At 41.8% G+C, this 71,412-nt stretch overlaps 4 protein-coding genes across 5 annotated transcripts; 1 reads left to right on the plus strand and 3 right to left on the minus strand.

Annotated features, from left to right (window-relative positions):
• The first annotated feature begins 206 nt into the window (after positions 1 to 206).
• On the plus strand, positions 207 to 20,834 carry cabp2a (calcium binding protein 2a). Of its 2 annotated transcripts, XM_041933066.1 has the most exons (8): positions 207 to 338; positions 950 to 1,132; positions 13,444 to 13,665; positions 16,818 to 16,848; positions 18,341 to 18,475; positions 19,012 to 19,121; positions 19,270 to 19,417; positions 19,835 to 20,834. In XM_041933066.1, exons 1-8 carry the CDS (start codon positions 279 to 281, stop codon positions 19,858 to 19,860), a joined length of 915 nt encoding a protein of 304 aa, XP_041789000.1. In that variant the 5' UTR covers positions 207 to 278; the 3' UTR covers positions 19,861 to 20,834. The 2 variants fall into 2 exon arrangements, with proteins under 2 accessions (XP_041789000.1, XP_041788999.1); XM_041933065.1 differs by lacking the exon at positions 13,444 to 13,665.
• Positions 20,835 to 26,623: 5,789 nt separating this feature from the next.
• LOC121603935 (CD209 antigen-like) lies at positions 26,624 to 31,165 on the minus strand. The gene is made up of 7 exons (XM_041933257.1): positions 31,008 to 31,165; positions 30,654 to 30,786; positions 29,383 to 29,481; positions 28,484 to 29,278; positions 28,111 to 28,253; positions 27,673 to 27,782; positions 26,624 to 27,550 (listed from the first exon to the last, which is right to left on the minus strand). The coding sequence occupies exons 2-7, from the start codon at positions 30,757 to 30,759 to the stop codon at positions 27,412 to 27,414; spliced, it is 1,392 nt and encodes a 463-aa protein (XP_041789191.1). The 5' UTR covers positions 30,760 to 30,786; positions 31,008 to 31,165; the 3' UTR covers positions 26,624 to 27,411.
• A 4,523-nt stretch (positions 31,166 to 35,688) lies between these two features.
• On the minus strand, positions 35,689 to 38,505 carry LOC121604664 (N-acetylaspartate synthetase-like). Its single transcript, XM_041934242.1, has 3 exons — positions 38,286 to 38,505; positions 37,744 to 37,908; positions 35,689 to 36,522 (listed from the first exon to the last, which is right to left on the minus strand). Exons 1-3 carry the CDS (start codon positions 38,503 to 38,505, stop codon positions 36,089 to 36,091), a joined length of 819 nt encoding a protein of 272 aa, XP_041790176.1. The 3' UTR covers positions 35,689 to 36,088.
• A 26,346-nt stretch (positions 38,506 to 64,851) lies between these two features.
• On the minus strand, positions 64,852 to 67,186 carry rtn4rl2a (reticulon 4 receptor-like 2 a). Its single transcript, XM_041934097.1, has 4 exons — positions 67,129 to 67,186; positions 66,282 to 66,508; positions 65,903 to 66,136; positions 64,852 to 65,712 (listed from the first exon to the last, which is right to left on the minus strand). Exons 1-4 carry the CDS (start codon positions 67,184 to 67,186, stop codon positions 64,852 to 64,854), a joined length of 1,380 nt encoding a protein of 459 aa, XP_041790031.1.
• Between the last annotated feature and the right edge of the window lie 4,226 nt (positions 67,187 to 71,412).

Genomic DNA, 71,412 nt, shown 5'->3' on the forward strand with positions numbered 1-71,412 from the left:
GTGAACGCAACATTTACAGCAAGAGAAGCCAAGAGACGAGGCGGACAGAGGCAGATGAAAAGTGAGTGATGGGTGTCGATACAGGCGGAGAGATGAAAGAGGGAGAGCGAGAGAGGAGGAGAGAAGGAGGAGCAACAACGGTGGGAGATGTGCCTCAGATTATCAACCAGTGTCAGATGCTCTAGAGACAGACAAAGAGGAGGAGTGGACAAGAGTGAGACAGGAGGAGAGACAGAGAGAAAGAGGACGGCGCTGTGCATGCAAGCTGGGCTGCAAACATGACCGACACGAAAAGCGTATCATCCCTGGAGGCGCCAGAGGGGAAGTTAATCAAAAAGGTCAGTGGTTGTATGTGCCAAAACATGAGTTTGCAGCATCCTAAATCCTGCCTCTGGTGCTCAAGCCCGATATGACAAACTGTCTTCTGAAGCCTGGCTGGAATGAATGCACTGTTTACTTTATTTGTTTACAACTGTCACACTGAAATACTGCAATATAAATGCAATATCATTGTAGAGCAATACTACGTGTGCATGAAATGAAGCTCACAATCAGTCATATAATCAGCTATATTGTTTTTTATTGAGTTTTTTCTGAGTCTGTCAACCAAATTCTTCCAATGCAGGAATGTCTCTGAGCTGGTTTATTAAAAAGGGCATCATAGCATAGCATAGTATTATACTGTGAATGCTATTTGTGCGAATGTAATTTCATCTAAAGCGTGTGTGTGTGAGTGTGTGTGCTGCTGCAGCTTCTTTTCCAATACCTTTCTAGGAATTTTGGTTGCATTTAACCTTGAAGTGTGTGTTCATTTATTCATTCATTAATAATTGGTGATGCATGAATAGTCATCTCTCACTCAGTTCTCTTTCTACTGCTGTTCATTCACCATTCTGTTTATCATGTGTGGAACGACTTTCCAATTTCAGCCTCTCTCTTTGTCCTCCAGGGTTCCATCAAGAAGAAGATTGAGTCATTGAGGCGATGGAGCTCCGCTAGTATGAAGAGGCCTCCAAAGACTAAGGCCAAGACCTTGAGTCTGTCGTCCCCTGTGGGGGACCCCGATGACCTCTGGCTGCAAGAGGGAGACAGGAGAAAGCTGCGACCCATCGTTGACTCAGTCTTTGGACAGGTAGGGCACTGAACTGTGCGCTACATGTACATGTAAGAATGGCATGTCTCTGTGGCATCGCTAATATGTGCTTTACTGACACATGTACACTATGTTGAAAATGACAGTGTCCTTCTGGATACTGTCATTGACAAACTGAAAGTATTTATGAAACAAACTCAGCTAGACAAACTGCCTGTCAATGAATAAATGAATGAATGAGGAGAGGGTCTCGCTGCTGCGAGGAGTTTAAGTAGCAATGACCACATTAGAGGAAGTGAGAACTGTTGCTTGGCCTCCAAACAAAACTTTGAAAGCTATCAAACTATGATTTGATTGAAACAATATGGAGTAATGCTTTGATGAGTGAGCCTCTGTTTTGTTTTGTATCTTGTGGGCACACACGCAGATGCGCAAGTACACATGTGACACAAAACATAGTTCTGCAAGACTGCAAGGTAGCATACATGGATGTTTGCAATGCAGCATTCAGAATATTTAAAAAAAAGAAGCTTTGCAAATGTTTTATGAGGAAGGAAATGCACAAAACATGTTATGAGACCCCTGAATATGAGAATGTAAGAATATGACACCAACAAATACAAGAACAGTTCTCTAAGATGTTTATTAATAAGAATATTTATGCACTTCACTGGTTGATCCAGATTTACAACAACAGCACTGAACAGACAGACATTACAAATAAGCAGCAAAGAGGGAGTGCAAGGGTTTGAACCATGATGTCCTGACAAATATGAAGGTGACCCTGGGGCGATCACCTACAGAGAAAAAAAAGATGAGATTGGGAAAGATGATCTTTTCATTTCAAGTCAAGATCATGCTAAAAGCAATAATTAGATTTCTGATAGACAGGGAGCTGGCAGACAGGCCACAGACTAGAGGAAAACACTGAATAAAACAGTGACAGACAGCGGACAAGTCAGAGACTCATCACAGTGAGCCTCAACGAAGGAATAATCACCCTCTGAGTAGATCACCAGAGCCTCAGAGACTGATTTCACACCCTGACCTGCGACCTCCCTGACGACAAGTACGTTGTACACTGTCTGTAGAAAATAGAAACTCTGACAGAGTGCATAAGAGATGGACAAGACAGGAATGAATATGTCTTGAAAATTTTGTTTCAAAAGCTTCTGTTTTTTGTCAAAATTTTAGATTCAAAGTCAATAATTATAATTGGAAGAGCATCAGATTGGGCACTGCTGACTTTATGTACTGTGTTTGCATCGTCTCATATGAATCAGCACTCGTATGCTGTAAAAAGTGTTCTGTTTTGTGTTCTGAACACACGGTGCTTGTGTGCATGTGTACCCAGTGCACAAGCTGTCAAACCTTCATCTGTGCTTCGTTCAGCTTCCCATGTACAGCAGTCTGAGGGTACTGCTCCAACAGCTGAGTCTTGTGGTTCTGTGGTTAATTAAACTGCCTGTGTGCTGAAACTACACTTTGTGTTCCCACTGGATTGATCTGGATTTCTGATTCAGCCCATAGTTTGTGTGTACATCACCACCTGTGGCTGTGCAGCTCCACCACAGGTTTGTAGTTTTATTTGAGCAAAGACAAAAGACACTTTTTTTCTGTTTCAGATTGAATGGCTGAACTCTATATTCAGTTTAGCACAGTGTCTTTATCAACCTGGCCAAAACTGAAATACACAAGAATCTACTAATCTCTCATTGTTGTCTCATTGATGAGTCATCCATAAGCAACAGATGGAGTGAATGATGAGGAACTGAAGAAAGGGGGGGGCTGGGATGAGGGCCGGGGAGTGATGGATGGCTACGTGTCATTAGGAAAGAAAGAAAAAAGAGATTGATTGCAACATAAAGGGAGATTAGAGCTTAAACGAGCGAGAGGACAAGACAGTCGATCACACGCAGATCACTTTCACATCACTCACTCTACTGGGACACTTGAGGCACACGATGCATTTCGGTCAACTCTGACGAATTTGTTTGACAGATGCGACGCGTCACACTGTGACTGAATGCTTCAGTCAGAATGAGTGAGAGATTTAATCAGTTTCAAAGTTAAGACCTACAATGACCTGCATGCTAATCCATGTTTTACACAAACTTAATTACTCTGCTTAATTTTTTCTACCATCTGTGATTCCTCCTCTTTCTCATCTGTGTGTTTATGGACTCACCTTGTTTGGTCATTTCAGTCATGCACTAGAATGTCTTCACAGCATCTGTCAGTCGTTCTGTGAGCAGTCAGCTGATACATGCTGCTTTCATGATAGCAGTTGTGTAGACTGGTGATGTGTCAGCATGTCAAAACTGTTCAACAACGTCTCTTCCTTCTCAAAAGTTACTCCAAATGCAGCTGAGATTATCGTTTTGCCCAAATTTAGGAAATGAGCAATGTCACATAATCCATTGTATACTGATGAATTTATTTAATGTAGCATTTGAGAGGTTCTTAGTTAGTTAATTAGGGTCACAAATAGTGTATCACAGGCCCATGTTGTATTTACTTGGTGTGTGCAGATGGTCACTGATAAATAAATCACCGGAACTTCATCAGTGAAAAAGATTTAAAAGCAAGTTTTAATGCATAAATGCAAAAACATACACCCCACTGTTAGTTCTGACCAGCAGCAGGATCTCTTGTTAAAGGCGTTAAAGGGTGTAAGTTGTTAATAGCTGGGTGCTACAGATAAATTAAAGTGACATGGCTAACGCCAGACACTCTAGCAGCAATAAAGACACAGGACACATTTATTAAGATCACATTTTAAAGAATTACTGCAAAAGAATTACAAAATACAGTTTGAATTTTACACAAATGATCGTGACCACCAATAATTAAAGAGCTCATGAAAGAGGTGCAGTACTCAAGTTCACTCAGAAGGAGGTGGATGAATTGAAAACTATAATAAACTCTTAACTGGATGTGATTGAAATACAAATAACATACAGTATGCAAACTGGCTGAATTTCTTGTGGTCCTGGACACTAAAGCCAAATACTCCTGATTCTCTAAATGAGAAATGGAGTGACTGTGAGCAAAGAGTAAAACACTTAATTCTAGAGAAAAAAAAACTCAAACTCAACAAAGTTAATTTGGAGAGAGCACATAGGATAGGATGACCGAACAGGAATTTCACCAGGCTCAGATCCACCGTGGTCAAATTTTTTAGGTGTTAGGACAAAGAAGCTGTGCTAGAGTTGGCAAAAGACAAAGAAAATGGCAAACTTGCAGAAATAATAGATGTGTCGATTACAAATGATATCCATATTTTAGCAGTCACATAAACTCATCTTCACTATACATTCTCAGATGAAGTGAGTCAGTGAATATACCGTATGTACAGACAGGAACTTGCATGGAGGAGGGATTGTCCTCTAAATTCAGAGACATATTCCAGCAGAGATGAGACAAGACTTCATGCCTGTCGGTGTATTAGCCTGGTGGTTACAGGTTCACTTCCCACATGTCAAACCACTGTTGGTTGGACGCTGTTACAGGCCACATGCATGTGTGTGAGACGTGCGTGTGACATGTTTGACAGTATCTGTGACACTGCAAATTAGATTTATCTAGTGGGTGACCCGAACATAAATTGGATGTTGCAGGACTGTCCACTAAAGAGATAAGTCCTCAATTCAATTTAATTCAATTCAATTTTATTTATATAGCGGCAAATCACAACCAAGGTTGTCTCAGGACACTTTACATATAGAGCAGGTACACCAGACTCTTATGTGGCAAGGGGTATTGCAAACAGGACAGGGAGTAGGGATGGCTGGGTAAACTGAGAATACAAGTTACTGAAGTCAATAGGAAAAAGAAAAACATGATTTTCAAACTCAAAATAAATGATTGTAAACTTGATGGGAAAAAATGTGGGGCACCCTGAATGAAGTTATGGGAAAAAAATGTAGCCAAACCGCGTCTTCTATTCATATGGGTGACTCGTTTCTATCAAAACCACGTGATTAATTTCTTGTGTCACACGGGTGCAGAATCAAGCAACTTATGAAAGCCAATTCCTGAGGACTGAGGATGCTTGTCTGCACAGGAGGTGCCTGTGGAAACCAAACTCCATGCGGTAATATTTCACAGCAGATTGAAATGGTCGAAGCAGATTGAAGATCAGTTATTAAGAGCTGTGCAAATTTTTACCTCAACAGTTTCTTTGAGTCTCGTCCTCATGACCTGTCCTCAATCTCTCTCGGCCACAGGTGAAACTCCTGATGGCTAATGAAGTGTGACATCAGCATGACCCCGCTTCTCTCAGCCTGCTTCAATCATTTTCATAGCTTGCTTTTTTGGTTTGTTTTTTACTTTTGTTCCCTTTTGCCTTAGATTTTTAATGACATAATTATTTTACATTATGACATAATGTTTACTTGCGTGGACTGCAGAATGAGTAGTTGCTACCTTGTTAATGGTTAATGGGGATCCAATTAAATCAAATGAAAAATTAAAAAGCTGTGAGCCTGCCTGACAAGAAAATAGCGTCAAAAAAACGACAAAATATATTGTTTGTTCACGCCCTGCAGAACAACACATAAAAGCATTTTCTAATGTGACTTACTGTGTATGACAACAGGACCACGGCCTCTCGTCATAATGAGTTACTTCACTGCTCCTCTACTGAAGTGACAGTTTTAGTGCGAGACTCTTGAAATGTAATATTTTTATATTGTGCTGTTTTTATTTAAGCAAACAATCTGAATATTTCTTCCATTGCTAAAAAAGGCACAGTAGTTTGCCTGCTTGCTTTTTGATGAGTTTAGAAGGAAGAAACCATTGCCCCCCCACCACCTCTACATTTATTGTGAGTCATGGATCACTGTATCCCACATTCAGTGATTCCACTGAACACGGTTTGCCAAAGCTGTTCATGTATTCTGAGGAACCGTCCTCTGTGAGATCATGGTCTGACTTGTAGGTGCTGTCAGCTTCTGTGAGGATTTCAGGACACACTCTGCTGACTCAATAAGAGTTCCTGGAGATGCTTCTTGTTACGTTTTTGGTACCTTTTCCGGGAATAAACACCAACTTTGTCAGGACCAGTAGTCCTCATGGGGACCAAAGGCTGGCCTTAATGAGGCTGGTTAATTAAGGTTAGAAGTGAGGTATGAAGTGAGGTCAGGTTTAGGGTAGTGTTAGGCATGATTGGTTATGGTTAGGGTTAGAGGTTCGGCTGTCCACAGCAGAAGGAATTCAATGCACTGCTCTAAAAAGGCTGGCTGTGCAAACTCTGTCACAACGTGCAAGATGCAATCACGTCACTTTGCAGATGTGTTGTTGAGATTAGAATTAAGGTCTAAAGATGGGTGTGGTCCAACCTTACATACTGAATACTCATGTAATAATATAGAAATGACTGCTGGTCTGAACATGAACGTGTTGATGGGTGTTTCATCACATTTTGCAACAACAATCCAAATAAAAAGTGCTATAAAAGAAATGCTCCATCATAGCACTGATTGCCATGAATTTTAACTCTAGTCCTTTGTGCAACAACTCCAGCACTGTACATGTACATACACATACATGTACAGTTACAGTACAGTAATTTCTATTTGCTTATAGAGCAGGCAAACTTACTTCAATAACAGACTTTTTTTCTCCTTTCACATGTGAAATAATTAGCACGAGCGGAATTCTCCACTTTTTATAAGACATATGTTTTTCCAGTTGACATTTGCCAGTCATGCAGAGGGCTGTGGTGGTGTGAGAGTTTACACTGTGATATTCTTTCACAAAATTGTTAGCGTGACAAAGAGATTATGTTTTCTCTTGCAAAAATATCACAAATACATGCATTTGAATTTGAGTCACATATTTTGTTGGTAGAATTTAAGTCTGCCCAACATCTGTCGGTCAATCACTATGCCCCTCTGCGTTCTAGAGTTTTTAAAAAATAAGCTTTTAGTAAACAGGTTAATTTCAGCTGTCAGAAATTACCTCTTTTCATTGCAGGCTTTGCCAGAAAACATCATATCATGCATTTGTTGACAGTACATATAAAGCCATGTGAACAAAAAACAAGAGCAGCTTTAGTGGACAGATTTAAAAGCGGTTTAGTTTGATGGACCATTACCACTGGGGCGCTCTTAGCAGCAACAGTTGTGTCCAACACTCATGGAGGGAGAAAAAGAACATGCAGTTCCAATGTTTCCGTGACTTTCTCATCCTATTTTTCACAGAAAGTCACTAATCCATAGGACCTCCGGGACCTCAGAGAAACTCCATTCTAACTTTTAGGTCACATGAAAACACATAAACAAAGTCTGGACAGGTGCAGCAGGCATTATCCTCCTTTTGGGAATGGGTAAGTGGGCGGGAATGAGAGCAGGCAATGTGGGACAATCCAGGCAGCCATATGTGGCTGCAGCCTGTAAAATGATGTCAGGTTAAATTGAAACCCTCCGCTGACTGTAACAGCACTTTTTCCTTATATGAACTACAGCTGTGGGCCCAGTTAGTCCAGAGTCGGGGTCTAAGTTCAGGTCTGATAAAGGTTTGATGAAGTATTACTTAATATGTAATATATGGTTTAATATTATGTGTTGTTCTTGTCTTTCTTTGTTTCTTTATTTCTGTCACTGCGTCTGGTTTTACACACACACACACACACACACACACACACACACACACACAGAAAGACTATTTGCTAAATGATATTAAATAGTGTTTTCACCTCTGAAACAGAACTTGTATCTGAAGCTTTGCTGATGTTGACTCAGAGCTTCAGCCATCATGTGAACTGTCGGCAGCACTGCTGTGTCGTTTCTCATACATGTGTGCATCAGGCAGACGACTGCAGCCTTCATCTGTCTGCGATGGGCCACATTTGCGCGGCATCTCAGACCAATCGTAACTCAGCAATTTTGCCTCTGCTTGATCCTCCTTCCTGCAACTTGTTTTACAGGTGTTTTTGCAGTCATACCATATAAATTCATTTGCCAGAGAGATCAGCACATGTTCAAGGCCAGAAGGCATTCTTCGATGTGTATGGATGGTACAGATTAAACGGGCAAAGACTGAATGAAGGGATGAGCACTTTGTACTTGTGTTAAAGCTCTGACGTCAAACAGGCTTAGTATACTACACATAAGAGTGTTGTTACCCACCTTCAATGCACTGGGATTATGGTAGTAAACTTATGGAGATTCAAGTTGATGACAATGATACTACTTATGCAGGTTGTAAGTGGTATATAGTCACAATATGATGATAAGTTAAAACTGCCCTCATTCTTTCAGATTTGGGTCGGTTGAAGTGCGTATCTAATTTGTAGGTCACCCTGTTTGCCTCATATGAACTGATTCGCTGCATTTGCGATAACTTTGTGTTTGTATGCCAGCATGTAAGCATGCGTAAGCATCCAAACACACATGGACGCACCCTGTCTCGGCCAAAATGTTTGACCTGAACTACACCAGAGCTGTTGGCAGGAAAATCCTGACTTTTGAAATGTGTCCACCATGTTGTTTACTGCCCCAGGATTGGATTTTCTGTTGGCCTATCTTCTGTCCTTGTCTTTCAGGCATCTGGTGTGTTCGCTGTTGTCGAGGGATAGGACATGAATTCTCACCCAACTGCTCTGTTATGGGTTTTATGGCTGTAAAGCTTTGTGTTCACACCATGCTGTTGATTGAGGCCGGGTGTCAGCGCTTTTTTTTTCACAGAGCAATACAAAAACTGTTTCGCTGTGTGCATGTACTTTATGGCAGGTGCATGTGTCTGCTTTTTTTTACATGTAGCCCATTGTATATGCACTTTACATACATACAACACTTTATACCACCCTGTGCCATTGTTGCATGTAAAGGAAGCATGATCAAATGAAGCTGAAGCATCCTGTGCATGTTTGAGAAACATATGATGGGAAAAAATGCAGGAAAAAGCCCATTACAGGACGGAGGCTTCCATTTACTAATCTGGTGGGAGTCCAGCTGGATTCGTGGGCTAAGGCACATACTATTATATAACCGAGACACTGTGGATTGAAATCGTTGTTGCAAGTCATCCCATCACTCTCTGTCCTCTCTATTTAATAGAATCTCAGTGGATTTTTTTTTTAATTCCACCAAGTCTATAGAAAGGTCAGACTCAGAGAGGTCAGGGTCGGGTGGAGGATCTTGTCTGTGGAGCTGGTAGGGATTCAGTGGTTGTGCCCTCTGTGCTTGCAGTCAGATTTCCCCATTCAACATCTCCCCAGGCACAACTCCACCCTGCTGCTCTCTCCTCTCTCCCTCTGCTCAGTGTGCTGTCCAAAAAGAGCAGAACTACAACAATGGACTTAATGGCAGAACGAGGCTGACACCTGGTGGTGCCTCATGAGTATTACAGCTGAGCATAAATTCATCTTTTAATTCGCAACAAGCTGAGCTTTGCTGCACTCTTCTGGTGGTGTCAGAAGAAAGGCATCAGAGGAAAAGCAGCAATGTAGAGAGATCTGCAGCGAAAGGGGGGTGCAGTAGTTTAAAAAGATGGAGAAATTGTAACATGTAGAAAAAATATAAAGGAAGGTATGGGGGAATGTAGAGAGATGCTAAAAATGCATCAGTTTCCCAGATTGAACGCAGGGGATTAGGGCTGCAGGCGCTCGGCACTGGCTTTACACATACTGCGCTAATCTCTGGCACACACACAGTGCTGCACGACCAGCACCACACAACAGGCATCTACAGTATATTGATGTATGTGTGATGTGTGTGTAGGTGGACACAGATAAAATCATACACACACTCTATTTATTCCCCATTCACAATATCCCACCCACAGCTGCTGGACTAAATTTAGCATCGGGATGTGTATTAGAGGGATGTATGAAATTAGAGTTCAGCGGATCATGTGTGTCAAAGTCTGGTCCCTCCTGCAATTTTCATTTATTTCAAAGAGAGCATATGATCATGTAATGCTTTCTCATAGCAGTGACTGCAGCACAGCTGAATGATGACAGAGACAGAAACGGGAAAGGAGAAAGACAAGTAGGAAGGACATTTAGGAAGACAGTGAAAGTTTACCTAAATGTACCTAATTTTATTAGGAGGTCCTGAAAAGTAGAAGTCTTACTGTAACTGTTTCAACCAAAAACAAACAAAAAATAAATAAATAAAAAATCTAAATATATCCACTAATTAAAGGAATTTAGTGTTATCTCCCAGAATTACACACCTGAGCAGACCACAGGAGGGTAATATTTACAGAACGTGTTAAATGATTAAATAAAATGTGATCTACTTTAAATGCTGATACATTTCATAGAGTTTGGTTGGGATCTAGTCATTACAATGGATGGTTCAGGCATTCAAACTAAATGTAACAGCGGAATTAAAATTTAGTGTTATCCAGATTTGCAAACCTGGCACCAGACCATAATATAGGGATGTTTTATAAACATGCAATATAAATAAACAGTATAAATGAAGGAAGATAATGTTTGCAGGAAATATAACTGAACAGTTGAATGATTAAATAAAATGTTCTTTTGTAAAGCAACTTTAAGGAACTTTTATTGTTGATTTTAGCAGCCCCTGTGGACTTAAGAGGAAATATTTCCACCTGCTCGTGCAAGATCCCGATCTGATCAGTATGTTTGTTTTGGAAGTAAGTGAAAAAAAGACACAAAGTATTTTTAATACAATTCATCTTTTTAAACACAGCTGTTTGCAGATTGCGTAGTGATGTGGTGATGCATCTATTTGTGTCAATGTAAGATTAATAACTGTAATATGACGATGGTGAAACAAAGTAAACTACCATTCCTTAATCTAGATTACATTTAAGCCACAACTGATTGTTTGTTTGTAATTGTAAGTTTATTGAGAAAGCAAAAGTTAAAAGTGTTCAGTGATGGAAACATGACACAAGTGTGGACGTGCTAATTTTTGTTCCTTTTCCTGTGCGATGATGATGCATGTTGAAGTTCTGTATGTTGGTCTCTAAATATTGTCTGATGTCAGACAGAAGCGGCAACTTGCTACACTCCGTTTCCGATTTATCATCATCATCATCATCTCATCTCATAAAGGATAGAAAAAAGTAGCGCCACGGTATTGTAACTGGCCTCCATGCTGTTTTCTGCTGTTTTCCGCTGTTCCCTGTTCTCGAGCACATTCATACAGTGGCCGAAAAGTCCAGAACATTTCCGTTAGGAAACATGCTGTGGAAAGCCAAAACAAACATATTAAAAGCAACCTCACTGTCAATTCAGAACCAATGCAAAGCAGAAAACACACAAACTAAGAAAACAAGTGCAACGCAACACAACAAAGTGCTCCAGCCCTGTCTTTGATGCAGGGAGGGAAGTGGAGTAAAGAGGTGAAGACATAAAAAGGCAGGTAAGGTAAAATAGGATTTTACAGGGTTAGGGTTTTGGTTTTAGATTTTCTTAGTGTTCTTGAGTTTGAATCGTTTCTGAAGCTGCAGCACGTTTCTCCTGACGGAAATGTTTTAGGGCTTGTGCAGCACGTTTGCTCGTATCGGCCAACGGACATTAGTGACGCTGAACATGACACACAAGAGAAAAAAAAAACCTCTAACACTAGCAATGGCATAGGAGAGGATTACCCATGACCACATGAACACATATATGGTGTAAAAGTGGTGTAAGAGGAAGAGGCCTCTTTTCAAATCCTGCAAATTCTCACCATCTGTTGAATGACCGACCGATGACGGCCGATGACTTGTGTTTTCACTTGTGATCTATCGCTGTCGGCTTTTAGCTTTTTTTTTCCTTTTCTTTTTGTCTTTGCTGATCCTGCTGCAGTATCAGCCCTAACCACAAAGTATTAAGGCCCAAAGAGAAATCTCCTGCTTCTAGCTCGCCCTGTCTAAATCACTTCATCTGATGGAGTCTCAGGGAGCCGGACTGAGGGTCTCATTTGTTTATGTAGGTCACAGAGAGGCATCAGTATTACACTGAGACCAGTTCAAACTAGTTGTAGTATATATAAATACTAAATATTATTCTAGGACGTGTCAAGAATTTTCTTTGTGATTTACAAGCAGCTGAATAATATAAACACTCTTCCTCTATTTCTCCAACTTCAAGTCTTTACTCCCGTGTCCTGTCAACATAACTCTTTCCCTCTAATCTGAAATGCCAGGGATTAAACAGGCAGCCAATTCTCCATCCATAATTCTACCATCCCCTCCTCTCTCTCTCTCTCTCTCTCTCTCTCTCTCACACACACACACACACACACACACACACACACTCTCACATGCACACACACACACACACACACACACACACACACACACACACAGAGTTCTGCCAGACTAGTCATTTTGAGACCATAAGCATGATGTTTGAGAGGCAGAGAGAGGAAGGTGGGTGGCATGGATTAGATTAAGTTGGTCCAAATTCAAAGGATCACTCGTGGTGAGAGGGGCTGACAGATAAACAGAAAAAAGGGTGTGTTTGTGTGAGAGAGAGGCAAAGAGGGATAGAGAGGGAGAGAGAAAATGGTCGAGTCATGTAATCAGAGCCGGAGTCTGGCAGCAGCAGGTTGTTTCAGCCCAGATATGACCCAGCTCTCCCACCCCACCCTGTCAATCTCCTGCACCCTGCTGCTATTCCATAATATCACACTACATGTCTCAAAGCTCATCATCAGCCTCCAACAACCTATAGGAGTTCAGGATTTAATGCAACATCATATGCCTACCTTGCCTCTCGCCGGACCAATAGGATTTTGGATTGTTGCACGTGCACAGAGAGGAATCCTCATTCGCTTCCAGTTGTAGTGGTGCAAGTAGAAACATTTGCCGTTGGCACGCTGGGTGTGAAAGGTGTTTCCCCGTGGACTGCACTGAATTTAGTGTGGACTTTGGACTTTTATGTGACACCTGAGCAGAGAGGGAGAGAAAGAGGAAAAGAGGAGAGGAAACAGGGGAGAAGTGTGGGTACAAACAAGGAGGAAAGGGAGGGGGGAAGACAGGAAGAAGAGGGTAGGGTGATGGGAAACATCAACAAAGCGTCTAAAAAGAACAGTAAAAGGAAGAAGGTAAGGATCCATTTATTTGCTTTCAGCTGAGAGAAATACATTCATCAAAGTGAATTTCATCTTATTTAGATATGTAATATAATGCTTTGTGGACTCCATATGTAAGACTAATCATTTGTGAAAGTTAGTCATCTGACGATTTCCAAGCTACATACGATCTGTAAACAACTTCCTATTAGAAACAAATACACAATATGAATCTATATTTTGAAAGTTGACTCATGATTGCCAGAACATACAAACATTATAAGTGATTCAGCTTGTTTCATTGCAGTCAGGGGTATTTACATTGTGACTTTATCCTGACTCGGTTGGTTCCCCTCCTCTAAGGGGGAGTCACCCGTAGAGGGAAGCGGCGCCCCGTTATCTGCCGCCATGCTAGGCGGCCTGGGTGGTGCAGGTGAGGTGGACACGGATGATGAGGAGGAAGGAGGGATGGAGCAGGAGTTCGATGAGCCCCTGTGCGCTCTGGTTAAGAACTGCAACATGCTGCACAACTTAGTGGGGCCTGCTTGTATCTTCCTCAGACAGGGCTTCGCACAGAGCCAGCTTGTATGTATGACATTCACACACACACACACACACAATACAGATTTATTATAGGCAACATCACCCATACGTGTCTTCATCTATTTTCACAGTGGCCACGCTGTCCCATCCCATCTCCACCAGTTCCACCAGTGTCAACCACCATATACCACCATACCACTAGAATTCATAAGAGCTTTGTTGCTGAAAGTGATTTGTTTTGTGAAACAACATGAAATAATTCTATATAATACCTTGGAAGGATCCACTGTTATAATTAAAGAAAGAATGAAAGGATCTTTCATAGTACTTACTGTACTGTAAGTCCTATAGGAGCTGTGAGCTGTATAAAGAGAGTAATTGTTAATATAACAGATTGTACTAGAGTGACGGAGTAACTGGACCCCCAATTTGTCTAGCTTGTAATTTAGATCATAAATTCTCTTCCTTATGGTGCTGGAGATACCATGCTTGCCTCTTATTTCAGATTAATGTCTTATGTAGGGATGGGGGATATGGCAGAGATCAATAACAGTCATTTCCTGACTGTGCAATTAGCAGCAGTAATAGGAAAGAGTCATTAGGACATCAGTACAGTCACTGATCACAGGTAGCTATAGGCTACTGGAAGACCTTGGGCTGAGTCTAGAGGAGAAATGCTGCAATGGCTGCACATTTATGATGTATTTAATGTCATTTACACTCCATAGACTCTGTTGCTGTATTTTGTGGTTTTTGCTTTTTTTCAAAAGAAGTGTTAATGCTCTTAATGGAAGTTTAACATTTAACTCTCCTCACCTACACCGCCGACATCTGACTAAACTGCCCTTTGCATAGCCTACTTTATTCAGTCCAAACCAGCTGATGGAAATGTGCTTATTTAGCATTTTCCTTTTTTGCCACATTTCAAAAGTTCACCTCAAACTCGCCACTTGACCAGCGGGCGAGCTGATTTTTTGGCACCAATATGCAGCAGAAAACAACTCCCCAACTGTCCGGTCAGACCTGATCATATCAATCACATGCTTAGCTCAAACATGCCACAAGCTGCATGCAGCGACAGACACTCTTGTCTCTTTGTACTCATATATCTGAATGCACAGTTAGCTCCTTTCCCTTTAAACAGTAAAATCATTATTTTTATAGTAGGAATGACTTCTTCTGAGCAAGGCGTTGCTAGTACTGACAGACCCACAGAGAATTACCATCCACCTCTGCAGGTCCCCTCAGCTCTATGGAGGGTTTGGGAAGTTTTTCAGATCTTTGTTTTGTTTTATGGCCACAACTTTACTGGTTTTGTTCACTCTTACCTCTGATAATCCTAGTTTCCAGTTGGGATGCTGCTGTTTTCTGCAAAAAAGCTCTAAAGGTCAACTCCCTGAGTGGACACCATAAACTGAGCTAAAAGGAGAGTCTGAGGCGTGCACTTTAATTTATGATCAAATACCTACACTATAAAACTAATGAAGTTCCTATCAACACTTGCTGTGCTTTGTATTTAGTGCTAATAAGCAAATGTGAGCATGGTAACACACTAAAATAAGATGGTGACAGAATAATATAGTATTCCAACTTAATCCAATCAGCATGGTAACATTGAAGAGCACAGATAGAATTTAGGTGAAAGCACAGCTGTGCATAGTGTATTGTACACAGATCTGTTAGTATGGCTTGAGTCTCTCATTCTTGTTAAGTCATCAGTGGTAGAACTTTCTTACATCAGTCCAGTAACCCAGCAAAATACTTCCTGAGCACCACAGTCCTGAACCTGGAGGACAACTTCCCGATCTTACTTAAATGCATAGATCAGGGAAAGAGACATGATTCCTCGACAGAATAGCCTACAGAGATTAGTCTGTGAGATGGGTAGGGTGAGACTGATAGTCTTTACTGGTTATATCCCCCATAATCCCTTTGTTCTCAAAAGTGACAAATTAAAAATAACGGAATAAATACTCCTTCAGTGGCACATTAGGCCTGTACTTGAGTTCTAGTTTACGTGTGATACACATGATAGAATTGATGAAATCGGATTCAGAACCTTTTTTTGATGCTGGGACACTTGTTTCAGGCTCTTGAAAGCAATCAGTGGCACCAGTACTATGGGCCTGAAGGCAGAAAATGGAACAAGGAAGCTTCCCTGCCTCTGTGCGTGGACTTGGCTCAACCTGCCAGTCCCAGATTTTAGCAAAAAAGACAACCGGCAAAAGCAGCGCCTGTGTGTTTGCTCTGTGTTCAGCTGGTGCAGGTGCGTTAAGGCTTGTCGATCGATTGCCGGCCGAACCTCAGCACAGATGCAGATGAAAAAATCTGCGGCGGACAGGGAAATGAAAAAAACGATAAGCCTTCATGATTTGTAATACAATTTACAGCTGTAATCTCCCTGCCACTGTTCTCTGCCCCGCATCCTCTAATCCAGGCCCGTATTATTCCTGCTGCTGATGTCACAGCCTCACAGAACACGCCGTGAACAAACTTATCCCGGGATCACCTTCTGTCCACTGGCTGAAGCCGATTCAGCATAAACTGCACCTGTACATTTTTCTGCATCGCTAAAAGTGCAACTGTTCAAACTCATCTCTACGACATTTTTGGCTCTAACACCCATTTGTTATGATATTAATAATCTCTCAAAGTGCCATTTAATTGTCCTTTTCTCTCGTTTACTCAGTACAAGTTAAGCTGCGGTGGCTTTCCTTTGAGTTTTATCAACACACAAACCATTTCATCAGCTTTGTTGCGTGTGTGTGGGCCTTATTTTTGTGTGTTTGGAAAAGCAGGCCAAAAGGAGCGTGCTTGACTGTGCATTTGCAATGTCTTTCATAATACATTCTGAATGCTTGTCGTGGAGCATATGCACAGTAGACTTCCAAAGCTTCTCCACCAGGGAGGGCAAAATGAGATTGGACACAAAATCATGTAGCAGATCAACTAAAAAGGTTATTAGGGTCAGTCAGATCAAAACCCAAATAATCCTGTAACCGAATCTCTGCTGAGGCAGCTGAACATGAAAAATGCTTCACAGGAGTGAAGGGACCAGCCGAGGCACAAAAGTGTTTCCTGCATGTTTTGCCATCGTGACTGTGTGTGAATCAGAACTAGATGATACTGAAAGTGTGTGTGTAACCTGACTGGCTGTCCGTTTCTCTGCCTGTCTTCTATCCACGCCACCGCAGGACAGAGATCTTCGTCCAGAGGAGATGGAAGGTACAGAAATATCAAAAGCTTAATCCAAATCCTCCCTCCATCTCCTGCTCCCGCAGCCGTTGCCCTGAACCGCCTTCCTTTCAAACCTCAAACCATCTGTTCCACTGTGAGAAATTGTGCTTTACCGTATGGAGCAGAATTTGAAAAGACTCCCCTGACTTTGCCTTCTCACTGAATGTCAGCTATGTGAACAAGCCTTTGCTGTTTTTTATCTCACTTGAGCTGAAGAAGATCAAAGTGAAGGATTATTATTCAAAGGAAAAGATTATTCCTCACAGTTAAAGCACAGTTCAACTGTGTTCCTCAGATCCTGCTCACACTTTCACACTGCACATTCGCAGGCATCATTTGACAGTGGAATAAATGGTCACTGAAGTTTTATTGTTTTGTTTTTTATGTAGAAACTCAATGCATTTGTTGAAATAAATAAATTACTTGCATCACTTAAGTACACACTGACTCTGACATGTTAGTTGCCATATTTTGGAGAAAAATCAATCATCAATAATGGGGTACCCCTGAAAAAATTACCTTTTTTTATAAATTCTAATGGCTTTAAAAAAGTTAATAAATAGTTTACTAATGCTATAATCCATTGATAAGAGCAAATTTGTGACAGACCCTTTTGGCAGGAGTTTAACATATCTATTTTATGATGGTGCATCACACAACACTGTCGAAATCCAAAAAGATGCAGCAGGATCAGAGATATTTTGTTTCATTCCACACATTCTTCTTCTACCCACAATGCAACTCAACTGCCGACATGTCAGAGATTCGGGTGTGTTTTGCTAGCAGCAGCTAATACACTCTCATGTTGCTTGCTATAAGCAGAGATTTTAAAACTTGCAGTTTTTAGACCCCACCAACATTGACTCAAGTGCTTTCCCATTTAAGTCAAGTCAGATTTAATTGAAAGTCTTAAATTGTACGTGTTGCCAGTAAGACTGTCTGCAGCCCTTTTTTGGAAGTGGTCAGTAACCTGGTTTCCACCTAATTGTCAAAATCAAAATTTCTGAACTGAAATGGTACAAGTGGGTAAATGACAGTGATGGTCAGGACCAGTAAACATTACAAACTCAACATTTTACAGGCTTTGATTTCCAGTTTTTCTATCCCGATGCAACGTTATGTCATCATAGACAAATCTCAAATCTTAGTTAAAGCCACCATGAGTTTTAACTCTGGCTCCTCCCAGTATTATAATGTAAAAAAGACATTGTGGCGGACCCCCACCTCCACTCACACTCATAGATGTGATTTAGGACCATTAAAATGAATATGCTCAAAGCAACACAGACTGGACAGGTCTCTCCAGGTCTGTCTCATTTTCCTTTACAGATCAGGTTCATTTGAAAGATGCAATAAGCACATACAAATTATACACGTACGGCTTCTACATAAGACCTATAAATTATACACTTAGACCATCTGTAACAGTAATATCTCCATCTTTCTCTCGCTCATTCATTCTTTTTCTTTTACCCTGCAGAGCTGCGTGAGGCATTCAGGGAGTTTGACAAAGACAAGGATGGTTTTATCAGCTGTAAGGACTTGGGCGAGTGCATGAGGACAATGGGATACATGCCAACAGAGATGGAATTGATAGAACTCAGCCAGCAGATCTGTGAGTACTGCGTGTACATATATGAGAGAGACACACAAAAAAACACAACTCTGCTTGTTCTGAAGTTGAAGAAGGTAATTCTGGTTCACTGATCAACCGAAACAAGAGAGCAAATGTATATATGTACTCACCGGGAAATTAAACCAATAGGCTTTTGTAGATGCTGATAAAGCCTATGAACAGTATATTATCCCGTATTACTGTATCTGTAGCTGTAGTTGTTGAATGAAATAATGTAACTGAGTTAAAATTATAATTTATTTAACCAGTACAGTCACCATAAGTGCTGCATGTCAGCAGGCTGTAGCAAGGACATTCCCCATGTCTGTGCTATTGTACAGCCTGGCGGTATTTATCTGCCACTGATGGTATGAGTGCACGCTGTATATCCATAACGCAGAGCTCTTAAGGCTCCATGTAGCATTCAAGCTATAACTCCCCAGAGAACTGCACATAAGAAAAAGCGTCATACCACATATCGCTTATCAATCTGTGTTTTAAGTTAATAATGTGTGCTCCTCTTCTGTCCCCTCTAGGTGGCGGCAGAGTGGACTTTGAGGACTTTGTGGAACTAATGGGTCCCAAGATGCTCGCCGAGACTGCAGACATGATTGGTGTCAAGGAGCTGAGGGATGCCTTCAAAGAGGTCTGCACTACAATTTAATAACTTACAGCCAGACAGACCACCTTCTAGTCTCAGGGGACCCCATTTCCCCAGCTTTTACCTCTAATACATTTTATTTTATATGCGTTTAAATTTAGTTTTATCTACCCCATCCATTTTTTTTTTCCAGTTCGACTCTGACGGCGATGGTCAGATCAGCCTCGGGGAGCTGAGGGAAGCCATGAAGAAGCTAATGGGAGAGCAGCTGAACCACCGCGAGATCGACGAGATCCTCCGAGATGTAGACCTCAATGGGGACGGACAGGTGGACTTTGAAGGTGACTTAGTAATGCTTTAGGTGAAGATGCTGAGGGAAAACAAAGAAGGAACCAGGTGGCTGAGAGAGCGCAACACACTGCAGTTATTGGATTTTGTTGTGTGTATTTGCGGCGCACATGTTGCTGCAGATGTTTTCTTCCTTTGTCTGTGGTTTGGCTATTCGTATGTGTTTTCTTAAGATGCAGTGCATTGAGTTCCCTTGGCCAGATAAGCACCAGACACTGCTTTCAGGTGGTATTACAGAATGCTTGTCTCTGAAAAACAATGCAAATACAGAGTCATGATTTACCTTCTTTTGCAAGCAGCATCCAGTACTGACAGGAAAATTGAGCTAACACAGTTGTAGTTAAGAAGTGATAGTTAAACGTGATCCTTTTCCTGAACCAACAATAACAACAAATCATTTCCTTTCACAGAGTTTGTGCGAATGATGTCTCGCTGACTCCAAACCTCACTCAACTGCACTAAACCCATCATGGACCAGACTGCACACTGTTACTCTCGTGGAATTCTTCTTTATGTACAAAGACTTATTGGTGTCCATATTATTTTTTTTTCATTTACTTCCATCATCTGTCAAATATAAGAGAATCCCTTCAATGTGTCGCCGTTGTATGAATGTAATCTGTATCGAACATGTAATGGGAGATTAGACGGACAGAGGAGATGCTTTAACCAAAGCTGTGGTCTCTGTAGAAGTTCATTTGAATTTGAGTCTGAACTGAGAATCACATACCAGCAACAAATAATAACAATAATTACACACACACACACACACACACACCAGGGTTCAGTTGCCCTGTGGTGTTTGAGTTATGTTTTGTTTTGGTTTTTGTTTTTTCATAATTTGGGTGAACCGACCCTTTAAATATGCAGTTTACTACTTTATTTGACCTGAAGCTAAGTGTGTGAATATGCATTTGAGGTTTTATTGTCACAGTTAATAATGGCACATCTAAACTCCTCATAACAAACTGTCATGACTGTGTGACTGTTACTATTGTTTGTTGATGACAGAGCAGGTACATGAGATTATATTATATGCATCCTTTTTCTGCAAACTACCACATAAATTCATATACATATCAATTACTTAGCGTCATCGTCAGCTGTGCACTTTTGATAGAATTCATCCAAAGCAGCTAGATAAAATTAATGCAGTGTAATTTTTTTATAAAAATATCTTTTTGTTAACACTAACATGGTTATTTTGGGTGTCTGCTACACATCAAGTTTATGTCTATACCTTTGTTTCCCTGTTCAGATGGAACTGAACTGGATTGTCTCAATGTATGTGTTTATTTTATGCATTCATATAGTTTAATGTTTTATTTGTACAGTGTTCAACAAGTCAGATCTTTAAAGAATGCATTGTAAATAAAAAAAATAAGAATGACAATAAACTAGTTTTTGTTGACTTGGTATTTTTCTCATTTTTCTTAATTTAGCCATTTTGTTGATGAAATTGAAATCTGCTCTCAGCTTCCTCTTGTCTATGTTCGCATCAATTTCCTGCTCATAAAAATGTGTAAAAGCATGTCAGACATGTCACTGCTGACCTCTTCAGTCCCTCAGTGTTGAGGACCACGATGCGGCTGCACACCAGTTCCTCCTGTTGACACTTGTTGAAGAGTTGGATGAGCGCCCCCCTGGTCCCTTTCCTGACCCCAAACATGGTGCTGAACAGAATCGATTTTCCTGAGGCTTCACCTCCAGTGATGTAATGACCTTGAGCTTGCTGTTGGACTGCAGAATGTAGTGAAGCTCTCGATTGGGATGTTTGCTGCATCTCCATCAACAACCTGAAGACAAACCATCCAGCAGCATCGTGACACACAGTGCAGGGAGTTGTTCCATGTCTTTTCTCTGACACCTGTATTCTGGCAGGTACCTCACACATTCATCCAGCTGCCCACACTCTCAAAAAAGTGATTCAGGTGTAAAGAACAAACAGGTATTTTCTTGTCAGTCACAGCTACTTTTTCTGTGTCTTGGGGAAATTTCAGGCTTAGCGTCTTTGTGCCAGATCTATTCCCAGCCATTTAAGGGGATAGTAGCATTGCAGCTGTGAGGTGACCACTCTGTGAAGGAAGCTTGACGTTGGCGCTTTCATTTCCTTCTAAGCTCCTTTTCTTCGGTTTTTAAAGACTTGTGGTCTTCAGTGTCCCACTTGCCAGCTTTTCGCAGTCTCCAGCACTCACTTTCCAGACTTGTCCCTGGGAAGAAAAGTTTTAACTGTTTAATAATCTTTTCCACAGAATATCACAGTCAGTATTGAGAGATTGAAAGAAAGCAGCTGTCAGGCTGACGGGACTGATGGCATCGCTCCGATCTTTGACAGCACCTGCCTGAGGCATGGCTGTATGAATCAACAGGAAGAGACCAACACATGTACAGGATGCTACATTTTGCTCTGCATGGATTAGTTACACAAAGGTTCTGATGAATATCAGCTCACTCATCACACACATGCTGCTACAAATGTCATATTTTAGTATATGATACAATGTTTTCTGAGGATATTTGTCAAGTCTGAGAGAATAAGTACAGTTGAAGTCATTTTGGTCTGGGCTGATAGATGCCTAATTTTGAACAGAATGCTCATGTTACAAGCTGGAGTGTGGAGTTTGAAAGACATGGACAAATACCAGTTTAGCAGGAGCATGGGCTAACAAAGAAGGGATTACTGAACGGAGCCCCTTGAGCCCCCTTATCCAGAGGCTATGAGTGACTACTATGAGCATTTCTTGGTGGAAAGTCAAAGGATGAGTAGAGATGCACCAATAAAGTTTTTATTCTTATTGTTTAGTATTGAGCATCTGCTGATAAGGAGTCTGATCTAATTTTTATTCAGTCATTTTGTGGTTTTGCTCATATTTTGCCATGCTACCATGGCTCTGTGGAAGGCAATGTTGTTCTTTCAGATGGTCTGTTTGCCAGTCTTACTTTGGTTTGTAAACTACTTTGGTCAAGACTGACATGTCACGCATAACTGACTGACTCATAACATGTCCATGGTAGGATCAAGTGTTTGTGAAGCTTTACTGCATCTGAGTTAAAACTAAACTACATCTTTACTTCTCTGTCTCTCTCTACTAAATTCACTTGTCATACAAAACAAAACCTAACCATTCTTAATAATGCAATAGTCATTATCATATATATATTATTTGTATATATGATATAAAATATATTTTAAGAAATATATTATCAAAAGTTAGAATGTTTTTTGCCACTACAGCATGGTTGACATGTTATGGATTTTTAAAAAGCATGCAATATAACCTCTCACCTGTGTGTCTGGTTGAAGATATCAGCTTACTGCACTGATCGTTCAGCACTGTTGAGACAGAGATAATGTACTCTGTGTCTGGCTCTAAATCAGAGAATATCTTGTAATGGTTTGGTGTGTATTGCTTGCAGCTCTTTGGTCGATTTCAAGGACAGAGCTGGAGCCTCTGAATGTCCTTTTGTTCAGCGCTGAGGGGCTGGCAAGACAGCAGCAAAACATGAACACACTGCAGTGAAAGGAACATGAAAGGTCTTGGCATCTCTAATATTAAATGTGAAAATAGATGTCGTGACATTTAAAACGCCATACTCACCTTCAGTGGCCAGGTTGGGGTTTTGTTTTTTTTTTCAATTTTATGAACATCTTTAATGACTAAGCAACCCTCTGACTTCATATCTAATATACTCTGATGCTCTTAGGCCTCTGAAGTCCCTTTCAGCATCCATGGCGACAGTCACAAAGCCAGCTCCCCTGGCAGGAACTTGTTGTTACCAGGAGGGGGCATCACTGGCAAACATAAGACACCACAAGAAATCATTTGTGTCACTTGTCCAGTCATTCAAACCCACATATCTGCTACACACTCAGCTCTCCCTGCCTCCTGTCAATGTTTTTTGAAGTCAGAAATTTCAGGGAGAATGGCTTTGACAATTCCACACGCTGAAAAACAATTCAGTTAATTTCTTATAATTAATATTTTGAGCTTGTGTGTCTGTCTCAAGTCATTAGAAAGCAATTTTAGAAGTGATTTTAGCCTCCATTTTCAATAAAACCACTGTATCACACATTTATTTATCTGATTTTAAATGACAGATGAATAATCAGAAGTGTTCGACGAGAATGTGGATTCTGTCTCTGGATAGTCTTGACTGAGAATGAAAGACAAATGAAGACCCCAGATGATTTTCCATGCATCTCAAAAATGTGTGATTGGAAGCTACGATAACAAACTGTAATGTCACCTTAAGGTGACTGCAAAGATGAGTACGTTATTTTAGAGGCTTGACGTGGAGTTGGTAAAAACACAGAAAATTGCTGCAGTTTAATGTCAAGAATGCAAAACATTGTTGTGTTCAGCATGACACTGGAACTCTGGTTGTAATAATGTGTTTTTTTTATGTAAAGTGAACACATATTATGAATTTTAAGTTGACTATGTGTCATATTAACATAAAAACACTGAGTACATATTCTTACAACCTTTTTTTATTTCAATCAACTGTTAAAAGTACACAATGTATATGTTGTTAATTGGTCATGAACCAATTAGGCTATATAGGCGTTAAATTTGAGTCAAATTAACTTAAAAATCTAAACTTGCTGACTTATCATTAAACATTATGTCAACCTGAGGGATGAGTGTTATGAGTGTCTTATGTTGTGGATCAGTTGGGGTTTACAGTTTACTTCAGTCCAAAACTACTATCAGCAGAATGTACTTTAGAATAAAAGAAAAGTACTCACTGTGTGAAATGGCTTGTTACAAAGGAGGATTCATCAGCCAAATAAAGATTTTTGCAAATTGCCAACTTTAAGATTGTCTCTATTAATGGACATTTAGTCACATATAAAGCCCCATTAATAAGTATTATTGAAGCCATTAGTGTTCAGTCTGTTGGTGGGAAGTATTTCATTTTTGTAGTTCGAAGGTTTTTTGAGTGTAAAATCTGAATCTGCAAAGAAATTGTAACTATACTGTACTGGTCTAATGAGGGCAGTGCATTCAAAATACAATATTTCACTATTACAAATAGTGGAGTACCATATAATGGAAATTCTGCATAGTATAAGTACCTTAAAACTGTACCAAAGGACATTACATGAGGAGGTGTACTTAGTTACTTAAGATTTATGCCAGACATCTACAAGTTATATCAGCAGTGATATTTTCATCTTAGCCCTGCATTACAACCACCATCTGTGTGCAGTGAGGGATCAGCGGGGAACATCAGAAACCTGCGTGCACTACTGAGACAGCACATGGCCTCTCCACGATCAGCAGAGGAGTCATAAGTCTGACAAGATTTATGACGACATCTTTCCAGCAGTGAGTTGTAGACCACCATGTACAACATGTGACCATATTACTGAGCTGTCTAAAAGTCCCATGGGAATTGGAAGTCAAAGAAGTTTGGAACAAATATGCCCATTTAAAATAGAAATCTACACGGTAAAAATGATAAAGCAGACAGAGAGCCAGAGACAGATGTAGGACCTCAGAAAGGGTGAAGGAATGACAGCTAACATGGAATGAGACTGACAAACAGGTCTAATTAAACAACATGACTGTATAACTAGTATAATGAACAATGTCAATCTGGGGCAGAGAGAAGGAATGCATCATCAAAATCAAAGCAAAAGAGACCAAGATATTGTGACTTTCAGTCTCTAATATTGGTGAAAAAAAAATAATAATAAAAATTGGATCCTACATTTCCCATAATGCAACACACTAGTATGTTCATCTTCCTGCCTCCCCTGCCTCCAAAATACCCACTTCTTTCAAACCCCACGCCCGCAGTTTGTTTGACTTTCTTCAAAAAGGCTCAAGCTCATGACAGAATGAAAGTGATCTTCCTGCTTAAAACGAGCGGAGTGGCCCTTTAATTCATTAACAGATTAATAGACGACACCGTGGAAACATTAGGATTATCACTCTTACTTACAAGTTGCTTGTTTAACGTCTTCACTTGAATGGGTTGTTAATCTCATTTATTTTACTACAGTTACTGTAATGGATAATGATTATTTCAAATACATTCGGTTTGTGTGGGCGAATGTTCATTATAAATTGTTTCTTGATAGACTTCTGTGCACAGTAGGTGACACACTTGACTCTGTCTCTCCGAAAGGACCGAGAGAGGAAGATACTGGAAGGAACGCCTGCAGCCCTGAGAGAAAATGAGAAATGAGAACACACTCTTCCTCAAATGCAAAGGCGTTGTGGAGAGAAAAATCTGAGAAAAATTGACAGCAACAACGGCAAAATGTCTGTTCATTATGCCCTGACGAGTAAGACGAGATGAAACATTTGGCTCTGTCTAAGGGAGATCACAGTAGTCATCTCAAAGCACTGCATGTTTTCCTTTTTACCAACCATTTATCTGCAAGGGCAAGTATCTTGTATCTGTATCTTTGTCATTGGGTTATTTCCTTTTCAGGAAAGCAACACAAGCTACTCCTGTTCAGACTTGCGATTAGCTTGCCTTGCTCCATTAGCATAGCTCTGTTTTGTTCCTCACCAAGCCAGGAAAATGTCTGGTTACTGAGCAGCTTAAAGCAATAATCACCAGTTAGTCACTAACTGTTTAGCTGTAGTTTGGTGCAGCGCAGGTGGTGTGGTTTCATCAGAGAGGAGTTGGTGGTAACTCTCTGTGGGTTCATCACCACCACCTTTATACCGCACCCTCAGTTAAACAACCAGAGTTAAGCCACTGGAGCTGGAAAAAGCACTATTTTCAGGCTGTGTTAAGTTTCTCTTTGAGATACTAGAAGTAAATGCATCGGCCTAAAGAGGATCATCAAACCTCCTCAGGTTTGTTGTCATGTCACCAGAGTAAAGAACAGACGGAGGTCTGTGTGAGGAAATGGTTTGAAAAATGAATAATGACGGCTGTTCAGCGCCTAATGGAAAAGGACTTCAGCTGAAGCACTGTGGGCAGTGTTTCAGGAAATGATAAGAGGTCTGGTGCATCAGTCAAAAGCAGCAAAACACGTGGCATATGCCACACAAAGGCAAAGTGTTAGCTAACCTAAATATGAATAAGGCAGACATTACAGACCAATATTTCTTAATGGCATCCCATAATGTGGATCATTTTAGCAGCCTCAAAAAGCTATTTCTCAATTTTATACTGTTTAGTGTTAACATCATACTTAGGCAACAGTATTCTCTCTATTTTCCGCTACTGACAACAGCAGACAGTGTTTGGCAGACAAGGGAATTTCCTTTATTTTAAATCACTCATGAATCAATATATATCAATATTGGTTTTGAGACTACAAAATAAGCAAGAAATGTTTTAAGTGCAACGTAAGCAGCTTTTATCCACGTGTCAAATTAAATAGCTAAAGCACAGATTTAATGGTTGTTAATACACATTGGATGATGCATGATACAGTAGTTGCTGCGTCAGTGAGAACATTCACACTGGCTTGACTCCCGGCCACACAGGGGGCCAGAACTGAACTAACTTTACTAACATTAGTTACCAAAGAGGACTCGTTTCACTTCCACCAGGTTTGCCTCTGTTTCAGCTGCCGGGTGGCTGCAGGCAGACCATTTCAGCAAGCTCAGCCTCCACCCAGCCGCTCCATTGCTAGATCAGCAGGAACTGATTAATAAGCACAGCTATTGACAAATGCTTAAATGTGGGTACACTGGAAAATCAATCGTCATCCTTTAGAATTTAGTTTTAACACTAACTTAATTGTTTCTACAGTATGTGCAGATACTCAACCAGATTGGTTCCATATCACTGCGACAGTGACTTCCTAATACATTACTTATCACAACAATACATTTCCGGCTTTAGCTGTTAGCAATGCTGTGTGCCATGGTGTGTAAATTGATCTCATAATATTGATTTTTAAGCAAACAGGAAGTCACTGCCAGCGGTCCCTCGTATGCGTGTTTTTGTATGACACTGATCTTACATGACGATCGTTAACCAAAGCTCTTGGCCTCTCTACACAGGTGAACTACATCTGACAGATCCAGTTTTGTTCTACGTTACAGTTCTCGTCATTCCAGCTGCCGATGTTTGTCCCGTGGTGCCAGAACTCCACACAGTCCTGGTTCCTCCCGTCAAAGCTGTTGGGCTGATCTTTGCCCCAGAACCTGCAGGACGAGGAGAGACATCCAAAATGAGAATAAACCCCGCTCTCTCATTGGGTGAACAAATTCAACACCGTCCAGAGGTTTTAGTTTGGAAATAAAAAGATTTGAGTGTGGTTTCGTACGCTGTGGTCATCCGTGTCCCATCGACCCATTTCCACTGGCCTTCTACTCCTTCATCAGTCAGTCCAATCCAGACTTCTTTGTCATTTGGATACAAGCCATTGATGAAGGTCTATGAGAGATACGTCAGATCAAAAGTTAATGCAGAGGTGTCTTACACATAAAGTTGTGTTTTACTTTATTGGCACGTCATACCCACAGTTATTGTTGGGGCGTAGCAGAACAAATAGCTTAAAGCTGCACTAATCAGCACTAATGCAGCTGTAACTACAAGTTCCAGTAGTGAACCCCTTTCTGTAAACAAAATTCTATGAAATTAAAGGATCTGTTGTTTAACAAATGCCTTTCATGTCTTGAAGAGTTATCAAAAGTATTCAAGATTTCTAACCATTAAATCATGCAGTCATGCAGATATAGAGAAATGATGCGGATAAACAAACCATTTCCTCTTGGGTTTTTATGATTGCCAGGTCTGCTCCTTTGGTTTGACAGTACTCTCTGCTCAACCTCCAGGTTTTCTTGCCAACAGAAGTGTAGTAGCACTTGTGCTGAAATTTCCTCCAGCTACTGGGGCACTTCTTATCTGAAAATGCAGTGTGTTTATTGATCACTAGTCAAACAAAGTGTTTTCAAGCATTGAGTTGGAAAGCATTATAAAGCAATGTTTGGTGGTTTTCTGTGGTAAATAAAAAAAAATGGTGGACCTTTCAGCTTTTTCCAACATAATTTTAAAAGGGGGCCACGTGCATTTTGCCCGGTGACAAGTCATTTTGCAGAATGAAGCATGTGTCACGTGTGCTTTTTGCCAGTTACCTTGGAGCGTTGCATTCAGTCTCTGAACCTCCACCTGCAGCTGGTCTATCTCAGCGGTCAGGTTGTCATTTCTCGTCTTCAGCAGGTCTCTCTCCACAGTTACGTTTGCGCAGGTGCTCTGAAGATCATTTTTTTCCTGAATCACGGACGCATAAGAAGCCCGCAGCTCATCTGTTGCTTTTACTAGCACGTCGTAGTTGGCCTGCAGAGTGTCTTTTGCTATGGTCAGGTTTTGGTGACTGCTCGCCAGCTTGTCTTTCTCACTGGAGGAGATGTTGTATCTGCCCTGCAAATGCTCTACATCCTTAATCAGGTTGTTGTAATGCAGCTGCAGCTGCTCTTTTGACCTTGTTACATTATTGTATCTGTTCTGTAAATTGTCCCTGTCTTTGGTCACTGAGTTATAGCTGGCCTGTAACTCATTTTTGCGTTTGACCACTAAATCATACTGTTTTTGTAACAGGTCCTTGGCTAAAGACAAGGCATCATTACTGGTCTGCAGCTGGTCTTGATTGGTCTTCAGCTGTTCTGTCTCTTTGTTTAGAGCATCATTACTCTCCTGCAACTGGCTTTGGCTAAGTTTAAGTTTGTTTGTTTCCTCAGTCAGTAAATTGTTGTTGGTCTGTATCTGGTTATTCCGTCGAGACAAATAATCGCATTGTTGCTGCAAGTCATTGCGTGAGGTCTCAAGATTCTTCTTTTCTCTTCGTGCTGTCCTCAGGTCGTCCTGTAGACTCTCTTTCTCTTTGCTCGCGACATTTAGCTTGTTCTGATGGTCTTTCGCTACTTTTTGGTCTGTCAGACATGAGAGATATCAGGAAATCAGTGATTTTACCACGACATTAGGCAACTTACAAAAGCGTGAATATTTGACAAAGGAAACAAAGCGGTGGACTCACAGTGGACACTCTGACCTATGGCCCCAGCCAACAGGAGAACACACAGCAGGCAGAGGCAAACTGTCGCTACCCGGAAAGGGCTGTTTCTCAAAGCATTCACTGAACGACGGCAAAAACAGAAACAGAAACTTCAAATTGATGAAGTGTTTTAAGGAACCTGTGGTTGTCTGCTTCAGCTGTACAATATTGAATGGTATTACACAACACTGACTAATGGCTAAATAGTTATCCCTGAAATACATTCTGAAGGTCTTAAAACAAGGAACCACATGTACCAACATATTTATGTGGGTATATAATTTCTATAACTTATAGAATTATGTATAATTTGTTAAACTTTTAACAAACCAGAGGACTGTCATCAGTTTTAAGATTTTTAACCTTTGGTTGAAGAATAAAATCTTATCCTGCATTATATGTAGCTTTATATTGACTTATCTAAACCACATACATCAGTGAAATTGTTAATAAAGTTAAATTGAGACAATGTTTATAGGCAAAATAATTACACAGGGATGATGTTTTTGGCAAATCCTTAGAGTCAAATATCTGACAAACTGAGATACTCATCCTATTAATTAATTAATTAACTAACATTCTACAAATCCTTAATTGCCATTAATCGTCCCTGCTCAGTGATTACTAATACAACCAGTCAACACTTTTTTTTATTGTTAATGAAAAATATTATGATGTAGACATAACTATGTTCCTCTGGAACAGTCTTCCTATAGACATCAGGGAAGCCCGTTCACTGAATATTTTCAAAAGAAAGCTAAAAACTTGTCTTCACTTTAGTCTTTACTAGCTATGACTTATGTGCTTTGCCCCCCTGATGCACTACTGCACTTCTTTTAAAATGCTGTAAATCACTTGCTTTTATGCATTCTATATTCTTACCTTTATTGTCTTATTTTTTCATTTTTTATCCTTATTATTATCAAGGGGTTTTATTCTTCATCTTATTTGACATTCATTTTTTGTCTGTTTTTATGTCCATTCTGTCTTTTCTATGTGAACTTGGTGCATGTGATTTCTTTCTTCTTGAGCTACAATTCCTGTATGAAAGGTGCTATACAAATAAAGTTTATTAATATTATATTATCATTACGTGAGCGTAACCAAAATAAAACAGCCCAGTTGTTGGCTGTGAAACCAACTGAAAAATGTTGAAAAGCTCTGTGGAGCTGAAGGGAACTTGCAGTGTTTCACTGTCTCATGCTTTATATCGTCACATCACCTTCTTCAGAATGAACTTCTTATTTTATTACCTGAATACTGGAGCTTGCCGCCATCCGTGAAAAGTTGCTTATAGCCGATTTTACTGTTCTCGATGTCCATGTTCGTCACGGTAGAGGCACGGTACTCGACGGCCATCCTTGCTTGTGCTTCATGAGCTGTTGACTTATCAGTAAAAAAAACTGTAGCATTAGCTTCTGAAATACCGAAATACCTTTAACGGGACTGAAACATTTGCATAGATTGCCAAAATGCTGAAACGTCTGCTTCTCTGTTGCTGATTGCTTAAAGAAGGTGACTTTCTAGGTTTAGTGTTTTTGTAGAGTAACACTGGATAAGAATATCAGATTTAGACCTTGAATACCATGAATGTAAATTAACCTTACCTCTGCTTGGAGAGATGATAACACAGTCGATGGAGTGGAGCAATTAAGGGATTAAAACCTAACCTATTCACTTCCTGTAACTTCACCCCACAAAAGCAGGTCTTCAACACATGCCACACTCACTTTAAATCCTTGTATGCTGTTCTTTACACATGTGGCCGGCGGGGCATTTTGGGTTGGTCAGTAGGCGGAGTGACAACCTCCCATCAACTGAGTTGATCAGAGGACTCAGTGAAGGAGTGTGAGGTTGAAATTAAACTCAGGATACTCTTGGTCATCCAAGACTGATCTCAACACTGGTGCTGCATTGTTTGTGGTGTCATTGTGACCAAAGATATTGCCTTTTTTTTCCATTTTTATCATAAACAGACAAGACGAGCTGGACTAAACACCTGCCTTCTCCAAGGTCACGAGGGCATGAAGACCACCGTTTGAGATCACGGGAAGTAAATCTGTTTGCCAGTTTCACAACATGAACCTAACATTTACATGGGCAGATATGAGGAAGAACAGATTTCACAAAACACAAAAATGCTGAGCATGGTGTTTTCATATGATCATTCTGGGAAAGAGGCCTGAGTCTAGTCTGTTACTCAAGTTTTGTTCCTGCACATTATCTGATTGAGCAAAAGACTGCATGCTGGGCTACTAAATCCACTTTGTGTAGCCTCTGTTTAATTCTATTGTGATCATAGTGAAAGCAGCACGTGTGCTAAAGTGGGAATTTGGCCACAGAAACGTGTTTTCTTTTTTCAGATTCATCTGAACTTGATGGTCATTTTTATATTATTGTTAAATAAAACGCTTCATGCACACACATAACTCTGATTGTTAAACTCTGCGTACACCCTCAGTGGCGGCTATTTTTGGAAAACATCATCAAGCTCACTTTTCTGGATCACAACAACAGTAACAGGTCTCACTGGAACAATGCAAGCTGGAGATAACATTTCAAAAGCTCTAATGGCTCCATAGCTTGTTAACAATTCAGCAACTCATGCTTAGTCAGGTTCCTGTGTGAATATCACATGCTATTGCTGGTACAGCAAATCAGCATCCCCTATATGACACAACCCGTCCTGAACATGTTGAGGGCCAGTGCCAGGAAACACACTGCTGCACGCTGTAACCTAAACCGTCACCTTGTGTTCTGTATGTCCAGTCCACCTCATTCAGCGTGTAAGGTCAGGAATGTTCTAGTGATCCACATTAATTCTGGATCACAGCGTGTTCTTATGAATTTTCATGTGTTTCTTCATGTGTCTGGCTGCAAGTAAAAACTCACAACATCTAGACAAAATTTAGCTGAACTGAATGCTGAAATGCTAGCTCACTAACCCACAGCTGCTGGGGTGCCAATATAGATCAGAAAAGACTTAGAAAGACTTAGAAAAGTTTCATTTCATTATGTGTATGCTTATGCATGTACGTGTTTCAGGAATTTTGTGGGATATCTGAATTGAACACTAGCACTTTTTCACAGCTGCAGAAGTGACTTATCTGACTTCTGAGTGAACTGAGTAACTGAGACACCACAAGTGAGTGAGTCCTGACAGAGCTGGGATCAGCTGCTACACCCTTCTATTATCTCATCCGAGCAGTTGTGTTTTCTAGATGAGTTGATAGCTCAAACAGACAACTGGCCAGGCCACAGAAAGTATTGTTCTTCACCCAGAGATGAAAACTGTTCGGTTCATTTGAATGTTACACTGATCCATGAAAGTCCTGGAGAGATTGGTCCTAGCCCAGCTGAGTCCACAGGTGAAGACATTCCTTGACCCCCTGCAGTTTGCCTATCAGCCCCATTTAGGAGTCGATGACGCTGTCATTTACCTGCTGCAACGAGCCCATATGCATATTGATGGTGGAGGAGGCACTGTAAGAATCACATTCTTTGATTTCTCCAGTGCCTTCAACACCATTCAACCTCTGCTATTGGGTGAGAAGCTGCGGGGGATGGGTGTTAACGACGCAGTGATCTCCTGGATTACTGACTACTTGACAGGCTGGCCACAGTTTGTCCGTCTGGGCAGCGGGCTGTCTGATGTGGTGGTCAGTGATACAGGAGCTCCACAGGGGAATGTGCTTTCTCCCTTCCTCTTCACCTTATACACCACTGACTTTAAGTACAACTCTGAGTCATGTCACCTGCAGACGTTCTCTGATGACTCAGCTGTTGTCGGGTGTATAAGAGAGGGAGAGGAAGGGGAGTACAGGACACTGATAGACAACTTTGTCGAGTGGTCCGAACAGAACCACCTGAGGCTGAACATCAGCAAGACCAGAGAGATGGTGATCGACTTCAGGAGGAAGAAGACGCCTTCACAGCCACTACGGATCAAAGGGGAGGTGGTGGAGGAGGTGGAGGACTACAAATACCTTGGTGTGGTGATCGACAACAGACTTGACTGGAAATCCAACACAGAGACTGTGTACAAGACGGGGATGAGCAGACTCTACTTCCTGAGGAAACTGAGATCCTTCAATGTGTGCAGCAAAATGTTGGAGATCTTCTACCAGTCTGTTGTTGCCAGCGCCATCTTCTTTGCTGTTGTTTGTTGGGGCAGCAGCATCAGAGCCAGCGACACCAACAGACTTGATAAGATCATCAAGAAGGCTGGCTCTGTACTCAGAATCAGACTTGAGTCTTTTGAGACTGTGGTGGAGAGGAGGATGCTGAATAAACTGCTATCCATCATGGACAATGATCAGCACCCTCTCCATCACACAGTGGACAGACAGCGGAGCACCTTCTCCCACAGGCTGCTACAGCTCCGCTGTCGAAGGGACAGATACAGGAAATCTTTCCTGCCACATGCCATTACACTGTACAATAACAGCTGAAAATAATAATAATAATACAATACTTCTTATCACTACTGTTTGCTTTCGATATTTTATTATTATGTATATAATTTTTTACTGCTTGCTATTTCGATATTTTATTATATATAGTTTGTTCTTACAGTCACGGTACACTTAATTTTCACTGCCATTTGCTTTTGATATTCTTATTTTGATATTCATTTGCATTTGATATTCCTTTTGTGCAATACTTTTTACTACTGTTTACTATCTGGCTATTTTATTATTTTGTTATGTATATAATCTTTTTACTGCTCGCTATTTTTATATTTTTATTATGTATAGTTTGTTCTTTATAGTCTTATTTTCACTTATTTCACTGTGTGTAATGCTGCTGCTGCACTGCAATTTCCCAGCTTGAGATAAATAAAGTATATCTATCTATCTATCTATCTATCTATCTATCTATCCTGCAGCCTTTATGAATATGAGCCATCAAATTAACCAGCTGTTTAAAGGGGCACACCACCAATTTTAAACATGACCATTAGTTTACTCATCACAATGGGTACAGTACTACTCACCATGCAGAACAATTGTACAATGGTTTTTGTGGTTCTGGTTGGGAAATCTTGGTCCTCCGAGCCACACTGATTATGTCTTTATTTTTTGTTTCAGGCTGGAGCAGGAGAAGGGCGGAGCTGATCACCTGGCAGAGAGCGCTGAGACGCACCTGTCTCCAATTGGCTCATCACCGGCTCTTTATAAGCAGCCACCGCTCTGCCCTTGCTGCCGGATTATTTTCCCTGTATCTGTGCCTTGTACCAAAGTTCTCGTGATCGCCCGTCTCTTGCCTCGCTCCTTTGATTGAATATTTTCCACGTAGTGAGTTTTGCTTTGTGTATTCTTTTCTGTTCATTACAGTATAGTAGTACAGTAGTAGTTTTTTCTGTACCCGTCATTTTGCTTTGCCCTTTAATTTGTCACTTTGTTATTGCTTGATCTTCCGTTGATACTTTGCCCCCCGTGGCCGCTTTTAGTTGTCCTTTACCTTTTGGACTGAAAAGTTGCTGCTTGTTTTTTGTCTATTTTGGCTACAAATAAATTTCTTTTCTCGTCTCTGCATCTGGGTCCTGGCCTCGCTCCTTGTGAACACAACAGGAAGCTTTCCAAAGTTTGAGAAAAACAACCCTGATGATGTCATCACGGTTGATTATCTCTGCTTGGGTTTAAGACATGAAAGCTTTAACATGAAGCCTTTTTCATTGTACAAACATGAGCTTGAAGGCTTGAAGGAAGCGGGCATTTAGGAGGCAGAGCAGTCTAGGGAAAGATGTTTACAAGCTTCATTATGGGAAATGTAGGATGTACATTTTGTGGGGCTAGGTTACAATATCTCTGCTGCTTTGACTTGGCACTTCTGCCAGTCTCCTGTGAGTCCTCCAACTTTATAGAAATGCAATGCTATAACCGTTATTTAATCAGGTGATCTCACTGAGAAATTCTTTTTGCAAGAGAGATCAGAGCAAAGCAGATAAAAAGAGAAAACATAATGAGACAAACAAAAGCACATACATCATCAAAGAGAATCACAGACATCATTAGAGGCATTGCAAAGTAAACAGTAAATAAAAAAGCCATAGACATGTACATTAAATAGTATATACATTTATTTTTTTTATATTGAGGTATTTCAAATGTGATGTACAATGCTGAGCTTACATAATAATCAAAATATGATTAAAAGGTACTGAAATGACACACACACACACACACAAACAAACAATCACTTCCGGGGACATTACATACACTTACATTTCCTTTCCTTTTCCTTTCTCTACACATTGTGACTGAGTAAACAGATAAATGTCCCCACAACATCAATAATACATGGCTCACACACACACACACACACACATTGGTTCTCTATTCAGGTAGCCCTCATACCTAAAAAGCAAAATAGGTGCTTTCCTCGCCCGACCCATACTGTATGATCATGTTCTGATCTAGCAGCACTGTAGGATGACATAATTTGACATAATTTGTGATTTCATATGAACCTTTTCTGAGGTAAGGTTTAGGTTAGTAAAGCTACTTGATTAGGGGAAGAAACACTGTCGTCATGGTTCAAAGAAACCATAGCTGACAGAGGCAGAGCTATATGTACAGCATTGTCCTCCCACACAGGGTCAGTGGTGCAATAACAGCACTCTACTGCGTCTTTGAGAAAGACCAGTCATTATCCATGAATGCATTTCAACAGACAGCCAAGGCTGTCATTTTCCTGCTGCCGACACATCTGAACCCCCACCAAGGTCAGTGTTGTCCATTTGAAGTGTCTTGCTATTCTGAACATCAAGGCTGTAGTGATGATGGCGGACCCTGTAGAATATTCGTTCCAGTAAGGAGCACCTGGCACCAGGTGTGACGTACCCGTTGGTGACCCCCACACAGCGGAAGCCCAAACGGCGGTAGAGCTGGTGTGCGGCACGTGTGTACGCCGTGGTTCCCAAGACAACAGAGGAGCATCTGCGAGTGACAGCAAACTCCAGCACCTTTCGTCCCAGTGCCACGCCGACGCCACACCGCCGATAGCTGCGGTCAACGCACATCCGCTGCAACTCGACAGCACCTCCTGACTTCCGCTGGCCGACCGCTGCTACGACACCCACCACTTTGCCTTCCAGCACCGCTACCCACAGACAGGAGTCTGAGGTGGAGGGCAAGGACACAACATGAACACGATGAATGAAGGATGAGAAAAAAGAAACATCATGCTGTTTAAAACCTAATTCATTCAAGTCTTCTGTTTTCACAGCTACAACAGATAGCTGGCTGTCCCAACCAACCAGATCAGTCACTGACAATAGATGCACAATACCCTTTTCAGTCCTGACGTCATTACAGGTTTACTGTCGATGCGCAGGCTCAAGGGAAGTCTGAGCAGCGATGTGGTGTGAAAACTGTGATTCACAGGCACAGTCAGGTAAGAGATTATCACTGAGTGTCAATACTGGAGGAGGTGTTTAAATGAGTCTTTAGATATAAGTTGTACAAAGATCTGTGCAACTGGGCGTCCATTATCAGACACTTACCACCGCAGACTTCTGGACAGAAAAATCTTCCCAATGATATTGTGAATTGCTAACTCTCTGTGATGTTTTTTTTTTACTATTTTGAAATATTCATCAGTAACATTGAATGCCTGTATCCATCTTTACTGTGAAACACTTGGAAATAAGGAAATAACTCAAGGAATTTATCCTTCTATCCCTGAATAAATCTAGCATGTGTATTTCATAAATGTATTGCAAAGATTTAGTGTAAATGTTGTCAATAAACTGAACCAAAAAAAGAGAATTCTTTTAGAGGAGGATATGTTCTTGTCTAAGGTTGCAGCCAGTATAGACAAAATAAACCTACACTGTGTCTAAGTTTAAATCAATTTCTATCAATTTCAACGTGTATTTTCCAGCTTTTTTATGGCTGACAAGGCTTCTTTGTAAACTTTTATTGTAATAGTCAAAAAACAGATGTAATGGAAAGCATTGGCAGATGAAATGTGTTTATTTTGCCTCTGATGTATTTCAAGGCATTAATGTTTTGTGAAATAGCAACACTAAGAAACAGGATAAGATACAGAAGTTTGTAGTTTTCACTGGATACATGAATCTACAAACCTGTAATTAGTGTAAATACATTGCTTTTGCACTACATTAAACTTCAGTCTTCATTTGGGGTCCAAAATGTGCTGGAGGTATGGTTGTGCACAATTCAGAAACACTCATTACCCTTATATTATACTCAGAGGGTCATTTTTATGTATTAGTAATCAGGGAACAAAAGACAAATCAAGGCTCAGTAACAGAAGAAGATCACCTTTCAGAACTGAAATGGAAGTTGTTTGAAATGGAAATTATACAGTGCATACCCGGTGATTTCATATAAAAGCCTTCGATGTCTCCCATGTCTGTGCTCATGGCGTGCTCCAGGTAACCGTGGATCACACGTCTGCTGTAGAAGTAGCGCCCACACAGCACAATTGCAGGGAGGAGTCCTATCACCCACCAACACATGGTGATGATAAAACACACAACTGCCAGAGCAAAGATACGAGCAGATGTGTGAATGTAGCAAACATCTTGTTGTTGTTGAGGCACAATGAAGTTGAGGCCTACAGAGTTCTTCACAGTGGCAACACAAGAGAGCAATGCAACAGACACGATGTCAAATTAATTTGAACGTTATATTTTAAATAACAATAACATGAGAAAACACAAGAAATCATAACCAGAAAAGACAAAGACAAATCAAGACCTTTTCTAAAAATGTGTCTTAAAAGAAAGAAAATTTAGCCAGCTGCTGTCTGGTTGGTGTCAGTGCTCAGTGTGCTTATAATTACCACCTCACACACTTCTGTCCAAGCTGCAGAAGCAATCAGAGAAACCTGTCATTTATGTGTCTATATCTTACCTGTCATAGCAGAGTAGAGCAGGAGACTCTCACGGTGATGCCTCAAGCCTCTGAAGGCCGTGTCTGGTACCATCTCCATCAGCCCTTCAGAAAAGATCAGCTGCACAGCGGGTTTGTCCTCTGGCTCAAACTCACGCACAAGTATAGTCTGAAGTCCATTTTGAGTGTTTAGTCCTTTGTCGTGTTTTTGGACAGAATTTGTCTGTGCTCTGTCCTCCATACCAAACTTTTAAGATTCAGATTCAGGTGAGAAAGTATAGTACCCAAAGGCTTTGCAGTTGTTGTTAGACGACTTCTCCACTTGAAGGCATGCTATGCTGGATTTGACAGTTGCTGTTTGAAAACACACCGTCCAAGGTTGGCCCCTCCTCGCTGGTGCTCTGACGCTACCCACTCAGGATGAGTTGTCAGACTAAGCTGATGACCTAAGCCCCTCACCTACCCCAGCAAAAAACAATGTTTAGTAGCTACCCAGGTCAGATATGTGTGAGAAGCAGACATACGACCCCTATAAGTAGGGTTAAAAGTAGAGCAGCTCATTCTGTCAGGTAGGAAATATCTATCAGAATGGACTAGTAGAAATATGGTTTAAAGTAGAGTCGCTCATAATAAGCACCCACACATTTATCACTTATCTTCATTACTGGTCTAGCTGAGTACAGGCTTGGCTGATAAGTGGTGTCTTAGGCCACCCCCTCGGTTCAGTGATGGTCCTTCCAGTTTGACATGGATTGCTTCTTTCACTCCGTAAAGTCACACAAGATTTTTACAAGTTTGCCTGTTACGTGCCTGTTAGAGAGACATTGCAATGTTTGTTTGAACCTGTTCTGTGGCAGAAATATGTGTTGGGAGAGTTTCCCTCAGAAGTGTTATTGGCAACGGTCAGATACTCAAGTCCATTCTTTAAGGGTCACAATCCATTAAGTTATTATAAGCTGTCTATGTAACTGTAGCTAATTTCCACTTCATGTATGGTCTGACACCTGAAGCGTCATTATTTGCAGAACAGCGTCACTGTTTTGTATTCTGCTCTTGTTGTGCATACTTCAAACCATTTTATCAGCTCAAAATGGTGTACTTTGCTGGTCCAGATCCACTTCATTCATTCATCAGAAAGGAGCAAGTTCAGCTAACCGTGCAAAATTGGAGGATCTATTCCACTCGTATGGAGGAGAAAATACCACTGGATGGGAGAGAACCACGACACTCTTAAGACCACTTTAACTGTTAAGACTGAACTCTTCCACAGCACCAGCTCTATTCAACAGCATACACTTCACAGTACCGCAACTGTTAAGCATTGTCATTCAGACAGTATTCTTTGATGTTTATAACGTTGGTGATTTTTGGTTGTGTCAGATTTGTGTGAGCTGGTTTATTGTACATTTTATTGCCAGTTATTATAGTTATTGTTCGCCCTTTCAATAATTGTAAAGCAGCCTCCAGATTGAAATAAAAGAGAGAGGGAAGGAATGAAGATTACAGATTTAGTGCACTTATACATATATACATACAGTATATATACATATAAAGTATATATGTATTTAAGTGTGTGTGTGTGTGTGTGTGTATACATATATATACACTGCCCAAAAAAATAAAGGGAACACTAAAATAACACATCCTAGATCTGAATGAATGAAATATTCTTATTAAATACTTTGTTCTTAACGTAGTTGAGTGTGCTGATCACACAAAAATTATCAAAGGAAATTAAATTTATTAATCCATGGAGGTCTGGATTTGGAGTCACACTCAAAATTAAAGTGGAAAAACACACTGCAGGCTGATCCAACTTTGATGCAATGTCCTTCAAACAAGTCATAATGAGGCTCAGTAGTGTGTGTGGCCTCCACGTGCCTGTATGACCTCCCTACAATGCCTGGGCATGCTCCTGATGAGGTGGTGGATGATCTCCTGAGGGATGTCCTCCCAGATCTGGACTAAAGTATCCGCCAACTCCTGGACAGTCTGTGGTGCAACGTGGTGTTGGTGGATGGAGCGAGACATGATGTCCCAGATGTGCTCAATTGGATTCAGGTCTGGAGAACGGGCGGGCCAGTCCCCAGCATCAGTGCCTTCGTGTTGCAGGAAGTGCTGACACACTCCAGCCACATGAGGTCTAGCATTTTCTTGCATTAGGAGGAACCCAGGGCCAACCGCACCGGCATATGGTCTTACAAGGCGTCTGAGGATCTCATCTCGGTACCTAATGGCAGTCAGACTACCTCTGGCGAGCACATGGAGGGCTGTGCGGCCCCCCAAAGAAATGCCACCTCACACCATTACTGACCCACTGCCAAACCGGTCATGCTGGAGGATGTTGCAGGCAGCAGAACGCTCTCCACGGAGTCTCCAGACTCTTCACGTCTGTCACATGTGCTCAGTGTGAACCTGCTTTCATCTGTCAAGAGCACAGGGCGCCAGTGGCGAATTTGCCAATCTTGGTGTTTTCTGGTAAATGCCAAACGTCCTGCACGGTGTTGGGCTGTAAGCACAACCCCCACCTGTGGACATCGGGCCCTCATACCACCCTCACGGAGTCTGTTTCTAAACGTTTGAGCAGACACATGCACATTTGTGGCCCGCTGGAGATCATTTTGGGCAGTGCTCCTCCTGTTCCTCCCTGCACAAAGGCGGAGGTAGCGGTCCTGCTGCTGGGTTGTTGCCCTCCTACGGCCTCCTCCACGTCTCCTGATGTACTGGCCTGTCTCCTGGTAGCGCCTCCATGCCCTGGACACTACGCTGACAGACACAGCAAACCTTCTTGCCACAGCTCGCATTGATGTTCCATCCTGGATGAGATGCACTACCTGAGCCACTGTGGGTTGTAGACTCCGTCTCATGCTACCACTAGAGTGAAAGCACCGCAAGCATTTAAAAGTGACCAAAACATCAGCCAGAAAGCACAGGAACTGAGAAGTGGTCTGTGGTCACCACCTGCAGAACCACTCCTTCATTGGGGGTGTCTTGCTAATTGCCTGTAATTTCTATTTTTTTGTCTATTCCATTTGCACAACAGCATGTGAAATTGATTATCAATCAGTGTTGTTTCCTAAGTGGACAGTTTGATTTCACAGAAGTGTGATTGACTTGAAGTTACATTGTGTTGTTTAAATGTTCCCTTTATTTTTTCGAGCAGTGTGTGTGGATATATACATATATGTATGTATATATATATATACATGTAACATTCAGAATTATATCAGAATTATATGTATATACGTATATATGTATATATACATATATATATATGTACATATATATGTATATTTATATATATCCTACATTTAATATTTTCAAGGGACCCTACACTTTGTTTTATTTGCCATGGTCTTACTAAAATATTCAGCAACCTCAGACTAAATTCTGATGAAAATAATCTTTTTAGATCTGAGTGCAGCATTTGATACGATTGACCATGATATCTTAATCAATAGTCTTGAACAGTTGGTTAGTCTTTCTGTGTGTTAAACTGGTTTAAAACATACATCAAAGGGAGAAAGTTATACTCCAGATCACGTCTGAGAAACATGACATCTGTTTTGGGGTTGCAGGCAGCTGCCTCGGTCCATTACTGTCCTCACTATACATGCTGCCACTTGGTGACATCAGAGAGCACAATGTGTGTTTCAGTTTTTACGCAGATGATACACAACCGTACATCTGTGCTGAACCAAATGATGCTGCAGTTATAGACTCCATTACTAAGTGTTTTTTGGCAATAAATAAATGGATGAGCAATAATTTCTTTTTCAAGTTAAATGAGGACAAAACTATAATCATACCAGTCGGCCCTAAAACAAGAAGAGAAATGCTGTTTTTTAATCTGGGGAAATTAGCTCCCTAGCTAATGATAAGGTTAGAAGTCTTGGTGTTGATTAAGATCTAAGATTCAAGACCCAAATCAACAAGGTGGCAAAAACTTTCTTTCTTTTTTACCTTAGAAACAGAGCTAATGTACAATTATTTCCAAAAGATGCTGAAAAACTGATTCATGCCTTTATTTCAAAATTGTTTGATGTAAAACAGTATTTACTGGCCACCTGAAATAAAAACCCTGAGAGACTTTAGCTCTCTCAAAACTCTGCAGCTTCGATGTTAACCTGAACCAAGAGAGCACATTAGTCAGTTTGAGCTGCTCTGCACTGACTTCCTGTAACATTCAGAATTGATTTTAAGGTCCTCCTCCTTGTATACAAAGCCCTTAATGGACTAGCAACAAGCTACATTGCTAACTCATTTATTATTTTTATTTTTATTTATTATTTGACTGTGATCATCTGCTGATGGTTTATTGGAGGTTTCCAGCAACGACTGAAAGAAAATTGGGAATGCAGCATTTGGCAATTACTCCCCAAAGATCTTTCTTGTAAAGCACTTTGAGCTGCAATTCCTGTATGAAAGGTGCTATACAAATTAAGTTTATTATACTATCATATTACGGGGCCCATGTAATCTAAAATAAGAAAGCTATTCAAATAAGATTTTGACACTCAAGGCCACAACAGTAGACATTAATTTGTGACCCATTCAGGATGATGGGTTCTGAGCAAATGAATTGGTAATTGAGCACTACTGTGAATCTGTTTTGCATAATAATGTTGATCTGCAGAGATTTCAAGGGCAGCAAACTTGTATATAATTGATATACAAATATGTGTGTCTCACTCTTACCTTAATTCATAGAGAGCTATGAGACTCATACAAGCTTGAAACAGACATATACATGCTTTGCTGTTTTAGTTTATATCGTACCATGTTACAGCTTGCACATCACGCACATGCGGTTCATATGGAGGAGGCTTCTGGGTTGGTTAGAAAAATTACACGTATTATGATGACGGATTTTTTTTACCAGAATATTATTAAGACGCGCTGGAATAAAAAGAATATTATATTCTATATAATCATTGCAGCCAAGCAGAACAACCCAGCAGACAATACAGCAGACCATACGTCTGAGGACACAGGTAGATTTGCCTTGGCTGATTGAGATGACAGAGGTGAGATGTCACTGTGAGAAAACTGATGTGAAGGATTCCATGGTTGCTTTGTTTTGTCTCCAGGTTCCTCGTTTATATAATATCATTTCAACATGAACAAACCCTAAAAGTCTTTCCCAAGTTTCTCTTGATGATATCTGTTAAATTAACGCTTCTTCTGAGGACTTTTACCATCCTGACGAGGACTAAAGCCTCACAGAAACTGACAAAAGAAACACAACGAACTTCCATCTGGAAAATGTGACATTTGAGCACTAAAAGTTTGGGGTGTTTTCTGCGTATTTTACTGTTGAGATTCTCAGAATAGTTCACTGATACATTGCTGACACGCTCTGACATAACCAGGCCTGCACACATGTGCCTGAATAATATGGAGATATGGATAAAACATACAACCCGGGTTTCAACAAAGTTGGGACACTGTGTAAAAGGGAAATAGAAACAGAATTTGGTCATTTGCAAAACACTGAAACCTCATATTTAATCGAAAGTTCATCTTGTTTCTTATCTTTAAGTGGCTTTTTGCTTATTAGGAAAAAAATGAATCGTGTCAGATTTTTCTTGCACAATTTAAGCGATCTGTAACAAGAATTGATCAGTCAGGAAATGGTCTCATACTTTTACACGTATAAAGCTACTGCCAATAATTACTTCCATGGGTGGTGTTTATCGTGTCTTTCTCCATGAAATAGTGGGATTTCTATTTCATCCAGCTCATTAGCAACAACAAACCTCCATCATTGCAAGTTGAGTCAGGCCAACTCCAAGCTGTTTGAGGCTAGGCCCACTTTTGGACAGTTCCTGGTGACAGTTCCAATGTCATTTCCTGTTTCTCATGCATATTTCTCCTGGCAACTATCTAACATGTCCACCTCCGTATTAGGAGGGCCTCGGCGGCTGCGTTCCCATGGAAACTGCTCTCACGTGTGTCAGGTAGTGGCAGCGGCAGTGAGCAGGGCCACTTCCATCGGCGGGCTCAGCTGCCACTGACCTGCGGATGCAAAAGGCATGCCACAGTCACTGACACTGTTTTTGGCATCTGCTTGTGACATGAGGAAGTTTTTCTGAGTGTTTCCAGTCATCAATTTTGTATGAGACTCTCTTGAAGTTCCATAATGTGATTTTGCATTAATTTATATGTTTCCTTGAGTAATCTTTCAATATTTCTAAAGGGGAACTGCTTGGTGTTCATCATCGTTTGGATCTTTTTTAAGCAAGGTGTTCAAACTGTGAATGGGACTAAATGACTGAACAGACAACAGGTGTGTCTGACTGCAAGCAGCAGAGACGCTGCGTTCAGGGCAGCGGAGATGCAGCGGTCTGGTTGGGAGCACCTCTTTGCACTTATCTCTTGCTGCAATCCCTTTTTATGAATTTATAATAAAAGATTATCATTTTGTTGCGCTATACCTGCATTCTGTGGTTATTCCACAGTTCCGACTTAGAGGCAGTTCTTTCCTGCCACACAGTCAAATAGTGTGTTCTGACCACCATTTGATTCATTTGGCAGTTTGTTACCGTTTGATATTGAGGAAAGAAATAAATGGAAAAGTACTGGTTGATGTCTTTTTTTCCTAAAAATGCAGTGTGACACTACTGTGATCACTTGTCACTGAAATGCTGTTACTTCTTAGAGCTTAAAGCATGATCACATTAGGGTATATATGTATTATTGCTGCACCCTTCAGTTTTTCAGTCTTCACATTAATTTCTTTTTTTTTTTAGCCTGATCAGCACAACATGAGCAGGTGAAGGACCCCAACCTGCAGCACCGTGAGGAGTACTTCCAGTCAGGATGAAACAGAAGAAGTTACATCTGTTAAGAACATTTGGATATTTTAATACTAAAACAAATCTAGAAATATTTTGTTTATTTCTGGGTGAACTTCAGGATCTTTCTGATTTCATCATGAAAATATTCAGTGTAAACTAAACACACATGCATCATTCGACAAAACAGTCTCACCTCAAGGTTAATTTATTAGGTGTTGGACTGCTTTCGACCATATGACATAGTCCTCATCAGCAGATTGATTTTCCTCAGTTGCCATTGAACTACAGATGTTCAAACTTTGATTATGAGTCTGAGCCCCCAGCGTCGTGAACCTCATCATGTTTTGTTGTCTATGTGGCCCACCTACAATAGTGTGACCATGTTTATGTGAAAAAAAAAATACTGATAGGTTTTGGTTATTTTGTACATTTTTCTGTCAAGGTTGGGGTCACAGGTGCATGCTCACATTCAAAATCAATACAGTGTGTACATTACCTCAGCCTGTTGTGGTTACTTCTTTGTGAGGCTGATCACTTGACCTTATCTCACCACCTACAGTACACCGTAATGAGAGAGTGATGAGGAATGACAACGTGATTATGAGTTTCTCATGTTACGTCCTCAGGCATAGACATGACATGTGAATCTTTTACTGTATTCCTGTGATGCTTGTATTCTTGCTGCTGTTATCTCCCTGTCCACAGAGTGTCTCCAACCCTCTGACAAGCTGGTCCCCCTTGAAGCACTGTGTGATCAACTTATCATATTCATGTGCTGACAAGCATGTGGGGGCTTCCTTACAATTTACAATCAATTATACACCACTGCACAAAAGGCATATTTAAATAAATGTTGTTTAAGTTGTTGTGGTCCTGAATTCTTGTGATTATTTCTTAGTGCTTATTTCTAACCTTGTGCATCTTTTGTTTTCTCTCTTTCTCTGTTGCAGGTTGAGTGCAGAGGGGCGGGGCAAGCAAGGCTAATTAGTCCTGTTTGGCATTCACCTCTGTGCCAGATGATTCCCTTTGCTGCCTGCATGTTTCCCTGCTGACAAGTTGATCTCCTGCCTCCTGTTTCTCTAGCTTTATTAGTGTAGATCGTTTCAGTTTTTTTGTCTTCTGAGTTTTGCTCCTAGTCAAATTTTTTCCTAGTAAATTTTCCCTTTCGCGGTTACTTTGTTACTTCTTCCTGTTATGGCGATTTTCAGTTGTTTAATCTTAGCTCTAGTGTTTTTTCCCCGCAAGGTGGTTTTTTGTTCCCCATAAAATTCCCTATTCCATAGTCTACATGTGGGTCCTGGCTCCCTTTTTGATCGAACCGTAACATAAGTATTGTCCTGATGTCTAAATTAATTTTTGCAGTAATTGCATTTATATAAAGTAGCCTACTAAGCCTGCCACATTGAGTTTTCTCCTAACTTGACGTTCGTAACGTTGAAGCACAAAGCAGCCATCAGCCAGCTAGCACCTTTAGCTAGCTAGCTAACTGTGCTGTCACCGCCAGCTCCACACAGTGACCTTCCGCCAAAAACTAGTTCTGGGTCTGCTGCTTTTATCTGGATCAAACAGTCCTAATGTGCAAATACACAGAAGTTTATATCCGTGGCAACAGCAGAGGTGTGTCTTTGTGAAATTTCAACGTTGCTAAATGTTTGAAGTTTATCGGGCGGCAATCCATTTTTCACGGACCATCAGTGTTAAGGCTTTACAGGAAGTGAAAAAGGCTGCGTGATGAAACTGGAAGCCACTTAGCAGTGACAGTGAGAAGGACAATGCTGAAATGTACTTTGTAAGTTAGCTCTAAACGCTCATGCTAATGCCCATTTAAGAAGGCCAGGTGACAGTTAACTACCTGCTATCGTCACCTAAATGTGTTTCTTGTGGCTCTTAGCAACTTCTTCATTCCTCTGCGATGCCTGTTCCCATCTTGCAACATCAAACACGCTTAAAATGCGATTAAATACATCAGTGAAACCACTTTCTGTAGCAGCTTCATGTGAAGTCTGACTCAACACACCTGGAGCACTGGCCGTTAACAGCACAGCCTGTTTGCTGCCCTCTTCTGGTTCTATTTGACTGTGTAAGAAGCGCACAGAAGCCCCATCAGTGGCAGGAGGGAGCTGTTACATGAGTCAATGTGAACAATGGAGTCGAGATTATGAAGTGCTGCATCATGATTAATAGGTCTTGATTACCATATTAAATCTGTCTGTCTAAGAGCTAAGATATATTGTTTACTGATATGTCTGGATGTGAAAAAATGTTTTAAATAACCCTGGATTTCAGTGACAGGCTGGTCTCTCGGTTCCCATAAATTCCAATATAATGAATAATTTTAGATTATTAATATAATAAACATAAAAAACTTACTAATATAAAACAAACCAAGAATATTCTTTTTTTTTTAAATCTTCTGTGTAGTGGCATAATTGACATACATAAAAAGATTAATGTAACATTCACTTTGGTTTTAATGTGTCCATTGAGTTGTCGCACATTTAAACTACTAAAATGTATTCAATTTATTGCCATTTCATAATAACACAAAATAAAAACAAATAAAAACCTGCTGAAATGAGTACTGCTAAAACTCAAATTACTATTCAGAGCGGACACTTTAAGGCTTTACAACACAGTGTGAACACTAGCCAAACTCTTTGTACGTCCGGCCTCATTGCATGCGGTCCATTGGGGAGATTAGTCACTGTATGTTACAGTTTCCTAGTTAACTAGTGAGGACCAAATGTCTACTAGTTACACTAGATAGGGTCTTTTTGACCTTACTAGTTAACTAGTGAGGCCAAAAATGTTGACTTGTTTAAATAATAGCCTAGATCGTGCACTCACCAAGTAAAAGCTGATATCCAACCTTCCATTCATCAGTAAAATACTGGAAAAGTTAGTGGAATAGTTTCTGTGCAAATTAACTCCTTTCTTAAAGAAAATAACATTCTGGAGGAATTGCAGTCAGGCTTTAGAACAGACCACAGCACTGCTGTCACTTGGTGACATCATTACAGAGCACAATGTGTGTTTCCACAGTTATGCAGATGACACACAACTGCACATCTCTGCCAAACCAAATGATGCTGCAGCTATAGACTCCATTACTAACTGTCTTTTGGCAACAAATAAATGGATGAGCAATAGTTTCTTGAAGTTAATTGAGGACAAAACCGAAATCCTGCTTGTTTGCCCTGAAACGAATCGAGAAATGCTATCTAATAATTTGGGGAAATTAATTTCCTGGATTAAATCTGAGGTTACAAATCTTGGTGTTGGTGATCATCTGCCTCTGGTTTATTGGCACTGAGGAGCTCACTTGGGCAGCTTAGCTTGGATCTTAAAATTCATACACTGTTAACAAACCCACACTGTATAGCACGGTGGAAACTGCTTGTGGATGTTTCCTCTATAATAGTCAGCCTCCCAGACTGTCTGATGAAGGACGTCTTTCTGTCCCTTATTCTCATTTCAAATCTAAAGCTGACCATGTGTTTTTGGCTGTAGTTCCCACAGTTTCTCCCTCGGTCTATTAGATCTGTGTTAGAAACCTGCTGCCTTCCTGTTCCTTTTCCTTGTGTTTCCCCTCTCCTCTCTGTGTCATGTTTTTGTGTGTGTGTGTGTGTGTGTGTGTGTGTGTGTGTGTGTGTGTGTGTGTGTGTGTGTGTGTGTGTGTTTCTGGCCTGGGCAGTTCCTCTTCCACGTTGATCATCCCCACCTGTCTCCCGCTACCAATCAGCCATCTCAGCTGCAGCTCATCCACTCATCAGACTGCACAGGATTAATACCTGTCTCTTTCCTACCGATTGTTGTTTTAGCTTGCCTGGTTAACTTGTCGCGGCCACAAGAAAACCCTTGAGCTCATTCTTTGAGAAGTTCTGAAAGATGTTGTGCTTTTTCCTCGTGCTTCAGGAAAGCAAGGAAAGCAAGCCTACCAGTAAATCCAAAGTTGTCTTATTACCAGTTGTATATGTTGTATGTCTAGTTAGCTGGCTTGCTAACGACATCTGGAGATCTGTGTCCTGTGATGCTCAGTAAATACGTCCAGACTGAACGCTGGTTGCTTGATGAGCTACAGAGTCTCATTTCTTGTTTTCTGTTTCTGCACGTTAGAACAGGAGATCTAGCGTGCTGGTGTGGAGGCTTTAGCTGTTTAAAGGCACTCTAGACAATGCTGGGCTGAGTATGGGGGAAATAGCCAAATGCAGCTAATCCCTCTGCTGCTGAGTAATTAGTAAAGTAGTCAAAGTTGTGCAGTTGATCATTTCTTTTTAAGTATCTTGCCACACTGATGTTAGTGTCTCTATCTCAGCTGATTGATGTTAGAGTTCTTTCATGTTTAAGACGTTTTCCCTGAAAATTCAAGCCAAATCGTTCAGTGCTAAAATGTAACTGGCTGTAAACTGTAAGGCATGCTGACTGTATCTACAGAAAGAAGCCACCTTGACATGCAGACTGATACAATTTCACTAAGAAAGTTTTTAGAAGAATGTCTCCTCGTTGCTCCACACAGATCTGATTAAACACACATTAATACATGAAACAAACAGAAATGTCATATTTCCATCATGTCCTCTCGATGTTTTTGTCACTCTTTTATTTACGTCATCTTGTTGCGTGTTCCTCTTCTGCAGTGGTGGTTGTCTGAGTGGAGAATGCCTCCACCTACTCCTTATCTCATCCAACCAATGTCTAATAATCACATGTCTGTTTGTCTGTTGGCTCAAGGCTTAAGACTGAGCCAAAACAGATACAGTTCATCAATGAGCACTACAAAGGGATGTAACTAATGTAATACAGACATTCTATAATAGTCTCCACTGAAAATAGACCGTGGCGGTGACGGCAGAAGGCGCAGGGCTGGGTGGAGGCAGGGAAACTGGTGGGGAATGACTCACTTTGAGTCCAAGTACTCTGAAAAAGTCTGTCGAGATCAAAAAGAATCAGTGTACATCAGACAAGGCCACGCGTGCCAAATGTGACATGAGGGTGGGATCAGTTGGATTCTATATTTAACTGCGATGACGCCTTTTGGTTGTGATGCATGTGAAATGATACTGTCACAAATGGTGGAGTGGGGGAAGGCAGGAAAGAGAGGCTAAAAGGAGACCAAGATACTAAATCTGGAAGGACGGCGAAAAGCTTTGATGACATGAGCACTTTTCAGGGATCATTAACCTGTAACTTTCCCACAGTGAGCTGAATGATGGAGCTCATACTTTCAGCGCTGTAGCAGCACTGCCTGCCTGCTTAGGGAGACTTTGTCACCGCATCTTAACGAACCCTTTCCTCCACTAGTGAAGCAGAAACATAAATTCATAATAACACCGGTAAAACTAATAACCACGAAGCTACATCTCTGTGTGATGTCAAATCCGAACTCACTGATGGGCAAACTCTGAATAGTTTTTAAAATTTCACTCAAAAATGACAGAACCGCAACAACAAACACACCCACACACACTCTCTTCATTTTCACCTCTCATCCCCTTTGCAATAAACATACTATGAGCACATGCTACCTCCCACTCACTACCACTCACTTTTCCTATGATATGATTAATATGATCTCTATCACCGTTATTCTAATTTATCACCCTCTTGTTCTTTATCGCACTCATTAGCATTTGTGCAAATAATAATAAAATAACAAATACTTTTAAATATGACAGAGGATTTCTCAGGTAGGAAGTAACAAATATTATCCTGACAAAAGTGAACCATGTAATTTATCTTGCACTGTAAATTAGATAATTATTTATCATATACTGTGTCTATTGAATGCTGGTTTGCATTGGTGTAAGTGCTAGCTTACTGGTCTCAGGAGAACGTTGTTAAAGGGATAGTTTGACATTTTGGGAACAAAGACTTATTGGCCAGGGGGGAAGCCGGGGTGGGTGGAACTCTCTTCAAAGTTCAAGACTTTCTCTAGTCTTTGTTGTTACATTTCTGTTTGTCTTTGGGTTTAAAAAATGAAATACAATGTTAAATTATTGAGTGATAAGCACATTTTTGAGGTTTGAAGAAAGCTGCTGCAGGCGTTTGCTATATTCCTCCTGGCAATAGCTTCATCAGTCTTCTCATGTTACTCTCAGCAAGAAAGTGAATAAGCGTCTTTTTCAAAATGTCACCTGTCAACAAGTCCCATTGAAAGGTTTTACAGCTGAATGCCCTCTCGATAGGTGAGGTAAGTCTGATGGCTGTTTCATGATGCAGCCACAATGTCTCTTAAACTTAAACTGACATTACTGGTGGATCCAGACGGTCTCCTGTCAGTTAGCCATTGCATCATCTTGGACTCCTTCCCTTCTTTTCATCATCTGTGCTATTGATTCCAAGGTCAGACCCGCTGGAGATTTCTCACCCAGGAGAGTTTCCTGTGTGTGATGTCATTTAAGCCTCTGACTGATTTGCCACACTTTGATCATCCGTATGTGGTGATCCCCCGACACATTCAGATCGTTTTTCTTATTTGTTTATCCTAGTGCTGCAGTGGCATGAGTGATAACTCCTTTTTAGCCTAATTTAGCTGGTGACTCAGTAAACTCAATAGGCTCCCACAGCTAAAGCCATTACATGAGACACATTTTCTTTATGCATTAAAATTTGAACCATGCAAAGTGTACGTTGCCATCCATAAAACCTTCCCACAGAAGATGTAAATACACCATAATTTATATGGACAAAATCTAACAAAGCAACCCACACCTTTGAAAGAGAACATTAAACAGTTTCAGGGTAGTTTGTCAAAACTCAGAAATAGGCGCAGTACCCTGCTGGTCCAGACTGTTCGCAGGACCTGACGTGTTAGGCCATTAAGGGGTGTAGGGATTTTTTTTTAACAAGGACCATACCGCTGAGGCAACACAGACATGCCGAAAAAAGCTATTGTTCAAGTGTCTGCCTGACTTAACTCTGGGGCTGTCATTCTCCTTGCATTCAAAGCTTCTATTGAGGTTTTCGATGAAGCTTCGAACTTCTGTCATCATATTTTATGATGCAACCCCCTAAAAAAAATGTATAAAACCCTCAAACAAAATCTACAATTTGAATGAAAGTGATTCGTTGGATTCATCAGAAATCAACTTTTTTTTTTAGTCAATATAGCTCAGCAACAGAAGTCATCATAAACATATTTGCGTCACTGGCACTGCACTTTTTGGGAACATCATTGTTCACCTTAAAACTCTTCCAAACTGGCGATTCCCTCAACATCTACCTGCAGCGCTTGAATGAAAGCGACGACATCTGAATGAAGCGCAGAGCAGATGGAGCAAACAGTTTTTTTGATTACAGTAAAAATGTTATTTTTGGAAGCCAAATGCCAACAAACATGCACTGAAGCAGAATATTTTATGGGATAAAAACATGTTGTGAATTTTTTCAATATATTTTGATTTTTTGGCCTCACAGCACTCTGGAATTATTGGAAAGTGGTGCAAATAATCCTACGCAGCCACCACTGGATTCTGCAAGCAGTACTGGTAATGTTAGTGTAGCCTAATCTTTATCTCCAACTGTGCAGAAATACTATTTAAAAAAATTCTAAACAAAGCTGTGCTCACAAGCAGCTCAGGAGGTAGTGAACTCTGCAGTCATTTAAGACTTCAATCATTTATGCTAATTTCTGTGCTCTGACGGGAAAGAAGAAGAGAGAACTGGATGAGAGCCAGGAACACGGTTTCTTCAGAGCAGCAGCAGTCCTCTCACTCTCTCTGTAGGGAAACAGCTGCCCTGGTTATGTTTGTTAGCGAGTGCTGCACTGAGTCAAATCCCCGGGCGGCCCAGGCTGTTCAGTTTGTGCTGAGTGGGCTACAGTGTGGAGGCCTGTGTCCTGGTCCGTCATTTTCCTGTTCCCCCACCATGCCTCTGGTCAAGTTGTGCTTGCTGCTGCTTCTCTTGCTTCCTGGTGAGCATTAGTCACCCTTAAACTGTCAGCAGAGCAAACAGAAAGCATTACAAAGGGATTTTTCTTATTATTGTGATTACTAATGGAACAAAATCAATGATCTTAAAGTGATTACTTTAACCTAAAAGGAAGTTTGAGGATGAGGATGAGGATCCATGAACAGTGTAGGAAACATTGTCTCCCAGATTAAGTTTAAGAGGCCAGTATGCTAATGCATACTGTTAAACATCATTTAACCCACAGATCATAAGTTTCAACAGTTCAACTCGAGCTATGTTTTTCAAATACTGATCCAGACTCATCCCAAGTTATTTCATTTCTTGCTTCCCTTGACATTCCCACCTTGAGCGCAGACAAATTTTGCTTGATAGCCCCATATCAGTAAATAACATCATACATGCGATTAAGCCCATAAACAGTAGAAAGGCACCTGGTTGTGATGGTTTTCCCCTTTGTGTTTCATTAGGTGTTTTCAGATAAACTGATCCCAATTTCAGAATCAATGCAAGACAAAATGTTCCCAAGTGGGAAGTTACCCCAGTCCCTCTCGGGAGGTAAAATGTTATTGACAAAGGATGAAAACTCCTGGAACTGTGACTCTCACACTGTGTGGAAAAAAATGCCCACTATCAACCACTAAACATGTTTTGTTTCCAGTCAACAATCTTTTTTCAACATGAGACTGTTACTAAATGTTCCGTATTCCGCCCACTCTCAGCTCCAACCAAAATTATTGTTTCCCTGGAGGCAGAAAAAGCATTTGACAGGATTGAGTGGGGGTATCTGTTAATAGCCATGGAGAAGGTTGGCTTTCCTTGGATCAAGGTATTCTATTTAAACCTTATGCCCTTTAAAGAGGAATATGTCAAGGATCTTGTTTGTCCCCAGATTTCTGTTTGATATAATTGAACCCTTAGCTGTATCTATCAGATCCCACTGGGTTCACCTGAATGTAACTACAGACAAAGTATCGCTGTATCTAGGCGCACCAATATGTAGGCATTGTGCTTCTCTATATTACAGATCTAATCACTGGTCTTGCACATCTAGCTCAGCAAAGCACCTATAATCAATGTCCTTTTTAAACCAAGGCATTTGTATAGCAAGTTCATTTAAAGCGCTGTTGAAGTGTAATTTAAAGAGCTGTTAGAGCATTCAAAGAGGGACCCTGAACACTGGTCAAACATTCCAGTCTTATGTCTGTCTTATTTCTACCTTCATCTGGAATAAATAGATGGAGAGGAAACCCTATGGTCAATCATGGAATTACAGTTGTACCCTTCCTGCCTCTCCAATGTCCTTGCTGGCGTAATCATTACCTATGACTCTGCAAAATCATATAATGATGATAGCAGTCTTGTCTGTGAGATTAAGAGTACCGGCAAGTCTAACTGGTCTAACTGTCGGGCGCGCAATGCTGTAAAGGCTCAACAGTGTGTTCCAGCATCCAAGAACCACCCGCCTCCTCACCTGCACCCACACACTCAACACTGGCTTCTAAAGTAAAGACACCACCGTTTGATTAACATCGGTCTTTGGGCCACAAGCAACATCATTAGCTATTATCTACCAACAGCAAGCTAAGCTTATTAACATATTGCGAGTACTGAAGACGAGACCGAAACCTAAAGCTCTCGAAACAAACAAAAAAATGGTGATGGCTGCATTGTAGTCTAAGTCTGGCAGAGCCTCACCAGGAATGATACCAAGACTCTGCTGCTGTGTCTCTTCTCTATGCATAAAGAAGGCTGTGATACACATAGGTGACACTAGGGTGGGGCTAGATGGAGCTAAAGCCCCATGTAGAAATGGACATCTGACAAATAAAATCTTGTATTATTTCCTTTATTTGGCTGCTGTTTGTGCTGTTTCTGTGAACAGCAGGAGGAGACCAACCTGCTACCATAACTCCTCCTCTGCGACTCCCTCCTGGCTCTGCTGTCAGCCTGAGGAAGGGCCGTGATGTTCAGCCATGACCTTGACAACTTCTGCATTCACGCTCCCTGTTCGTGTTGCTTTCTGGTCGAGATATAAAATATATCCCTCCCAGTATATTCTGACTGCACTCTGCATGTGTGAGTGGCTAAGCTCTAACCAGGTGCCTTTGATACGTCCGTTTACTGTACGGTTAAAAGAAACAGACTTATTGCACTTCATCACAATTTTTACAAGAGATATGAAAGATGTTAAAAAGTAGCAACACCAGGCTGAAAAGCAGCTTCACCACCTTCTCTGGTTGAAAATCTGAGTCTGATTCATCTCCGATCACACCCAGTATCACCGAGGGTGGCTGTGATTTGTTGTAGTCAAAAACATGACATCCATCCCTGATGTCACAGGGTCCTAAAGCGTCCTGTGACATCAGCTGAACTACCGAAGTCACGAAAACAAGAATTTCATGGGGTCTTCGAGATGCACTTTAAGACAAGAAATAAACAAGACAATCCAGATGTATGAACAGGAGCTCTTAAATAATCAAATATAATAGAAGATAAGAATAATAATACAGTGCTATGACAGTGAGAGAGATATCACCTCTCCCCAAACCCGTCTTTGCTGAGGACCCAGTTAATGTCCAGCAAGGCATCAAGTTTGAATAAAGTTTTGTTATCGTTTTGATTTATTAGAGACGTATTTGGTTATTTGGAAATAAAAGGCTTGCAAATGACAGTCTGAACACCACAAACTGCTTTTGTGTTGAGTGGTTTGATCATTTCACCAGACCTAAATAATTCACAGCACCTCCAGCCATTTTGTAGCTTCCTGTTTAGAAATACAATCTGTGTTCGTTCCGTAGAATCAAGAAAAAAATGGAGAAGCGACCGTACAATTGAAAGATGAGCATAACTGACTGGTGACTGAGGTGACACCTCGCAGACAGAGCCAGTCATCCCAGGGAGAACAGAATGTACCCAAGGATGACAGAGGAGGCAGAGAAGGAGGAGAAAAGAGGAGGGAGGACAGGGTGAGAAAGGAGAGAGTCGGAGATGGTGACAAAGAGGTGGGAAGATGTTGGGATGAACACTAAAGTTTAATTCTGCACTGCAGGAAACGAGAGAGAGGAGGGATTATAAAACAGGTGCAGAAGCTCCATGTGAGCGCAAGAAACGTGGACTGGAAGGCATGAAGGAAGAGGGGGGCAGTGATCCGCAGAGGGCCAGCTTTACAGAGTCACTGCGGTTGAAGCGGGTGATGTAGTTGGTCTGTGACAGTTTTAATCGGTGAGGCAAAGAGGGAAATTAGGACACAGAGGAGTGGGAACTGTGGGTAGGAGGACTAATTTATTGGTGCTGTATCATGATTGTATGAGATAGAGAGATCAGACATGCTCACCCCCTTAGTTTCCAGAAATATTTTCTCTGAGCGTTTTAGCCTCTGGCGGTTATTAACATTAGCCAAAAAAAAAAAAAAAAAGAAATACTGTGGGACAAACCACTGCTTCTTCAAGATCACAAAATTGTCATATATGCAAATTTTCTGTCTTTCGCTCTGTTTACAGTGAAGTTATCTATCCATGTCTCATACGACAGGCTTCTGGATGAAGTTTACAACGACTACCAAAGTTAAAAGCTGTCAGTTTTCACTTTAACTGAGATTGTCAGGAATATCTAATGCAGCCACAGCGGCTCACTACCCGCTATATATCTAAACTGACGTTAGCTCTGCTCAAGCACGCATAGTCCCACTGTTGTTTACACACCTGTCTGTTCTGCTAGCTATCTTAGCTTAGCTTAGCAGTTAGCGACGGTTTCTATCTCTCACTCAGTGTGTCAGCTGCTCAGCTAGTCCCCTATTAGTGACACTGGCACATGTAATAAATGTAGTTTAGTCGCCTTGTTGCAGGAGAGGCTTAGTAGCTTAATTAGCCAAGCTCCAGAAGCCGACCAAGTGCAGCTCCTGCTCCATCCCTTGGCACCACCAACCAGTTCCTGTTTCTAACAAGTTCTCCCCTCTCAGCGACACAACCACTGAGAGACCAGCTCTGATTACTGGCAGCTCTGTGTTGAGAAAAATGAAGTTACTGACACTTGAGACCACAGTCAAGTGTATTCATAGTCAAAGTCAAATGTTTGACACTGCCATCTGAGGATGAGCATAAATGCAGCAAGATTGTTATTCACATCACACGATTGTTATCCTCAGCCAATCAGAGGTCACCAAAATGAATTCTGTCACATTCCTAATGGCACCGACCTTGGAGGTGGAGCTGCAGCCATTTTTCTCTCAAGCCAATAATCAACCTGAAACCTAAACTCAATTATTCGAAAGCCATGTTCTCTGTCTTTCACACCAAACCTGGAAAATACTACAGCCAGTTTGTTACAGTGAAACATGTTCCTGGTCCATATTCCTATTTTTTATCTGTAGTTTTTATCAAGTTTAGTCCTTAAAAACAGATAAAGGAATATTTGTAGGTGATTTTAATAATCGTGAATGTCAGTGATGACAGCCTGCGTTTATATCATTATTAGATCCGATTGGCTTCTGTCAGTGTGTGCATAAACCCACTCACTGTTTCAGCAGTGGGTCGACCTTGTTCTGGCATTGTGACATTGAAACTGACCATTTAATAATCTCTTCACAGAATAAAAAAAACTGAATTATAACAGTGAGTGAAACAACGTGAATAGGCGCCTGAAGGGAATGGTCACATGTTGGGTAATGAAACGCGGATCATCTCATGGTCAAAAAGAAAATGAATGAAAACATTTAGACACATATTGTGAGGAAGGTACTGTAATAGATGCATAACACCTCCCAGTCATGTATTTCAGCCTGGGGGTGGTGCTATCAACAGGAAATGCTGCATGACGCCAAGCTATAAATCATAACCTGCTCTGTAGGTTACTGCAGGACTCCTGTTAACCCCTTGCATCAGCTATAAAGCCAGTTTGTGACTGATGACCATGATGCCACCTCTCTGTCCTCCCTGGGGTTAACATACAGCATCATCAGGCCACACAGCTTTGTCCATACATCAGGCCTATGCTTCACAATAAACAACACTTTTCTCTTCTTATTCTCCCCATTACTTTAGTAACTGCTGATACTCGATATTAGAATGCGGATCATGCAGAACATTGATACGGTACTTGTTTGTATGCATAAACGTAGTCATTAGTATAAATGTACAGACTAAATAAAAGTGGGAAGTAAAAAAAAGAAAATGGAAAATCAAACTCACCCTCAACTTTCTAAATTGAAGCACACATTGTTCAGACTGTCACTTCCTAAATAAAAGAGGAAGAGATACCAAATTTCATCAAAGTCCTAAAGTTTTTCTTTTCATTTTAGGCACATCAGCTGATTTCAGAAGCCTGAGAAGGAGTTTTTAGCTGCAATCCTCTTTACAGAAGACCAGTTTCTGCTGAAACTAGCATGCAGTTTGCTTATGAAGATTTGTGACCTCCATCTCTGATCTGACCTGAGGGTACAATCTGCCATTTCCCGGTAGATGAAGCATGTAGAGGAGCTGACTGTAACCATGTCACACTCACCGCATGAGTTCAGCGACTTTGAGCTCAGTGTGAGGTGAAAATGAAAGAGTGGAGAAGAGTTCTGTGAGGTGTGAAGAGAGTTTTGCTGTGAAAATGACACAGGAAAGGTCAGACTCAGTGGTTGCTAACTACCTCGTTGTCTTCACCCACAATAAGAGCATTTGGTCTCTGTTCTGTGTTTTGCTCCCTCCACGCTCCTTGCTACCCTTCAGTTTGTCCCTTCTGTTCATGTTTTCCTCCTCTCTCTGTTTTTATTTCTCCTCGACACATCGCTGTTTTTTTCTCCTCCTCCCATCCGCTCTTTATCGTCTCACTTTAAATGACAACTGGACAGATGATGTCAGAATCCGTCTGAGACATCTGTATGTGAGTGTCTCCATCTGCTTGCTGTGTGTTTGTGCTGGTTGATGTCTGCATATGCGTGTGCTTGGTACACTCAGCCCTCTGTGTGGAGTGTTTTTCTTGCATGCATCAATATTTCTGTGGAAGGGTAGAATTTTGTAAAAATATATTTGCAGGGGGAACAGGATCACAGCTGAGTTCATGACGCACTCATCTCCTCAGAAACACCAAAATACACGCTGACATGCAGACGCCTTGTCTCGGTAAACGCACAGATATTTTGGGGCCACCCGGTTGAGAAAATGTGGCGAGTCCGTGCTGCTTATGCACGTGAGAGCGTATCTTTTCTCTGCATGTTTGTAGGTGTGCAGGCGTCCGTGTGCGTGGAGATTATGTGATGCGATGAGGAACGTCTGTCTCCCAGTGGGCCTCTCTCAAGGCGGACCAGCAACGGCAAACGCTGCCAACGAGGGTGCGTTCGCACGTGTGTTCGTGCACACTTAAGCCTTCCAAATGTTCTCGGCTGTGGAGAGATCCAAGTACATGACTCAAACATCACACCTCTTCTGTTTCTATCTGTCTTCTGTTGCTATCTTTCTGTCTCACTCTTTCACACAAATTCTTTCATCTCATTCTGTCAACAGCAAGCTCTATTTCCCAGCCCATATTGGCGTCAGTGACTTTTCACCTTTTTCTGTCTTTTTGTTAAACACTCACACACACACACACACAAAACGGACAGTCTGTGTTCATTATTTATTTGTACAGGAGGTCTTTTCTACAATATATGAATAAGATGACACACCACAGCCTCAGATATTACCATAGAGATGTACAAAAACAACATTATGAGCTTCTTAAAGGCACTATTTGTTGCTTTGTATTGTGCACATTCTGGTTTTAATGCAATCTGGCTGCACACCAGATCAAAAGTCTTTCTCTTATGTTGCCTTGCTGCAGCAACTCACTTCTGTTCTCATCTTTTGATATGGAAATTATTTAGATTCGTATCAGCTGTGAAGAACAAAAGAGAAAGAAATGACAAAGATGTGTACACAAAGGGCTTTTTTATGACGAAAAGGCAACAGAATCGTGTGAAGAAACTTAAAGAGGAAAACCTGAGTGAAAAGAAATGCAGAAACTGGGCAGAATTCTGTTCACAGCTCTAGACAGAATAGACACACACACTAATTGGATGATGCTGATACATTTCAAGCGATCTGTAATGAGAGATAGAGAATATATGAGAGGTCACATGTTAAAGAGCAGAGGACATGACATCATGGATGCCTTCGAGGGAGAAGGCATGTAAATGAAAGAGATATCAGATTTGTTGTACAGGAGTCTGAGAGGTTGCATAAATTCAACTCCCGAACACATAAAAGGGTGAACAATGTGCAAATTGCGTATGTTCATGAGAAAGTGAGAAATTGTTTGCGTGTTTGTGAATATGTATGTGTTTGTGTGAGTGGTGGAGAGAGAAAGATAGGGATGGGGGCCCAGCAGGTGGAGGGAAGTTGTGACAAAGTAATGACGCATTTGAAGAAGCGCTCAGCCGCCAGCCTCCCTCTCCAGCTCGACTTTGCTCCCTCTCTTCTCATGAATAAACGGGAAATCATTAATATTCATCTATTCAGTATACTGTAGCTTGCACAGACACGTTCATGTCCCGCCTCCGACTGTGGCCGATGGTTGAGTGACATGGACTTCATCCAATTGAACCCACACAGTTTATATGTGCTCTACGGAGAAGGTGCGTCATGGAATTTTTCTGCCACACAAAGGCTTGGAGACCAATGGGAATGTGGAAAATGTCTGATGTGCTTGTTTTATCCTTATATAGGCATGGCAAGCCACTGAGTGAGCTTCATACCAATGTGATCTGTGTGTTTAAGTGTGTTTATTTCTGTGTCTGGTACACACTCACTGTTCGACAAAGTGAAATTTGCACATAAATAATGATTTGGTCCCTAATTGTTAAAAAAGGTTTCTTTATTACTGAAGATGTATGCCGCCACTGATGAACTGTGCAAAAAGTATTCATCTTCCTTTTGCTACCAAATAATTGTGTTTGTATATTTACCTGCCTGCCCAATAACTCAATGCAGAATGCAAAGTTCCCATGACAACCACAAACTCAAATGGTACTCATTGAGTGCTCTGAATGAACTCATGATCAATATCAGCAGTGTTTCAAAAGAGCCAAAAACAAACCATTTAGCAGTGAAACAGCTGGTAGAGCTGCTGAAGACAGCCTTTCTTTTAACAGCCTGTGCCTTCATCAGAATTGTGTACATACATCACATCACAGGATACAAGCAGCCATTGAACTCCAGTTTAAGATCCCAACAAAAAACACTAAAACATTACATTTGAAAAACTCATTAGCACAGTTTTATCAAAAACAATATCCTGGTCACTCTGGATAAGCTACTTTCAGCTCAATCAATAGTCCCTATGAAAAATGGTCCAGAGTGAGTACATCAGCCTCAGCTGTACTAATTAGCAATTAGCAAATGTTAGCACACTAGCATGCTAAACTATGATAGGGCAAATGGTAAACATTACCTGATGAACAGCTAGCGTTGTCATTGTGAGCATGTTAGCATGATGATGTTAGCATTTAACTCATGTAATGCTGTACCTCGGTGCTGCCTCACGGAGGCGCTAGCATGCTGTAGACGCCTGTTTCAGTGTCAGTTTTTAATGCTGTAACAAGAGCAAATTCGATTCTATCCACCGTTTGACAGCAGAAATTTCAGAGGCAAATGGATATCTTTCAAAGTTACAGACTTTTTAGTACAAAATTCCCTCTTTCCACTACTGTCATTCCACTGCAGTTCAAGGAGACACAGTGCCGCGACACACAAAGGGAATTCTGTTCTAAAAGGAGGAAAACACCCACTTCATTTGACTAAATGAGACAACATAAGCTATAGCTTGAGGAATCATCACAGCGGCCAATAATGCATTACACATATGCATAGGTGAGCACTATATTAGATTTAAAAAATATAAATGATGGTTTAATGTGCACAAATCATTGTAAACTTGCAAATTTCTCTTTTTCAACTAACTTTTATCGCAGTCATCTTAAGAATGATCTTATAGCTACAGGCAATGCTCAAGAATGCTAATTATCATTTTACTGTAAGTGCTATCATTACTTATCTTGTGTCTTTTTTGGTTATGTGATGTCAGCATATTGAAAGAGCAGGTGTTGTTTCGGGTGTCGTTCGAGCGTTCCACTACATAGTGTCACTGAGCTTGAATTGTCGGTAAATAGTAGCGAAGTTTACACTGCTCGGGCTGTGTTTTCATTTCCACTCTTCCTGTTCTTTCTCAGCTGAATAGTGGCACAGTTGAGAAAGCTGGACAACTGCCTGGAGGACTTACACAATGGCAAGTGTGTTTGTGTGTCCACGTGTGTGTGTGGGTGTGTGTGTGTATGTGCGCTTTGATTGCTTTGGGTGTTTGACTGGACAACCACCAAGACATAGAATGAAACGCCCACATAAAAACACTTTGTTAAAACAAGTATGAATTTATTCTTTCTTTATGCTGCATCTTTCGACAACATCTTTTTTTTTCTTTTACAGTAAAAATAAATAACAAATAAGCCAATCTGTCATATAGAATTATCATTTCTGTCTCAGATACAAAACACAGAACGTGCACACTGACAAACTGAATGAGGAAACTGGGGAAAATGGTATAACTGGCACTTTGGTCGTCTGACAGTGACCTCACTGTCATGGCCACTGAAGAGCACCCGAGCTCAGTTTGACCTCCTCCACGAGACTCAATAAGAGACTACACATCAAGAGACACTGAATATTTCCCCAAATCATCCATAATTAAGCTCCATTAGCAACAATCCTCAAATAAGCAATGGTTTTTCTGTCATTTTCAGAACCAGATAGAGGGGGAAAAACAGAGTGTGTGTGTTTGCTTCTATTAAAGCAAGGCTAACCAGCTTTGTGAGTGGATCCGTGTGTGTGTACCTCTGCTACATTACCTCCTACTCTTTCACTCCCACTGCATCTTGCCCTTGCCCTCGTCACCTCTATCGGAGCAAGGGACCCTCTCCTTCCATCCTCTCTCTGCCCTTGAGAGATGGAGAGAGCTTCAGGAAAACGGCGGACAAATAAAGGGAAGGAAGAAAAGGAGTTGGTTTACATCTGCACACCTACAGCATCGTGTTTCCTACAAGGCGATGTGGACGCTTGTTTTGAAAAGGGAGGGATGAGCAAACACTGCTGAAGGAGAACGAGAGGATGCCTACATTTGGTAACTTCCTACTTCTCCCTTTTTTCACACTACTTCCGCTGCTGCTTTTTTAAATTCTCCTTTCTTTTGCCATCTCAGCATTAACAACTCCCTGTATGCTGTAGACTATTAAGCCCACTCCTCTGTCAGTCCACATCATGTCCATCAATCGGTCTGCACGTCACACTGTCGGTCCTAATTTGTCTCTGGCTCTGACAGTCACCAGACTCTCTCATTGCCCTCTTGCTGTATTTACAAATCAGCCAATTTGCACCTTGTCCGTCCATCTGGCATCACCCACCGGTGAGTCAGTGGAGTGACAAACCTACTGACGTATTTGCTTTTTGCAGTGGTGCCAGCTTGTGAATCCATTCATCCTCATTTATCCACACACACACACAGACAGATGCCCATCACAGCCAGAGCCACTCTGAGCAGCCTCTAGCTGTGACATCAGGTCCATGTGGTTAGTCCTTTCAGTCCACTTTAGTCAGAGTTTAGTCACACAGCGGCAATCTGCTACTTTCTGGTGGATTTTTGTTGTAGTTTTTAGTTGTTTTGCCCCACATTTGTTATTTGCTTTTTTCCATCAACACAAAATGACCATGTAGTGCCTCTTAAATCCCTTATTTTAAAAAATTAATTCTGCAAATACTCGCCCAAAGAAAAGCATGATTCAGGAAATATTCAGTGTATCTTTTTATCAAGAGCTTCATCTGCATCCAAGTCAACAATCTTTACACAGTATATCAATATGTCACAGAAAGACATCCAAAAACCAAAATCTCTGGCTTCCTGACAGGAAGCATTCTTTCCCTGTGGTTCTCACAGATGACACCATATTTACAGAGAATGGTGGATGAGCTGGATGGATGGAACAACTACTGATGACTGGTTTTAGTACTTCTCTCTGCATGTTGCTGCTTCTACTGCCAGCACTGTCCTTCATAGTGTCTCACTGTATTCTCCTTGCATCTTTTCTTATTGCTGCATGAACACTGCCCCCCACCTCCCTGCTTTAAAAATGGCCGCCCCTCCTCTCCTGTCATTCTCTCTGTCACTCTTTCTTCTTGCTTGGCGTCCCTGCATTCTTCTCCCGTCACAGTATATTTACCTCTCTTCTCTCTCTCTTACAGAGAACCCTGAGCCTGACTGTGCATCGTGCTCTGTCCTGTAGAAGCGCTAGCCTTCAAAGTATTTCCTGGATCGAGATGAAAGTGATTGTGGTGGACCACAGATACCAGTTTAAACACTCACAAAGGTACATACCTATTTACATGACACTTTAAGTGGTTACAGTATTGTCATTACTGTGCACTGATTCTAACAGTAATTGTAGTATTTGTTGCAGCCAGTTAATTGGATGCACGAATAGCACTAGTAGTTTTAACTAAGTTGAGGTGACAAAATTGACAACATCATTCACAACTGCTATCAAATCGCACTGATATTAGTGATGGACTCAGCCCTCGTAGCCCTGATTACAGGGAATCATGACATCATACAGGTGAGACACAGAAAGCCATACCTGTAGAGTATTGTAGATACTATATATGACCTTAGCTGAGAACTCTTAGCAGCCCTGAAAAGTGTTAAGCCCTGTAAATGGTAGATTCAGAATCGAACCGTCCCCCTATCTCCCTCGCTGTGCCTTGAGGATTGGCTTACAGCAAAGCGGGCAAAGGGGGTGTAGAGAGTCTAACAGGGATCCTCACAGCCTTTAAAACAGGCTGGAAGGGAGAGGGGTGTGGTACTAAGAGTCAGATTCAGCCAAATAGCAGGTGGAGGTTGAGACAGAGGCTGAAAACAGAAAGGGCCAGTAGTGTGAGGAAGGAGGGCAAGGAGGATGAGGGAGAGGAGGAGGACGGAGTCAGGTCGAGCTCAGGTGGACATTCAAGCTCGAAGCACCGCAGGGTGACACCTGAGTCCTCGTTGCCGTAGTTTGCCCAGTACTCTTCTGGGTCGAGTTTGGGCAGCGCCAGCTCCTCCTCCCCCAGCTCGTACTTGACGACTGAGGTGGTTGTGGATGGGCCTTTCCCATACAGACCAGCCTTGACAGTCTCTGAGGCTTTCTCAAAGATACCTTTCGTGGACGACTGGGGCTTGTTCTTGTGGAACCACCAGCGGGTTTTGGTGCTGAAGGTGGTGGTGGTGGAGCCGGCGATGGAGCCTGGGTCGGGCAGGGGGCAGAGGGCGAAGTCCATCTCACGCAGAAAGCGGAGGTCCTGGCCACGGCGGGTGGAAGGGGAGGCGCAGATGACGTCGGAGGAGGAGACACGGGCCTCACGGAACCACTCCCACAGGGCGCGGGCCTCGCAGCCGCAGGACCAGGGGTTGGCGTTGAGGCGGAGGAACTCGATGCCCTGCGTGTCCCTCAGGGTCTGACTGGGCAGCTCAGCCAGGGAGTTGTTGAAGAGGAAGAGCATGGTCAGGCGGCCGAGGTCACGGAAGGCGCGGCGGTTGACCTGCCTGATGCGGTTGTCGTGGAGGAGAAGGCGGTCAAGGTTGACCAGGCCGCGGAACACGTTCTCTGAGAGGGTGCGGATACGGTTGCCATGCAGGAAAAGCTGGCTCAGGTTGATGAGGTCAGAAAAGATGTCATCCTGCAGGAAGTGAAGATTATTCTCCTGAGGAGGAAAAGACAGGAGGCGGGTTAGCATGAAAAGAACAGACACACTCAGATTTGTAAAATTTGTAACTGGATATTTGTGATTCTGTGTGTGTGTGTGCATGCGTAGGTGGCTGCATATGTGTGTGTATGTGTGTGTATGGACCTGCGTGTCTGTTATCTGCATGCTTTTCTATGTCTCCCCCTACCTGTAAGTACAGGAACTGCAGGCTGTACAGCTTGTGGAAGATGTCATGGGGCAGGGCAGTGAGCTTGCAGCGGTGCATGTGGAGGCTCTGGAGCTTCTCGAGGCCGCGGAAGGCTCCCCCCTCCAGCCTGTGGAGGTTAGGGTTGTCCCCCAGGTCCAACTCCTCCAAGTCCCTCAGCTCACTGAAGGCCCCTGCTTCAATCCACGTGATGTTGTTGGCGAAAAGCCACAGAACCTGATGCAAGAAAACGTTTTGAGTGAACGTTGATTATTCTTTTCAGTGGATATGACTTCACTTTTGAATGTGGAAAAAAAAGCGTATTTTTAAAAAGCACGCTGAAAAAGAAAATTTCTATGCTGCTTTCCACACTCCCGCTTACCTGAGTCCCAAAGCCAAAAGAGCCAACTCTAAGCTCCGTGATCCGGTTGTTCTGGAGGAACACGCGCTGCGACTCATAGGGCACTCCGAGCGGGACGGCGGTGAAGTTCTGCGCCTGGCAGCTCACAGTCATGGGCGTCGGGTAGCACACGCACAGGTGCGGGCACGCCGATGCCGGACTTGGCTTGCCGAGGACCAGCCACACCACCAACCAGAGGGAGAGACCGCCTAAGGGGGAGAGCAAGGAGAGAAGGAGGTGAGTGGGAGCTGTCCGCGGTGCTGAAACCATCCATACACCCCATCAGCATACTGAATCCAAACGGGTGAATATTTGCTCTTATTTTGCGCGGTGTGTTAAAATTCTATGTTCATTTTGCCATTATTACTTGTATGCACTGGTATCTAAGCTGGAATAACACATTTCAAAACAGGATGAACTCCTTACAGCCCTATGTTTCTACAATAAGTGAAGTTTACGCATCAGCACTACGCTTGCACCGACCATTACGCACAGCATGATCACCAAAAAGTTCAGTCAATAGCAACTATTTCTTTGAGTTAATGCAAAGTTCTCATTACATTCCACTACACATCCACCAATCTGACTATTTGAAGTCATAAAATAACTAATAATCTGCCAGAATATGCGCGTTTCCTTACTTCTGGTGTAATGTATCCAATCATATATCCATTTCCGAGTTTCATTTCAGAAATCAAAGTACTTCAAGCGATCTTAGATTAAAAATCTTAAAAGTTGTTGCACAAGTAATAAAAAGCATGCAGCTTTAGCTCTAAGTCTGCATTCTCCATGGCGTATCCAAAACCAAAGAAGACAGAGGGAAACTTACTTTTGCAGTTGCGCATGGTGGAGCATCGTCGGCTCCGAGAAATCGAAGAGGTTTCCATCCTGAACCAAAGCCCAAAGCGAGTTAGCCTAAGAGGGTTAGTAAAGCCTGCTATCTCCGCTGATGCCCTGGTTCCCGAGTCGGAGCGACTGAGAGTGTGCCGGTTGATGGCTACCAGTGTCCCATATATACTCGAGCATCCCGTTATTGCCTACGGCAGTGGGCACCGTGGAATCTCCTACGTCACCGATCCCGGGTCATGAATGAGTGAGGGCGGCAAGGAGCGGAAAGGGGAGGGGCCGACCGTTGGGGATTCTCTTGGAGAGCTTGTACGCGCGTCAAGACTGGCTGGAGACGTGCGCTCAGAGTCTGTGAGAGGAGGAGACTTTCTCGACGCACATAGGAAGAGGAGGGAGGGAGGGCGAGAGAGTGAAAGTAGAAACCGTGAAGGGAGGGGGCACGGCGCGATGCCCGGTAATGATGACTGGGTTCTGTGGAGGAACGGGGGACGGGTAGGAGAAGAGCGCATAGCTCGTTTCCTGGCTGGCTCTCGGAGACAGTTATGGTCTGTTTCCGGCGCGCTGCAGCCAGACAGAAACATACAGAAAAAAAGGCTTGGGTGGTTCTGTCTTAGGAGAGGAGGATGCCCCCGAATTATGATTCAGCTCCTGCGCGCGGAGCCGGTGCCAGGAGAGAGTCACTCAAAACAACCGTTATAGAGTAGTATTTGTTGTGGAGGTTAACTACGACATGCTCCTGTCATGCTGTTTGTACTTTAATTATAGCTCCTGACATAATTCTTTTAATGATGGAGATATGACATTGCATTAACTGGCTAAACGAGGCAAGAGGGGTCAGATAGAAGTGTGAGGTTTATTTTTACTAGTTAAGGACACAATCCCTACAGGTGATTGGGACATTATATGAGATTTCTGTAGTTGATGCTTGTAATGTAATTCCTCTTATGTTTTTTTTTATTGCACTACTTTAAATATTGTTGAGTCGGTTCGTAAATGGGGGAAACGAGCTGCTAATGAAGCCAGAAAGCAGAGAGGCAGGAAAACGCAGCACATGCCTCGGTGTGCGTGCCACTTCAAGTCTGTTTGCTCTGTGTGTGTGTGTGTGTGTGTGTGTGTGTGTGTGTGTGTGTGTGTGTGTGTGCCGCAAGCTGTCGCTGCTTGTGTCTGACCACCAGCAGCAAGACAGCATCAATGGCGACACAGTGCGGCACATGGGCTGTCGTTTGCCTGGTAACTGATCAAATCAAATGTTGTTCAGAGGTGTCACTTGCTGCTTTAATAGACTGCATGGCCAAGATAATAGAAACCCCCTGGACACTGTAATAATGCTGTATAATGTCGGTCGCCAGAATGAAGCTTTCAGCTGCATTGACCTTGAAAAATGTTCATTCATCCGCTCAGTTCCATGTTTAGTTCCTGTGTGGGGCCCGGCTCGCCCGGCTCAGGCATTCTGAAAATGCATCAATGGAAATGAGGTGGACAAAATATTAGAAACACTTTACAGTATAATGCAGTCCAATCCAGTATACACTGTAAAGCCTCGAGTTCAGTATGTACACAAGCAATAAGGTTTATATTGTGTCAGGCCTGTTGTGCTGTACTGCATTCTACCTCAGATGTTTCCATCTTTCTGTTCACGGTGCATATCTATGTATAATTTATTATATATTATATTTACTGACCAAGTAGTGTAGAAAATTTTTGCTTTGACTGATCAGTGGTTAGTTTGAGCTTGTAGGCGCCATCTCTGTAGAGTCCTTGCTTGCATAAAAAGCTATAGAATGAGCTATGAAAGCTGTTTCTATGAACTCTACTAGCATAATTCTTTGAAAGCCTTTCGTTAGCGTACGCAGACAACACCTGACAGGAAATAATCTTCTTAGTAACCACTGTGATGTTCCAGCAGTGCAATCAACCCTAGGTCTGAGTCGGCCTTGGAGAATCTTTTTTTTTTTTTGTGTGTCTGACATTGAAAATAATTGTGGATTGCCGCTCAAGCCAAGAGCCATGAGGAGAGCAGAAGCACACCCATTCATAGTAACACAGGCGGCACAGCAGACGAGTGTATGAGGGAAGAAATAGTCACACATAAGGGTGTATGCATGCCGCGCACATGCACATACATCAACATGCATACAGAGCACGCGCGCGCACACACACACACAGTGTGTATACACAAGCTTCATTCTGCACAAAGCCAACTGAGCCACAGGCAATGATAAACAAATGAGTAATTGAGGGGATCCATCACACAGTGTGTTGTTGTTCACTCACACCTCTTGCTTTGTCCTTATCTGGACTTGTGGACAAGCTTTAGTGCCTACTGGCCATCCGGGACCAACACCTCACAGGCCTCCCCTTCACACACACCCACAGTACCAGCTGTACAAGTGTGTGTGTGTGTCAGTGTGTGTCTGTAAGTGTGTGTTTGCATGCTTGCCTGCTGGGACACAACTCTGTCTAAATGCCACCAAGGAGTGTCAGTCAGTGCGTGTTGTGTCAGTCACCCACACAGCAGGTTTGTGGTACTGTGTAGGCACTTTCTCCTCAATGAGTGTGATGATAGCTACGTCGTGCTTGTGTAATCCCCACACCGAAATAAACCGAGGCTTCCCCGGCCCACACCCACTGCGGCACATCTGTCAGCCCGTCTTTCTGTCCATCTGCACGTCTGTCTTTATCTGTCCGCGTCCACTTTATCCACTCTCTGCCTGGCTTTGATCCGCTGTTAGTAACCAACTGAGGAGTGCGTCACTGCACCTACCAGCACGGCGTGTTGTTATCTTGCTCTCTGTGGTGTGAGACACCCTGAAACAAACTGATTTCTCTTTTAATCAGCTGATCCACATTTGCCTCCCGGATCCATTGCTACAGGTGTGGCTGCGCAATTCCATCCGGCATGACGTCAATACTATCACACTGAGTGGATGTTGTAAGGCTGGTGGCAAACTATAGTAGAGGTGTGTCTGTTGTCAAGGTAACGACATGCATGTCTGTTCTCCGGCCTGTGAAGAAGGTATATGAAATGAAGGGAACAGCTTCCTATCACTGAACCACAGTCTTCTTTTTCACAGTTCACACTGGCTTAAAAACACTTCATTTGCTTCTCTCCTTTAACATCCTGGAGTGTTATTGATTTAATAAGGGCACGCTGTAAGGGAGGATCGTTTTATTCACTTCATCTCATTAGTGAGCTCAAAAGCTCGTGTTTGCATGCACAACTTGTACACTCGACACTCATGAGGAGGTACAAAAAAGACAGGAGGATGAGCACGCACGCCTTCTGATGGTTACTGCAGACAGCGTGATGTGCATGAAGGAAAAGGCTGAGACACTCTGAGAAAGAAGCAGCACAAGGCAGGGTAAAGTCACGCACATTAACAGTGAGACAAAGGGAACCAGGACATGTAGTCGTGGAAGGTGACTCAACATGTCGAATTGTTTTATAGGATATTCTCTAAGACATTGCTCACTGGCACGGTCCGTCTACCTCTCACACACGCACTCACTGAGGCAGCCAGCATCTTTCAGCGTCTGTCCAACTGTCACTGACAAAGACGCCTGTGCTATTCTTCAGCGTCTTGCTCGCCTCCCCTCTCCGACATCGCTTCTCTCTTTGTCTTCCAATGTTCCCTCCCTTTTTTTGCCAGTCTTTCATTTGTCCTGTCCTGTGGCGTCACCACTTCCGTTTAACCATACACTGCTGCTTTCTTTCCGCACGCTGGCACACAGTCAGCAGCACAATGGCTACTGGAGTGACATGTAATTAGCTTCTTCGTCTTATAAGGCAACAAGTTATTGAGTTGCTAAAATGCTAGACAGCCGGTTCGTGAGGACGTCATCGGCTTTGTGTTATTATTTTCAACATTTTGAGTTTTCAACAGTGAAGTAGGATCCACTTTAAAATGTGTGTAACAGTGATTTCTCGTCATTTTAGAGGAGAAAATGTATTAACATAAGCTTATTCAAACATATTAAAATGTTTCCTTAAAATTTCTTCTGAGTACTGTGCAGGGCTGCATTAACCTGCTGGTGGGCTCTGGGGTGAAAACGATCTCTGGGCCCCGAATGACGACCTCACTCTTCTCACTTTTTGTGCATTGTGCTCTGTCAATTTTGTCTTTCAATGTAACACAGGCAGCTTAGTTTACTCAGTGTGAGGAGTGTTGCTCAGTCTGTAAAGACAGTCTGGAGGGAGCTTTCTAAAGTAACTCTGAAGATGTTATCAGTGGTTAATCAGAAAGTAGACAACTCATGGCAGCTTCAT

This window comes from Chelmon rostratus, chromosome 3, assembly GCF_017976325.1.
Source record: "Chelmon rostratus isolate fCheRos1 chromosome 3, fCheRos1.pri, whole genome shotgun sequence".
Taxonomy (NCBI): Eukaryota; Metazoa; Chordata; class Actinopteri; order Chaetodontiformes; family Chaetodontidae; genus Chelmon; species Chelmon rostratus.

What these genes read in the sequence shown, in the direction of transcription:
- LOC121604664 (XM_041934242.1), bottom strand. Translation starts at nt 38,505, where the DNA reads ATGGAGGACAGAGCACAGACAAATTCTGTCCAAAAACACGACAAAGGA. An exon ending in GCTCTACTCTGCTATGACAG is followed by an intron (nt 37,909 to 38,285) that starts GTAAGATATAGA and finishes TTGCTCTGGCAG; the next exon opens with TTGTGTGTTTTATCATCACC. An exon ending in CTTTTATATGAAATCACCGG is followed by an intron (nt 36,523 to 37,743) that starts GTATGCACTGTA and finishes CCTCCACCTCAG; the next exon opens with ACTCCTGTCTGTGGGTAGCG.
- cabp2a (XM_041933066.1), top strand. Translation starts at nt 279, where the DNA reads ATGACCGACACGAAAAGCGTATCATCCCTGGAGGCGCCAGAGGGGAAG. An exon ending in TCGTCCAGAGGAGATGGAAG is followed by an intron (nt 16,849 to 18,340) that starts GTACAGAAATAT and finishes TTTACCCTGCAG; the next exon opens with AGCTGCGTGAGGCATTCAGG. An exon ending in AGAACTCAGCCAGCAGATCT is followed by an intron (nt 18,476 to 19,011) that starts GTGAGTACTGCG and finishes TGTCCCCTCTAG; the next exon opens with GTGGCGGCAGAGTGGACTTT.
- rtn4rl2a (XM_041934097.1), bottom strand. Translation starts at nt 67,186, where the DNA reads ATGGAAACCTCTTCGATTTCTCGGAGCCGACGATGCTCCACCATGCGC. An exon ending in CACCATGCGCAACTGCAAAA is followed by an intron (nt 66,509 to 67,128) that starts GTAAGTTTCCCT and finishes TCTCCCCCTTAG; the next exon opens with GCGGTCTCTCCCTCTGGTTG. An exon ending in TGCAGTTCCTGTACTTACAG is followed by an intron (nt 65,713 to 65,902) that starts GTAGGGGGAGAC and finishes TTTCCTCCTCAG; the next exon opens with GAGAATAATCTTCACTTCCT.
- LOC121603935 (XM_041933257.1), bottom strand. Translation starts at nt 30,759, where the DNA reads ATGGCCGTCGAGTACCGTGCCTCTACCGTGACGAACATGGACATCGAG. An exon ending in CGGCAAGCTCCAGTATTCAG is followed by an intron (nt 29,482 to 30,653) that starts GTAATAAAATAA and finishes GCCGTCGTTCAG; the next exon opens with TGAATGCTTTGAGAAACAGC. An exon ending in ACTGAATGCAACGCTCCAAG is followed by an intron (nt 28,254 to 28,483) that starts GTAACTGGCAAA and finishes CTGCATTTTCAG; the next exon opens with ATAAGAAGTGCCCCAGTAGC.